The following is a 65,791-nucleotide window of genomic DNA, read 5'->3' on the forward strand; positions in this document are numbered from 1 at the left end:
ACCATTGCCATTGTGAAACAACCCCATAACAAGAGGATATCATTACACATACATCCGGTGTTACATCCCATTACATTGTGTTACATCCGGTCAGCAGGACGTGCTTCTCGGACTTCCGGCCTATGCGTTCAGTCTTGGCTTGTCGACTATCGCAATATCTGACCCGATTTTAGCCAAAGCCGTTACTTTGGATTGTTCAAAGGCATGCATTTGCTTTGTACATTGATCTCGACACATTTACTTTACCTCCTGGTTGGATAATATTGATAGATTTAGGTGCTAGACGGTAGAAATCGCAAGTATTACGACCATGTTTTGGACCTTGTCAACTATTCTTTGTCAAGTTTATACGGGCTACTTGTATCATCATCTCTGGTCTGAAACACAGCAAACTGGATATTCGATGGGAGTAACTGTTAGTCTGCGCTAGATTTGGTCGAAAAGACGGAACGTGCGAAGGAGAGATACTGGAGAGAACCACGCGACGAAAGCATCCTGGAGAAATTCCCAAAACCTTCAAGGTAGGGTTTGTATCAATTTACATTTCATCAAATTTGTTGGCCAAAACCTTATTTACTAAATGTAGGTAGCAGACAAGATTATAAAAGATACTTTTGAAGCTGATTTTCTCTCTCTAAAGCCTGTTTGAGCTAAATACTAGAGCTCTAAAAATTACCAATTTTACAATTTTTTGCAATTTGTCCCAGGTGTCTTTAGCACCCATGGCCAGAGTATAGTTTTCCCCAAATTGATTTTATAATATTTAGAAACGTCAATATCTATGTAATCTCTGCTGCTTATTTGGTTTATGTGGAAAAAGTACTTTCGGAGAAATAACGAATATCGTTGTGCTTGTTTTTCCTGCTTGTCTAAATGGCTGACAGGGAACATAGTAGGACGAGCATTTTCTTCTTGTTTATAAAACCCAGATTATTGTAACGGCAAATTTTATAAACTGGGCGAGTGGTTCTACCATCTGTATGAATTTCATATGAATTGGTTCACATGCACCCGAGAACCAGACTCGTTTACTTTTACTTTTTGAGAGTATAACCTTTGTTCACAACATGGTCCCAAGGCCGACGTCATATAGTGCGGTTACCATGGCAACGATACATCTGACGATCCAAATATGGTTGTTTTTGTCTATCCCCCAAGGTAACCTACCAACACACAAATATTGAAGAGGGGTTAAAATTTTTCATTTCCAACTTTGCTTCACTTTCCTGGAGAATTGCTCTTAAATAGTTCTTTCTGGCGCGCCTAATTTACACCTACTTTCGTTTTATTTGTTCACGCTACGTCTTTCATACCTTTCGCCCCCACACCTTAGGGATCATTACGTATGTAAATAGCCTTTCTGTCACTCCTTTTACCCTTTTTAAGCCAGTTTCTTTGCATAACTTTTTAGTGTGCGCATCGTCTTCAGTGTTGTATAATTGTGTTTCGCCGTTTTTTCCGTCCTGGTTAATTTACTGTAAAATCACCGATAAGGTACGTTCTTATGTCAGTCGTTCATTTTTCTATTGTTTCTCAGTTGCTTATTCCATGTCGTCACTTGTAGTATTTTTTAACATCTTTTATTTAATCTTTGTCTTTACAAGAACCGTTCTGGTACGGATTTGTTACCGTCGGGATGTGTTTGGAATGGTGAAGTTATCGAATATAGTAGAGAGCTGAGTGAAATTAGCAGCGGCTACATGGTTCTTGTCGATACGACGGATTATTAGCGGAGTTTCCCTTCCTTGCTGAATCAAGTTCCATTATGGCAGATGGCGGGTCTGGATTTACGCGGCGAACGTCGAGTTACGCGTTGTTGGATGAGAACAATGCAGATCAGATTAATCAATTTAGACGATCGTTATCAGCCTACAGAGGTCACTTAACAAAGAAATGGGGTTGTTGTTTTCGAATTGTGGAAGTCTTATGGACGTTTTAGACAAGAAATGTACGCTGGACGGTTTATTTATGAAGTATAACGCGAAGGCAAAAGATTTATTACAGTTATTGCAGTTTCAGACGAACACGAACGGGCGTTGCAAGATCATATGCGTGAAATAGAAACGAAAGGCCTTTTTGACGAGGAATTTGCTCAGTGGTTCAGTAAGTCGTGCGAGTCGGCAACTTCACGTCCCGAATTGGATCCCGCTCCGCGCGAGGGCCCACGCATGATTCCTCGTGACAGTGTTTTCGTGGGAAATCAGCCACACCCTTCTTCGTGCGAGAGTCCTCGCGAGGGTATCCCACGCCCTTCTCTCGAGATCCCTCGAGATGGAGCACCACAGAGTTCACGCGATATTCCGCATGATACGTTTCCCGATGACAATTCAGTTTTGCTTACCATTCTTTCACCGGGGATTCACGTGGTAGCACGAGGGTTAGCAAAGCTTCACAGTCGTCCAAGGTAAAGCTTGCGATGGCCAGACTTCAAGTGAAGAAAGTTGAAGAGGAACTAAGGCTCGTAAGTCGTCTGCAACAGTTAGAGCACGAGAAGCAGCGTCTAGACAAGGAAAAGGAGCTGTTTAAGGCCAGATTTGAGGCTGACCAGGCATAGATCGAGGTGGATTTTTGCAGTGATTCCGAGCGCTTATTTGAGACCTTTAATCAATTGCCAAAACAGACGCCTGATGAAGCCATTGGAAATTCAGTCTCGTGAAAGGGATCCTGGACAAGCTCATGAATTTTCGTCTGGTTTTCTGTCTAAGTCACGCGAGCTACCAGCAGTCGTACCAAATAAAGAGTCCAGAGATCATAAGAAAAACGAAGCTGTTATTGAAGCCTCAGACCTTCAGCGCCTTTTGAGCCAACAGCAGGGAAAAAACAGTCCGCTACTTGTCCTCTGGCCTCGAAAGGCTCGAAATGCTGAAAAGAGAAGTTATCTCCTTTGATGGCGATCCTAGGAAGCATCCTCGATTTATAAAGAGCTTTGAAATCAATGTGGAACGTAGAGTTAACGAGGACGATGAAAGGCTGTCCTACCTAATCCAGTTTTGCTCAGGTGTCGCAAAGGATGCCATCAAGAACTGTGTTATCTTGCCTCCTGGGCAAGGATACCGCGAAGCGAAAGATATCGTACGAAAGAATTTTGGTCAGAAACACATCATTGTGCGTGCGTTTATTGAAAGAGTTGTCATGGGACCTCAAATCCGAGCGTCGGATGCCAAGAAGCTGTCGCAGCTAGCGAGAGACATGAGAAATTGCGTTTTGAGCTCTGAGCATATGCGATATAAAGCAGATATAAATTCCATGGATACTCTAAGAAAGGTTGTAATGCGCCTGCCACCTCACATCCAGGCGAAGTGGACAGAAGAGTCAAGCAAGTTGATTGAAGCTGATATCGAACCAGAGTTCTCTCACCTAACATATTTCGTGGAAAAGAGAGCCGCTGTAGCCAACACTGCGTTCGGAAAGTTGGTTGGCACTCGACCGAATGAAGACAAAGGGATTACACAAAGAGCAAGAAGAAAATCAGACGATGCCCCTGCGGTGAAAGTAACAACTCTCGCAACTCAAGGTTCAAATGGTACCTCGACTATCCCGAGTCCACAGAAGGCTCTTGGCTCGAAGCAGCATGCAAACAAGCAAGATCTTGTGACTATGTGTTTGCAATGGTGATCATGATCTCGAGCGATGCTTCAAATTTAGAGACAAATCCTTTGAAGAACGAAGAAAGTTTGTGTTGGACAAAAGATTATGCTGACAGAGTTGATGATGAGGGCCAGTGTGCAGCCATTGGTACCGGAAAGCCTCGTGTGAGCCTGCGTATAGTTCCCGCGAGAGTCAGTGGTGCGGATGGCGGTCCCGAGGTAGAAACATACGCTTTCCTAGATGATGGCTCGGATATCACTCTCTGCTTCAATAGTTTGGCAGAAACCCTAGGCTTGTCAGGGAAACCTATGACGTTCTCTCTTACGACGAAAACGAGAAAGACCGGTCCAGAAGCGGTTTTGAGGTGGAATTAAACGTCGAGGCTCTCAAGTCAGATGACAGTATACATTTGAACAAAGTGTGGATGGTGGACCGTCTCCCAGTTTCAAGACGGAGCATACCAACCGATGAAAATGTTCGAGGATGGTCTCATTAACACGGCATTGAGTTTCCAAAGCTTGGGATCCTGATCGGTAATGACAACCCTGAATCCCATTAGGTATTTGAACAAAGATGCGGTAAAAGAACGCAGCCTTATGCAGCCCGTACGCTACTAGGATGGACACTCATTGGTCCTTTAGAACATCGCAAGAGCTCAGAAGTGCATGTCAACTTTATTAGTGGCGGCCAAGAGATGATCTCAAGCCAGCTTAAGAGGTTATATGACGCAGACTTCAATGAGTCCTTATCTAGTGTGAAGCAAGCCATGTCAATTGAAGACCAACGAGCCCTGGCCATTCTGGAGAGTTCCGCCTGCCTTAGAAATGGTCACTATCAGTTACCTCTCCCATGGCGCTTCAAGTCTCCTTGCCTACCGAATAATCGAGATGTCGCGGTATGAAGAATGAGGTTCCTAGAAAGACGTTTCTAAAAGGACGCATCCCTTTTTGAGAAGTACAGATCGACTGTTGAAGACTACCTCTCAAGGGGCCACGTCAGAAGAGTTCCCGATGACCAAGTCTACGTTGATGACAAACCACTGTCACTGTGGTACTTGCCTCATCATCCGGTTTTTCATCCCCAAAAGCCTGGGAAAGTAAGAGTTGTTTTCGATTGCGCAGCAAGATTCCGTGATACCTCTTTGAACGATCAACTCCTCCAAGGTCCGGATCTTACGAATAATCTCGCAGGTGTTCTACTCAGATTCCGGCAAGAACCCATAGCACTAATGTTGGACATAGAGCGGGTGTTCCACCAGGTACTTGTGGCACCGGACGACTGTCATGCCTTGCGGTTTCTTTGGTGGGAAATGGCAATCCTTCAAACAACCTTGTTGATCATCAGATGTTAGTACATCTATTTGGCGCTGTGCCATGTTGTGCCAGTTTTGCCCTCAGGAAAACGGCACGTGATAATCAAAGTGAATTTGACGTCCAGACAGTTGACACAGTTTATCGCAACTTCTACGTCGATGATTACTTGAAGTCGGTGGTCTCAGTTCCTGATGCGAAAAGATTGGTGCGCCAATTGACGGACTTGCTTTCCAAAGGCGGGTTTCATCTTACGAAGTGGATAAGCAATTGCCGAGAAGTTCTTGAGTTTATACCGGGTTCTGAACGGGCACCGTCTGTGATGACTCTAGATTTTGAAGATTTGCCTATTGATCGAGCCTTGGGAGCCCTGTGAAATGTCGGGAAGAACACGTTAAGCTTCCGAGTATCCGAGAAAGAAGTCGCTGATAGTAGAAGGGGGATATTGTCCTTGGTCTCTGGTGTGTACGATCCGCTAGGATTCGCAGCCCCTCTTGTATTGCCGGCCAAGATGAGCCTTCAAGAACTGAAGAAGCAATACTTCAGCTGGGACGATCAAATTTCTGATGAGAAGCTAACGGAGTGGCGCGGTTGGGTTGATAATCTTCCAAAACTGAAGCTTGTTAGCTGGCCACGTTGTATGAAGCCTCGAGGGTTTGGAAACCTCCTTAATGTTCAACTGCACCACTTCAGCGGTGCATTAGAGAAAGGATACGGGGCAGCATCGTATATCCGGCTTGTAGATGTTTCAGGTCATATTCACAGTGGATTACTCCATGGAAAGGCACGGCTAGCACCCTTGAAAACTATCACAATTTCTCGGATGGAGCTGACCGCTGCGACCGTAGCTGTGAAATTGCATTAGTTCCTCGACGAACTTGACCTTCAAATTCACAAAACTGTGTTCAGGACAGACTCTACTATAGTCCTTCAGTACATTCGTAACGAGGCAAGGAGGTTCCAGACGTTTGTGGCTAACAGATTATCGATAATTCATGATGCGTCCTCACCATGTCAGTGGCGGTACGTAGACTTGCAGTCCAATCCTGCAGACTACGCTTCCCGTGGTTTGTCAATTCTAGAGACCGAGAAGTTTGAAAGTTGGCTTAACGGCCCAGCCTTCCTCCGCAGACGCGAGAGTGAATGGCCACAATCCCCTTTCCAGATACCTGATTGTTATGAAGAAGATCCAGAATTGAAAAGAAAAAAGCCACAAATCCACTTAGTGTTAAGAGAAGACATCCTCGAGCGCATACTTCGGACGCACTCCTACTTTAACAAGCTTCAGGCATCCGTCGCCTGGTTGTTACGTTTCCGAGAATACCTTCAGTCACGTGTGTCCAAGATACCCCCACGAGTGGGCAATTTGACGGTTGGAGAAATCTCCCATGCTACAAGAGAAATAGTTCAAGTCATTGAAGCCCAATCTTTCCCGAAAGAATTAGAAATTCTGTCCAAGGAGCGTTCAACAAGTTCTCTAGATTCAAGCCTTTCACGTCCATCCAAAAAGAGATTCGCATGCGTGGGTTACCTCAGTCCGTTCATCCACAATGGTATCATATGCGTCGGAGGACGTCTTGAAAGGGCACCTATTAGTTTCGACGCCAAACACCCAATGATTCTGCCTGGCAAGAATTACGTCACCGACCTAATTGTTAAAGAGTATCACGAAGCAGAAGGCCATGTGGGTGCAAACCAAGTCCTGTCCAGCATTAGACGAAAAGGTTGGATCCTTCAAGGACATTCAGCTGTTCGTCGTGTTGTTGGGAAGTGTTTGAAGTGTCGTCAATGGAATGCTTTACCATGTCAGCAAGTAATGGCACCTCTTCCCGGAGCAAGGGTGACCCCACAGTCGCCTCCGTTCCTTTCAGTGGGAGTGGATTACTTCGGCCCAATTCTTGTCAAGTTAAAACGAAGTCATGTGAAGAGATACGGGTGACTGTTCACGTGTTTAGCTGTCCGAGCAGTACATATCGAGATTGCACATGACCTAGCCAGCGATTCCTTTATACAACCGTTCTCTAGATTCCTCAGCAGACGCGGTTCACCGGTTGAAGTCGTTAGTAATAATGGATCAACTTCAGAGGAGCAGAAGTAGAAATTAAGACAGCCTTGGAGAAATGGAACATCGACCGAATCGACAATTGTCTCAGAAGACGAAGAGTTGCTTCGCACTTCAATCCACCGTTAGCAAGTCACGCTGGCGGAGTCTGGGAAAGAATAATCCGTTCCATACGCAAGATTTTCCGCTCACTCTTAGGCGTTCAACGGGTCGATGATGAGACTCTCCTTACTTTTATGGCAGTAGTTGAGAAGATCCTTAACGATCGTCCTCTCACGCCATCGTCTGGTGACCCGCAGGACCTCGAACCCTTAACACCGAGCAAGTTGCTATTACTTCGTCCAAATGTTTGTCAGTCTCAAAGAGAAACTGGTGATATCGTGTCTTATGCGTCTAAGCGTTGAAAGCAAGCACATTATTAGGCTGATGTGTTTTGGAAGCGTTGGATACGCGAATACATACCAGCTCTTTAGCTAAAACAGAAATGGCTCCGTCCACGCCCAAGCTTGCTTTTGTGACTTGGTTCTAGTCGAAGACGAAGCTTCACCTCGCAGATTTTGGCCGAAGGGTATTGTTCAAGAAGTAATTCCTGACAAGCACGGTATAGTGAGACAGGTCTTGGTCAGGACAGCCTCCTCGGTTCTACGACGCGACGTGCGGAAACTTTGCCTATTAGAAGGGGCTTTATTTGAAAGAGACAAACCTGGACAGTGATGTTAAATAACTGAACTCAGACATTGTGAACATCTTAGTTTTTTTTGAAAGGCTTTCTCATATGCGCCTTTCGGGGACCGGACTGTTACAGCGAGTTAAATGGTTTTTTTCTGGCGCGCCTAATTTACACCTACTTTCGTTTTATTTGTTTACGCTACGTCTTTCATACCTTTCGCCCCCACACCTTAGGGATCATTACGTATGTAAATAGCCTTTCTGTCACTCCTTTTACTCTTTTTAAGCCAGTTTGTTTGCATAAGTTTTAGGTGTGCGCATCGTTTTAAGTGTTGTATAGTTGTGTTTCACCGTTTTTTCCGTCCTGGTTAATTTACTGTAAAATCACCAACAAGATACGTTCTTATGTCAACCGTTCATTTTTCTATTGTTTCTCAGTTGCTTATTCCATGTCGTCACTTGTAGTATTTTTTAACATCTTTTATTTAATCTTTGTCTTTACGAGAACCGTTCTGGTACGGATTTCTTACCGTCGGGATGTGTTTCAAATGGTGAAGTTATCGAATAAAGTAGAAAGCTGAGTGAAATTAACAACGGCTACACTCTCTATCTTTTTCTTCACTTTGTTATATATATCCTAATAGAAAAATAGTCGATAAGGGGAAGCAATGCTCATTCTTATCTCGTCGACGACGATAAATTTTTGGAGGAACAAGAAAATCTTTTAATCAACGAAAACGGATTGATAAGGCGTAGACTTACGACAATTTCCCCATCTTCCTTTGTACACAGGATCCAAGGAACACCAAGGCCTGTGATGATCAACTTGGGTGCAGTTACTGTATCTCACTCCTTTGTAGTTGAAAGGGATGCTGCAACATTGGCCACTTGTTGTTTTCTCAGGGCACGCAGTTGGCGTTGGTATCACTAAATGAAACACAAATCAAACTAGCATTTATCTCATGATATAACAATACGCTCGACGCCTTAAATATGCCAATGCCAGCTATGGCGTTCCTCGTCTACCAAAGTCTTACCTATTAGTCTTATTGCATATACGTTGGGTCCTTTCCAAGGAAAGCCACTAAGTGTGTTAAGCTCTCTATCGTTCTCTTCAATATATTTATTAAAAAAGAAATAGTTGATAAAAAGAAGAAACCCTCCAGTTTAGTTCGACGACGACCATTATTTTTTGAGCAAATTCAAAATTCTATAATCAACAATAACTGATTCATCAGACCGAGACTTACAACAATTTCCCCATCTTCCTTTGTACACAGGATCCAAGGAGCACCAAGGCCTGTAATGATCAACTTGGGTGCAGTGACTGTATATCACTCCTTTGTAGCTGAAAGGGATGCTGCAACATTGGCCACTTCTTGTTTTCTCAGGGCACGCAGTTGGCGTCGGTATCACTAAATGAAACACAAATCAAACTAGCATTTATCTAATGATATAAAAAACGTTCTACGTCTTGCATATGGCAGTGCCAGCTATGGCCAACTCTACTCTCCAAGTCCTTCTTATTAATCTTTATTGCACATACTTTGGACACTTTTAACAGGAAGTCTCCTGGTGTGTTAGTCTCTATATCTTTCTTTAACTATGTTATCCTGATAGAGAAATAATTGATAACCGGGAACAATGCTCCTTCTTATCTCGTCGAAAACGGAAAATTTTTTGAGGAACAAGAAAATCTTTTAATCAACGAAAACGGATTCATAAGACGTAGACTTACGACAATTTCCCCATCTTCCTTTGTACACAGGATCCAAGGAGCACCAAGGCCTGTGATGATCAACTTGGGTGCAGTTACTGTATCTCACTCCTTTGTAGCTGAAAGGGATGCTGCAACATTGGCCACTTGTTGTTTTCTCAGGGCACGCAGTTGGCGTTGGTATCACTAAATGAAACACAAATCAAACTAGCACTTATAACATGATATAAGGATACGTTCCACGTCTTACATATGCCAATGCCAGTTATGGTCTGCTCTTCTCTCCCAGTCGTTCCTATTAGTTTTTGTTGCATATACTTTCGACGCTTTTCATAGGGAGTCAACTAGTGTGTTAGTCTCTCTATCTTTTTTTCACTATGTTGTCCTCATATAGAAAAAGTTGATAAGCGGAAACAATGCTCCTTCTTATCTCGTCGAAAACGGTAAATTTTTTGAAGAACACGAAAATCTTTTAATAAACGAAAACGGATTGATAAGGCGTAGACTTACGACAATTTCCCCATCTTCCTTTGTACACAGGATCCAAGGAGCACCAAGGCCTGTGATGATCAACTTGGGTGCAGTTACTGTATCTCACTCCTTTGTAGCTGAAAGGGATGCTGCAACATTGGCCACTTGTTGTTTTCTCAGGGCACGCAGTTGGCGTTGGTATCACTAAATGAAACACAAATCAAACTAGCATTTATCTCATGATATAAGAAAACGTACGACGTCTTCCATATGCCAATGCCAGCTATTGCCTGCTCTTTTCTCCCAGTCGTTCCTATTAGTCTTTATTGCATATACTTTAGACGCTTTTCTTAGGGAATCACCTGGTGTGTTAGTCTCTCTATCTTTTTCTTCACTGTGTTATCCTGATAGAGAATTGATTGATCAGCTGAAGCAATACTCCTTCTAATCTCGTCGACGACGGTAAATTTTTTGAACAACAAGAAAGTCTTTTAATCAACGAAAACGGATTGATAAGGCGTAGACTTACGACAATTTCCCCATCTTCCTTTGTACACAGGATCCAAGGAGCACCAAGGCCTGTGATGATCAACTTGGGTGCAGTTACTGTATCTCACTCCTTTGTAGCTGAAAGGGATGCTGCAACATTGGCCACTTGTTGTTTTCTCAGGGCACGCAGTTGGCGTTGGTATCACTAAATGAAACACAAACCAAACTAGCATTTATCTCATGATATAAGAAAACGTTCGACGTCTTACATATGGCAATGCCACCTATGGCCTGCTCTTCTCTGCCAGTCCTTCTTATAAGTCTTTATTGCATATACTTTGGACGCTCTTCATAGTAAGTCTCCTGTTGTGTTAGTCTCTCTACCTCTTTCTTTACTATGTTATCCTGATAGAGAAATCGTTGATAAGCGGAAACAAGACTCCTTCTAATCTCGTCGACGACGGTAAATTTTTTGAAGAGCAAGAAAATTTTTTAATCAACGAAAACGGATTGATAAGGCGTAGACTTACGACAATTTCCCCATCTTTCTTTGTACACAGGATCCAAGGAGCACCAAGGCCTGTGATGATCAACTTGGGTGCAGTTACTGTATCTCACTCCTTTGTAGTTGAAAGGGATGCTGCAACATTGGCCACTTGTTGTTTTCTCAGGGCACGCAGTTGGCGTTGGTATCACTAAATGAAACACAAATCAAACTAGCATTTATCCCATGATATGAGAAAACGTTCGACGTCTTACATATGGCAATGCCACCTATGGCCTGCTCTTCTCTCCCAGTCCTTGTTATTAGTCTTTATGGCATATACTTTGGACACTTTTAACAGGAAGTCTACTGGTGTGTTAGTCTATATATCGTTCTTTAACTATGTTATCCTGATAGAGAAATAATTGATAACCGGGAACATTGCTCCTTCTATATCTCGTCAAAAACGGTAAATTTTTCAAGGACAAGAAAATCTTTTAATCAACAAAAACGGATTCAAAAGACGTGGACTTACGACAATTTCCCCATCTTCCTTTGTACACAGGATCCAAGGAGCACCAAGGCCTGTGATGATCAACTTGGGTGCAGTTACTGTATCTCACTCCTTTGTAGCTGAAAGGGATGCTGCAACATTGGCCACTTATTGTTTTCTCAGGGCACGCAGTTGGCGTCGGTATCACTAAATGAAACACAAATCAAACTAGCATTTATCTCATGATATAAGAAAACGTTCGACGTCTTACATATGCCAATGCCAGCTATGGCCTGCTCTTCTCTCCCAGTCGTTCCTAATAGTCTTTATTGCATATATTTTGGACCCGTTTTATAGGGAGTCACCTGGTGTGTTAGTCTCTCTATCTTTTCTTCACTATGTTATCCTGATAGAGAATTGATTGATCAGCTGAAGCAATACTCCTTCTAATCTCGTCGACGACGGTAAATTTTTTGAAGAACAAGAAAATCTTTTAATCAACGAAAACGGATTGATAAGGCGTAGACTTACGACAATTTCCCCATCTTCCTTTGTACACAGGATCCAAGGAGCACCAAGGCCTGTGATGATCAACTTGGGTGCAGTTACTGTATCTCACTCCTTTGTAGCTGAAAGGAATGCTGCAACATTGGCCACTTGTTTTTTTCTTAGGGCACGCAGTTGGCGTTGGTATCACTAAATGAAACACAAATCAAACTAGCATTTATCTCATGATATAAGAAAACGTTCGACGCCTTACATATGGCAATGCTACCTATGGCCTGCTCTTCTCTCCCAGTCCTTCTTATTAGTCTTTATGGCATATACTTTGGACGCTTTTCATAGGAAGTCTCCTGTTGTGTTAGTCTCTCTATCTTTTTCTTCACTATGTTATCCTGATAGAGAAATGATTGATCAACTGAAGCAATACTCCTTCTAATCTCGTCGACGACGGTAAATTTTTTGAAGAGCAAGAAAATCTTTTAATCAACGAAAACGGATTGATAAGGCGTAGACTTACGACAATTTCCCCATCTTCCTTTGTACACAGGATCCAAGGAGCATCAAGGCCTGTGATGATCAACTTGGGTGCAGTTACTGTATCTCACTCCTTTGTAGCTGAAAGGAATGCTGCAACATTGGCCGCCTATTGTTTTCTCAGGACACCCAGTTGGCGTTGGTATAACTAAATGAAACACAAATCAGACTAGCATTTATCTCATGATAGAAGAATACGTTTGACGTCTTACAAATACCAGCTATGGCGTTCCTCGTCTCCCCCAGTCTTACATACTATTAGTGTTATTGCATATACGTTTGATGCTTATCAAGAAAAGCCAGTTGGTGTGTTAGTCTCTCTATCGTTCTCTTCAATATATTTTATTAAAAAAACAAATGGTTTATAAAAGGAAGGAACCCTCCAGTTCAGTTCGTCATCTACCATTATTTTTTGAGCAAATACAAAACTCCTATAATCAACAATAACTGATTGTTCAGGCGTAGACTTACGACAATTTCCCCATCTTCCTTTGTACACAAGATCCAAGGAGCACCAAGGCCTGTAATAATCAACTTGGGTGCAGTTACTGTATCTCACTCCTTTGTAGCTGAAAGGGATGCTGCAACATTGGCCGCTTGTTGTTTTCTCAGGGCACGCAGTTGGCGTTGGTATCACTAAATGAAACACAAATCAAACTAGCATTTATCTCATGATAGAAGAACATGTTCGATGCCTTACGTATGCCAATGCAAGCTATGGCGTTCCTTGTCTCCTCCAGTCTTACCTACTATTAGTCTTATTGCAAATACGTTGGATGCTTTCAAGAAAAGCCACTTGGTGTGTTAGTCTCTCTATCGTCCTCTTCAATATATTTTATTAAAATAACAAATAGTTGATAAAAGGAAGGAACCCTCCAGTTCAGTTCGTCGACTACCATTATTTTTTTGAGCAAAAACAAAATCCTGAATCAACAATACCTGATTGATCAGGCGAAGACGTACGACAATTTCCCCATCTTTCTTTGTACACAGGATCCAAGGAGCACCAAGGCCTGTGATGATCAACTTGGGTGCAGTTATTATATGTCACTCCCTTGTAGCTGAAAGGGATGCTGCAACATTGCCCACTTGTCGTTTTGTCAGGACAAGCAGTTGGTGACGGATTCACTCCAGAACAATCCTCGTCTGTGCCGGAGTCCCTGTCTTTTATTTCGCCATGGTGTTGATCAATTTCTGTATTATCGGTGCATTATTACAATCAATTTACTTCTTTCAAAACGAATTTGTTCAGTATACAGTCAGCCTTTCGTAGCTATTAAGCACGGAAGTGCTTTGGAACAAATCCAGGTGGTCAGAGAGTTCTGGCGGAATTACAACCGGGGCTTTCGTATACCTCTTTTTTCCCCTTTTTGGTCATTACTGTTAAATTCTTCTATTTTCGCATTATACACATTTATTTAATTGGTTAAAAGATTGTATCATATTTGCTTTGGTGTTATTCTCGCTTGATCAGCAGTTTGAGACATATGTATGTATAGCTTCCCGATTTGCATTTCGGACTTAAAAATAAAGGTTGTTCCAGTCACACCCATAAGATCTCTTAACGCCCTTGAAGTGCTACTGCCAAGAAAATCAAACTATTCTCAAACAGAAATGAAACAGCACACTACCCATTTGAAACCAAGTTTTAGTTTTAATAAAGTGGATGAAAGGCGAAAAATGTTCCAGTCCTAACAAGAGGCTATTCTTCAGAAACAATACATAGTGTACATCTTAATTTAGGAGGGCTTCATGAATCTGGTCCCTGGACTTCACGTCAAAGAAACGTGCAATAATGGCTTTTGTTAAGAAACAATACTCATAATAGATCTTAAGTTAGAAAGGCTTTGTGAGTCTGGAGCTGGCCCCAGTGCTTCTAGCGGGAACATTTCGTCCCATGAATAAATTGGTTTCTTTTTCTCACGCCAGTCATCATCACGCAAGAAAGGCTTTTGACGACCAACGGTTCTGGATCATCCGGCATTATGCCCGCACAACACTGCCATTGACAACACAAACCGTGATTGAATAACAATCAGGAGGCAGACGTTCGACGTTTTGTCAAAAGCTTCACGTATTAGTAACCGACGATTTTCCTAGTGATTGTAGTCATTTTATCATGAGTCAAATCGAATTTCATTTTACGCAGAGGGTTGCTAGAAAAGTGTGGCAATCCAGCGTAATCACGAGAACTGATAATAGAACCATAGAATTCGGACGTTGACGGACATTAACGAACTAACTTCTTCTCGAAAACTCACCTCACCTCGAGACTCATTCCACTGCATATGTCAAAATTTTATTCAATTGATCCGGTAATAATAGAAAGTCATTTTAAAAGTCTTTGTCTTTACTTGGTGCATAGATGCTTAATAAAGCGTATGTGTCCTCATCCGTTTAGAACAACAAAACAACCTAAGCGGTCCAACATCGTAAAATGAAAAATGTAATCTTAATTGAAGCTATTTTTAAAGGGCCTTGATAATTACGCGCTCATACAGAAAACAAATTCAGTAAACATTGTTAGAAGTCTTTAATAAAGAGAATCGCAGCACCACCTGGGAATGAAAGCAGAAGTTTCTGCCCCATTCGTTTTACCATTCGTCTGTTTCTTATTCTGAATGTGTTTAAAGATAAGCACTCATTTAGACTAATTTATAAGCAGCTTGAAGCGATACATTTCTTTGCAGCAGAACATTTTTTGAATAGCAGCCAGCAAGACAAATTTGTAGTGGAAATGTTTGAAAAACTGTTTGTTTCATCAGTATTATAGCAACGAACAAACGATGGATCATGCGGAAAGCATTCTGTAATTGGAATACTAAAATGGGATATGAAAAGATTATGCAAAGGCAAAGACCACTTTACACACAGACATTAAATAATTCGCTCAGGGACTGGCGTAGGCCACTGGGGACGAGGGGAGGGTATGATATGTGGTATTTGCTGCGCCAGAGGAAATGAGTTTTTAGCCTCTTTGGTGTAAAATAGGGTATAGATTTGATCATTTTGGTCTGAGCTAGAGTTGGTCTGGAACTGGGTGTGGTTTTCACGACTAATATGGGGTTGGAAGGCCTAAATAACTCCTACTCACATGTTTGCGCTTTATCTCGGTCTATTGACTAATTTAGCTTCTTGTATAATTGAAGCAGGTTAACATTTGCAAAAATCGACAGCCGTTTTCTATGTTCTATATTCTTAAAGACCATAAAATGACGTCATAAAATGTTCAAAACTCAAGTGGAATCAGGAGGCGCTGGCACTCTAAATCTTTCAGCAAAGACTTCTAAAACTTGGAAGAAATTTATACTTCAAAATAAATTTGGTTTCCCGGTTTGCGGAGATAACATTCCGCTAGCAATTTAAACGAACAAACTTTGGAGAGATTAGTATACTAAAAATTTCAAAAGCTAGTTACCAAGATTAATAATAATTAATGAACAATCAAACGAACTGAACGAGAGAGTAGTAGTTTTACCTTCCAGAAAGCTTTCCAGTTCCGGCTTTACTGGATCTTCTTCTGTTTCTGTTAAAGTCCTCACCCAAGCAACGGAGATGAAAAGTAAAATCACAATGGAAAGCTTCATTTTCTTCGCCGTGGAAGCAGCTCCCTGCAAGCTAGCTTCGCGATCTGAACACTGACAACGCTGGGTAGGTTTCAACAGCCGTTTTAAAACCAGATGTTAATTTGAATTCTCAGTAGGTGTCTCATAAGTATAATAATAATAATAACTTTATTAACGCGTCGATTACCTTACTGCTACACAGTAAGGTAAGTAAAGACACTTATCATGACTACAAACCAATCTAAGATACTAAAACTATTTACAGAAGTAAACAAATCTAAAATAAGTGCGTACTATTCATAAGTTGCAAAATCTAAAAATACTAAAATTATTCACAATGTGTGAGAATAAAAGTGTAATATGTGCTGACATATCCCAGACAATTGTCTTAAAAGGGCATTGTGAGTAAGACAAGGAAAATAAATATTCTTATCTTTGTGGTGAAAGGATTAATCGATGTGCTATTGTTTTAATGGCGTTTAAAAGCGGAAAAACTGTAGTAATGAGCAGTGAATGAGTTCATGCATGCATACGCTGTTACTTTAGGGTATTGTTAAAAGCGGAAAAACTGTGCTGAATGCATGTTTCATAGCTGTCCTCCACCGCCAAGCAACGAGCAAATTCGTCCGAGAAAGCGAGAGTTTGAAAACCTCAGTGATAAAATCAGCGCTGACAGTGTAAATGACTCAAGAGAGTATCAAAAGGAAATGGGTTCTTCCTGCTTTTCAAGAAACCCAGAGGTTTGAGGAAGCAGGAGTCAGTTGCATTGTATGAGAATCACAGATGACAATTACCAGCATCTTTAGATGGCAAAATAAAAAATTAACAGTGGTTTTTGCTTTCGTAAGAAACAGAATATGCACTCCAGACCTAAATTTCCTGAGCCCCCAAAATCAAACATCGCACTCTTTGAAAAGCGGGATTAACCCTTTAAATCCTAGGTGTGTGGTATTTTTTTCAATGACTTTTTGGCAATAAATAGTCTGAGCCACTTAATTTCTCCATAAATGGAGATGAAATAAAAATATCTGCGGTCTTAAGAAACTGTGGGCTCAGGCTAAATTGTCACGTGATGCAAGTGACGGTTGTTGTTTGTTTCGAGCGAGTGCACGAGCACGAATCTGGTAAAATCATCGCTTTATAAGTGTTTTTCGAGCCATTTTCCTCTGCAGAAACCCCCATTCTGGCATCATCAAGCTGGAATGTGGGTAGAGGCAATCCTCTGAAAGAAAACAGAGGTGAGAGGTGATTTCATGCTGACTGAGTCGCCAAACATGCTGTGTAGCAGACATGGAGGCCCACGAGTGAAGTTGCCTCTCTGGCCGTTTTGTGGATGGATTCCAGGACCTGCCAAGGCTATTTGGGCGAGTTTGGAGTAGTAAAATATTCAATGGATTCGAAATTTTGCTGGTGGTACTGGGTGGCTCGACACTTATAAAAAAACTATGAAATGGAAAGAGCAGGAGTTCTACGCTCGCGCTATGGCTGAATTACCCAGAATTCTCTTCGGGCGTAAACGAGGCAACGTGAGATACGCAAGACTGGGTCTGATAAAATGGCTGAAGTATAGCCCTCGGAAAGCGTTGAGAGGAAAACTTCCAGTCAGATACCAAGGTCTGACCTTGAGGTTTGCTGTAAATATAGACTTTTCAATTTTGAACAAATTATTTGGATTAAAATTGACGATAAATAAGTGTAATTTTTGATGTTATTATTTGGCCGAACAATTGGCATTTAGGACTTTGTTGCCAAACGAACGGTGATATGCAGCGAAAATCGGGAGGCGTAGTCGATTTGCTGGGTTTGATGATGGAAATATACATCAGCTGGTGTCATTCACACATTATCATGACGTTGTAGCTTAAGTTAAACAAGAAGCAATTCATAGAAGCCAGAACGGTGTTTTCGACGCATATATGCGTTGTTAGTATGCGAAGGGTTAAATCATATCCTGCAAGTTAATTTCTGTGGTTGTTTTTTCCCGTGCAAATTCTAACGGGAACGTGACTTGCACGTGATAGGATAAAACCGGTCAGAGAAGTGAAATTTAGCAAGAGAAGTTGAAGTGTGTTGATCTCTACTTTATTGTTAATTAATATATTAATATATTTATAAGATTCAGAACAGACAGTAATGAGGAGTATTTCGTGCCAGTGCCATTTTAACAAAAAATAAGAAGTCTTTAGAAACTCAGATCTCGGACTGTATCAAGAATTTAATCACAGAACCTTCAAACCTTACAAGACAGTTCACAGAAAATCATTAGTCTCGGATCTCGCACGTGTTCTGTCTATTCTCATAGCGCATGCGCACAAAATGGGCAAGAACACTTCATGTAATATCAATAAAAAGAGCATCCAACGATTTCCTACAGAGTCCTTTAAGGACGGTGCCTACTATTGTTACCGCGCATACGTTCTGCGCATCGCGGGATACTCGGGTTCCCTATGGGTGGTGCATACTAATACAGGAATATTTTTGCGCGGTTTAAAATTTTACGGGGAAGGTAGAACTTAGCAGATGCTTTTGGTATCTAAAAAGAAAATTGGGGGTAACCATGCATTTTTCAGAGATAATTAAGCTTTAATTTAGGAAAAAATCCCATACATTGCTTTATATTGCGCTTTTTAGAGATATTATTGCTCAGTTATCTCTGAAAAATGCGTGGTTACCCCCAATTTTCTTTTCGGATTCCAATAGGCCTTGCTAAGATCTGCTTTTCCCGCATAGTCATAAACCGCACAAAAATACTTCGGTATTAGTAGGCACCGTCCTTAAAGAGAAGGTTCTTACTATGAGAGCACAAAGCTGATACGTTTTATTCTTGACATGAACATTGATCGTCCAAGCAGTATTTACTAATGAGACATGTATACACGGCTTTAAGGAATTTTGTTGGTGTGTGAATTTTACTATGGGTGGTAACCCTCACCAGGGAGATAAAGTTCTGTACCAGGGAGGAATAAAACCGACCACGAATTTAAAAATTGACCAGAGTCCAGAAAGGACGAAATATTACAGAGATCGTTCTGAAAAATCGCTTTGAAGTTTCAAGTCTTTACATGTTTCGAAAGGGATTGTTTCATAACGAAAAGGAACACTTTTTTCAATATACCACGTACTTTAAAGAGCAAAGAAGATAAATGCTTCTTCTTGTTTTCTTATGAGATATTCCAAGTTTTTTCAAAAGCGGGATGTCACAGAACATTGATAAAATAAGTGGTACACCGTTTCTGATTCGAGTTCGCAAAATGTATAAGTATCGTGTGGAACATAACCTATTTTAGCTAGACGCGTATTATCGTATGTAATATCATCTACTGAACAGTTTAAATTGAAAACTTCTAACAAAAGTCTCAGATGCAACAGTTTTCAAATTAAGAAAAACCTTTGATACAATTATTATACTAACGTCACGTTGTCAGAATGAGCGATATTCCAGGAGGCAATAAATATTCGTACCATATTTGCTCAAACATTTTATGGAATGTAGGGGCTGCATCCGGTCACGTGACCTAATTTACATACGTATTGCACGTCAAGCATATTACGCAGGAAAAGTCTCACGTCGTTACAGCGAAATCTTCGGAAGATAAATGCTTTCTCGAAAGACCCTTACGTTAATTTTCTTGAGTATCGAAATCAGCAACTACATAACACTAATTAATCGAATCACTTATCTAATCAACATTCGATTATGGAATAGAGGCTAAATTGAATGTTGAATTTTTCATTTCATGAATGGATTTATTTTATTACTCAATCGATGAACGGGATCAATTTTCGAAGAATGAATGCATTACTCTGCACAATGGAGTGTTGTGTTCGTACTGACAGAATTGACAACTTTCATTTATTTTGGGAGAACACAGCAAGAGGGTTTTGTGATTTACAAAAGAGGGTTAATTCTTCAAGGAAAGCACATTTCTAAATTCATTCAACAACGAAAGCCAGATGAAGGGTTGTAACATTCCATTTGCGGAAGTTCAGAAAAAGAAATAAATTGTTTCCAATATTGGTTCTCGTTTTTGGGTCAGAAGCTAAATTCACGCATGGAAATAAATTACCCGCGTTTGAAGCAAGTTGTCACTGTTTCATGTCTGAGTTGACAATAAATGTTCGTGAACTCACGCCATATTCATCCCTTAGTGGATTTATAACCGTTAGTAAGCAGGTATCAAGACAAATATCAGCCTGAACTTAAAACACACAAACAGCTAAATAATGTAGCACAAAGATCTAAGATGCTTCATGGTGCTACTTTTTTTTTTTTTTTTTTTTTGAAATATTTTACGCATTGATAAAATTGGCACCAATTGCGTATTTGAAGAAGAAAACGTAAACTATTTGTGATTATAGCAGAGCCTTCATGGTTAAAAAAAAAACGCTTCAAAATTCATTCCTTCTTTTTCCTTTGTAAAGTAAAGAGTCGCGAAATATTTTAGTTTAGGAGTTCCCATAATATACTCGATTTTTACCTAATCAGATTCTGTTCAAATCGATATAGTTCAAAAACGGAATTCGTAATTATCCAGACTTGTATAGCAAGTTTTTATGTCATAATTTAAAATCTGAGTTAGCAGCAAAGGTTTGTTATCTGTTTCAGCTTCCCCTTTTACCAGACTGGTTGTTGAGATCATTAGCTGTTATAAAACTCACGCACGCAATATATATTCTACCCGTTGGATATATTTTTTCATCACCTAATAAAAACGTTATAAGACTTGTTTACTTGATTGGTTTAGTTTTGTACAGAATATAAGAATTGGCGCTAAAATATTTATTTTCTTTATAGCATTTAGTTTGGCAATTAGTTAATCAAGCCAAAGAGAACATAAATTCTGGTATCTCTAAGCAGAATGGTATTATTTTAATTACCATTTACAAACAATATTCAGCAGGAACTTATAATAATTATATATATTATGTCGATTCGAGGATAGCTTAATATTTTAAACTAATGAAGAACTTCGAACGCATTTCATTTTTTCGTTCTCTTTGCGGTCTTTCTTCGTTTTGTTTTGTTTTTTTATTTCTTTATACACAGAATTCGAAAATAGCCACAGCTGTCGCCTTTGTAAGACACAAGCACTTTAAATTAACAAATGAAAAGTTCCTGTATTCATTTAAACTTATCACCTTTCCATCCGCTAAACTGATTGAAAGGAGTAGCATCCTGGTTAAACAAATGTCGAAATTCTACTGGTGCTTAATACATTGATTTCTACACACGAGCTATCGATTCAGCGACATCAGTTTCCTTTTAAGGACGGTGCCTATTATTGTTACTGCGCATACGTTTTGCGCATCTTGAGATACTCGGGTTTCCTATAGGTGATGCCTGCTAATACAGGAATATTTTTGCGCGGTTTAAAACTATGCGGAGAAAGCAGAACTTAGCAAACGCTTTTGGTATCTCGAAAGAAAATTGGGGGTAACCATGCATTTTTCAGAGATAATTAAGCTTCAATTTAGGAAAAAATCCCATACATCGCTTCATATTTTGGCGCTTTTTAGAGATATTATTGCTTAATTATCTCTGAAAAATGCGTGGCTACCCCCTATTTTTGTTTTGGATTCTAATAGGCCTTCCTAAGATCTGCTTTTCCCGCATAGTCATAAGCCGCACAAAAATACTTCGATATTAGTAGGCACCGTCCTTAAAGATCAACGTTTGTAGCCGACGAGTTGTCATAGCAACCACGATAGAAAGAAAGGGGAATCATGGTTCCAACCTTAGGATTTATATCTTTCTAATGATGTTGTCTTTGAAGGTTGCGACAGCCTGCTTGGATGTAAGCTTAATTCCATTTCCTCAAATTCTTCTTCTTCTTCTTCTTCTTCTCTGTCTGTATCTCTTGTTTATTCAAAAACTTCCGCGTACTAAACAGAATTGACGGCTTTCATTTATTTGGGAGAACCGTAAGAACGTTTTGTGATTTACAAAGGAGGGTTAACTCTCCAAGGAAAGCACATTTCAAAATTTACTCAACAACGAAAGCCAGATGAAGGGTTGTAACATTCCATTTGCGGAAGTTCAGAAATAGAAATAAATCGTTTCCAATATTGGTTCTCGTTTTTGGCTCAGAAGCTGAATTCGCTCCTGGAAATTACCTGCGTTTGAAGTAAGTTGTCACTTTTTCATGTTTGAGTTGACAATAAATGTTTGTAAAAACACGCCATATTCATCCCTTGGTGGATTATTTACCGTTACTTTAGCAGGTATCAAGACAAATATCAGCCTAAACTTAAAACACACAAACAGCTAATTATAATAATGTAGCACGAAGCTCTAAGATGCTGCATGGTGTGTTCTGTAGAGATACTTTTACTGTGTTAATAAGAAATGTTTCGTTTTCATGCGGTAAACTTACATGTCATTCTGATGAGAAACGAGAAACACTGGTTGCATTACCTACATAACTGTATGTACCAAAAACCTGAGGAGTCCTTTAACAGGTGAAAAAACTTTCACGTCAATACACGTTTGTTTTGACCCAAGAAATAATTTCTAAGCCGTATTATATAGACGAGCTAACATGCCTTAAAATTACAAAATTCGCCATGTTTGTTTTCAAAGTGCAGCTTTCAATTAATCAACAACCTTAGTTAACAATCGTAGCCATAAAATGATGACTTGAATACAGTGTTTCAAATAGTGATGACGAAGTGTCTTTCCGTTCTTCCTTCTCTTTCTATAATGTTTCTTCTTTTTCTCTTAACTTGTTTTTGCAAAACAAATTCGAAAACGGACACAGCTGTCTTCTTTCTTACATCTAAACAAACATCTTTAAATAGCCTCGTTAAGTTAGCTAATGGGTCCTAATGACAGGTTCCTGTTTGCAACTGACGAGGGAACTATGAGGATGCGAACTGATCGCATTCCCATTGGCTTAAAATGACAGGTACGATGCTCAAATTAACCTACGCAAAAACTCCACTGGTGCTGACAACAATAAGTTGCTATCGACAAGCTATCTCTTTGCATTCCCCTTTAAAAAAAAAAGAAACATTTGTAGCCGACGAATCGTCGATGCAACTACGATAGAAACAAACGAAAATCATGGATTCCAAGCCCCAGTTTTACGTTTTTCTAACGATCTTATCTTTAAGAGTTGTTTCCGCCTGCTTGGATGGTAAGTTTCATTTCCTCAAATCCTTTGGTAGTTGTGTCTTGTTTTTGTTTCAGCTCCTTCCTTTTTTCTGAAATATTTTACACATTGATAAAATTGGCATCAATTGCGTATTTGAGAGAAGAAAACGCAAAATTTTTGTGATATAGCAAAGCCTTCTAGGTTAAAAAAAATCACGCTTCAAAATTCATTCCTTCTTTTTCCTTTGTAAAGCTGTTATAAAACTCATGCACGCAATATATATTCTACCCGTTGGATATAATTTTTCATCACTTAATAAAAACGTTATAAGACTTGTTTACTTGATTGGTTTAGTTTTGTACAGAATATAAGAATTGGTGCTAGAACATTTATTTTCTTTATAGCATTTAGTTTGGCAACGGGTTAAACCAACCTAAAGAGAAGATAAATTCTGGTGTCTCTAAGCAGCATTGTATTATTTTAATTACCTTTTACAAACAATATTCAGCAGGTACTGATGACAATAACAATTATATATATTATGTCGATTCGAGGATAGCTTAATATTTTAAACTAATGAAAAAATTCGAATGCATTTCATTTTTTCGTTCTCTTTGCAGTCTTTCTTCGTTGTTTTTTTTTTTTTTTTTTTCTTAATTTCTTCATACACAGAATTCGAAAATAGCCATGCCGTCGCCTTTGTAAGACACAAGCACTTTGAATTAACAAATGAAAAGTTCCTGTCTTCATGCGAACGTAACTCCGGTGTTCCTTCATTTATTCAATCTTCCCTCTGCAATACTTTTATATCAAATTCCTCAAAAATAACCAGCTCCCAGTTGGCCTGATAGCTCTGCAGTGGTAAAGCATCCACGGAACCAGTATCAAAGAGTTCTTGGGTTAAAGTCCTGAAAGCCTGACTTTTTTGTTTAGACTTTTCTTTTCGGCTGCTTAAGTTGTGTTCGTAACTTGGATAGTTTTTTACCTTTTTGTAATTTCTGGTAAGGTAGGTATGCTTACCCCGACACCTGAAACGTGAAAGAATCTTGTCAAACAAAGCAGGACATTCCAACGATTGACTATTTTAGCTGTAGTTTTTTTTTTTAACACGTTTGGTTTGGTTTGGCTAGGCGAGTATTTCAACACGCAGGTTTTTTTGAAAACGCCCAACTACTGTGAGGACAAACTTTTTTTTGATCTAGGTACTTCCAAACAAAGCACATTTTTCAACTTTTGTCTCATCAGTTTCAATTTAATCGGAATCTTTCAGGTGATTGTCGTGAACTGGCTTTCCCTTCTATTTTCTTCTTTGCTGAGAAGCGTCTGGTGAATCACAACATAACCACTGTCAAAGTCCGAGATATGAATGCTTGTGAACTGCGTTGTTACCATGAACCCAACTGCGTCAGTATTAATTTTAACTATACAGCAAGTGCCAAGGGAACATACAGATGTGACTTGAATAACGCCACTCATCGAGGACATGATGAGGAGTTTGAAGACACAGAGGGCTACTTATACCGTGGGGCAGACGTAAGTTCTTCTTGTTCTTCTCCTCCTTCTTTATTTTTTCCGCTTATTACGTTCCAAGCTAAGCTTTCGTACTTTGTTTAAGGGAAGTGATCAAAACTACTATACCCGAACAGGACCAACATAACCACCAAATAGATGGTGGTCTCTGCCTGCACCCCCTTCCTCAACGTCAAGAGATGGTGCTTTATTGCATAGCCACCACTCTATTCTGCAGTAAAAAAAATGTCAATGAGATTCAAACCTCACTTTTATTGTTTATCTAGCAGTGCTGACTATTGCTAGCTGTATATTTATGTATCAACTCAATAAAATTTTGTAGGCGATGTTTATGAGATACGTAGTGTCCTTGATAACTCCCTTACCCGGCTGACAAGGTGGGTCCTCTTTTATTTTTTTCGCCTTTGAAAAAAAGTTTTGTAAGCGAATACTAAGCTTATTGTATTTTTATTCTTTAGAGTGCTTCTCCTAAATATTTGTTCATTACAAGTTTTATCGAGCAACGAGTATGCTTCATCTCTGTTAAAATTGCCATTCCTGATACTTTATTTTTATTATTTTTAGAGTGCTTGTGATAGCGCCCATTGCGATAACGGTGGTACCTGCCAATCTGGATTCACAGACAAAGGATATCGGTGTTTGTGTCCGCCTGGATTTATGTCTGCACACTGCAAACAGGGTAAGGGGGAAATTTTCTCAATCTTCTGGTAGTTTTCTTCTGGAAATCCAACATGTTCTTTGTGGAAATAGTAGCACATATTGGATAATTTGCTTTGCATGGGTGTGAAAACGCAAACAAATTCCGTGGGGCAAATTGCTACTCCTGAAGATCTCATAATTGACAGTCTTGTTGCTTCTATTACCTTAAAAGATAATTTTTATCGAAAATATGTTATCTATGCAAGACCAATAACACTCATAAATCTTAACAAAAGCAATTTCGTATAGCAATAAAAAAAAAGCAATTTAATTTACTTCATTTCCCAAACGGACACCCATGGTCTACTAGTTTTCTTTTCACGGGTTTTCATCTATCTTCAACTGTGTTTCCCTTTATTACTGCAGATGTTAACGAATGCGCATCAGCAATTCACAATTGTAGGATCATTCAAGGAAGAGGGAGAGGGGAAAGGAAGAGGGGAGGGAGAAACAGAAAGCCTCCCAAACCCCTCCCCCCTCCCCACCCGATTTAAACCAAACCGCCAAACCGACTCGTAGGAGCTAAGGCCGCTTAACTATACTCATGCGACAAACATCCTCCTTTCTTTGATACTGTGGATAGACTTTTTAACAAATCGGAACTCAATTACTCACTGACAGAAATTAATCAATTTGAATTTAATTTGTTCAGTCGAGAGCCTGGTGCGTAACATTTGGCCCCAAATTGTGCTCATTATATTTCTTTTTACGTCAGCAGCGCGCGGTTGGCATTCCCATGATCCTGCTCAATCTTGCAAAGAAATACGGGACTTGGGTGCCTCCAAAGGAGATGGAGAGTACTGGATCGATCCCGCAAAAAGTGGGGGACCTTTAAAAGTCTATTGTGATATGACAACGGCTGGAGGTGAGACATTAACAACTCCGGGTATGCTATACCATAGAATTGTACATGTTCCAGGACACTTGTTTTTGCTCTTTCCAAGATGGGGTACAATTCTGAGGGGTTTTCATGGAAGGAATGGGTTCTTGAGCGAAATACCGGCAGGTATTGAGCAACGTTCGATTGCCAGCCTACACACGCACGAGTGGTTTTGTAAAAAGAGTGAGACATTTCCTTTTTTTCTTTCCATGTAGTATAGCAAACTTTCTACTCTATGAAAACAGTCAAAAGGCTTCCGTCAATGAAAGGGGATGATTTCAGTCTAGATGTAAGGTAGCAAAAGGTGTATAAAGCATCACATACTATGTTTATAGTCATGGGTAAATTTCGGTTTACAAAGTAAAATTCATTTTCTATTAGGAAACGAAAAGAATAACGTGGTGAGCATTTTTATTGTCTTTTTTTTTTTCTTCCTTCCTTCCTTCCTTCCTTCCTCACATCCTTCCTGCCTTCTCGTCTGTCTTTCTTTTTACTATACTTTTAACGTCTTGCTGGTGTGATTTTGTCACATTACTATTGAACCTGTTCTGTTCCGATTTCAGGGGGTTGGCTTCTCGTCTCCAACCTTGTGATGCAGAACTCAACTCATCCCTCTCAGCTTCCATTAGAGACTTCATACCGTGGAATAAGCAGCAGACAGATGTTACTCACGAAAAGCGCCATGAAAGAGCTGAGAGAACGCCTGCCCTTCACTCAACTAAGATTCTACTGCAAGAAACAAAGAGGACGTACATTCCATATCATCACCACCAATAACAGCACAGGTAGAGCTGTGGTACAATATTTCAGCGGCCAGACGGATGTTCAGCCAGCGTCGTGTGGTTCTTTTACCATAATGAGTAATGATAATTCGAGTTTATCAAGAGGTTGCGCAAAATGGGGATATGAAAAAGGCGCGTATGATGTTGGGAAATGGGGGCACGAGAGAAATGAAGACAGGCTATACACTTGGCCTGCTTTTGTAGAGGCTTCCCTTCACTGGGCACTAACTCAACAATATTCAAGACGGGAATGCGATGATTATGGTAATGGCGTATCCTCTGGCGATTTTTGGAAGGTCTTTGTTCGCTAGTGAAGATTTCTGTGTATTTCTATTTGAAAAGCTAATTAACAAGTTCAGGTTTGGTAAGGATATTTTTACCACTATCAAACAGCAACAGGTCTCATCGATTTTGATTTTCAATTACTTTAGGGGACAGCATTTTTTCTAGGGTATAATTTTCAGACATTTTCTCGTATATATTCAGGTAATCGAGTGAGAAATACGCATCTGGTACCTTTCAATAATTTAGTTGTGGTAAGAGGAAAATGTTTTCAATAATACATGTAATTAAATAAAAAAATAAATCACTGCACTTCAGTTTTTTGTAATGACACAGACCTATCAATAAAGGATTGAATCATTGATGCAAGGTGTATGCAAAATGATTTGAATCACTTGTGGATGGTGTGATCACTTATGATCATTTAATGATGTGTAACGCTGCGGTAACGTTTGGATTATTTTCCACATGAAAAATCCGCCTTCTTGACTCTTATTTTTTTTTTAAGTTCGTTGCTGACAGTTGTAACCATTTTCATCATGATCATCGTTTTAAAAATTTAACACTACCTAACCCAAATTATAGATCATCACTTCCTGGAGTGGATCTATCACAGTCAATTCAGATGGCTTTTATGAAGGGACTGTGAGTTTTCCCTCTTTTAATTTGTAACCGACTTCTATCATTATCATTTTTTTACTGTCCCTCATTCATTGCACATAAAACTACGTACAGATGATGTGCGTGTTGTAACCATTCAGACACTTAAGGCCAAATTAATATTCTTTTTATGTTACTTTTTTCCTTGCAAACTGTTGAATGTTGGAGGGGAATGGGTGCTGTTCCTGAGTATAATTTAACCCGGCTGAGTTTATACAGTAAAACAAAATCCACAGTCCAAGCAGAAACTGGGCAACTTTGGAAAGACATTCATTCCCCAGAACACTTCTCATTCACGTCTTACACCTAAATGTAACCCTTTATAAGCCTGGCTACCGGTGCAAGGGGTTTTAGGTAGTAGGGTGTCATGGCTCATGGCTCATGACTCATCTTTTTGTGTAAGAACGATCCCAGCATGGAATACCTTACCACCTGACGTCATCAAGTCTGGCTCTTACTCAGAATTTATTAGTGGAGTATCCAACACATTTCCAAACTTTTGAATTACTTTATGAATTAATAATGTAATCTAGTTCTTTATATGTACTGCATGTATTAATCTATTGTGCGTCCGCTGGCCGCTCCATTGCCGGATTAGCTTTGCTAATGGCAATTATGCTAATTAAAGATTAAAGATGGCGTCCCAACGCACGGCCACTGCTACAAACAATTTCACCTTTAATTACATCCATTTTGAAATCACTGGTGATCCTTGGAATCTGATTGGTCCAAAATGGTGCAATTTATTCCCAAATTGCACCATTTTTTGCTCTAAATTGCATCCTTTCTTTAGCCCATCAAAATGGAAATGAAGTAACATAAATAGAATATTAATATTGACAATGATACTCTGTGATTTCAAAATGGATGTAATTAAGTGGTAATTGAGCTTCGTGTCATGCAATTTTGGTCTGAAATCATACGCTGCGCGCCCGTTTGATTTTGAAATCATGCGTATGATTTCAGACCAAATTGCACTCCACTCAGTTCAATTACCAATATAAATTTGCTAAAAGCTTGCCTAGCCGCACATCGGCATTAGCGATGAATGTATTAATTATGTTTCCAAAAAGATTTTAAGACTCTGAGCAAGCTATAATTCACCTATTCATACAATTCTTATATTTTGACCTCAAGTTCTTGCCTGAGAAATAAAAATAATAGTCATCTTGTATTACTCATTAATAACAGGCACAAAGCATGCGGAAACAAATTTGGTAATGGTATCAGGGTTTAGAAGGCCAAACTCCCTGAACATGAATACCTTATCTTTCAACATTAACAAAACATGATATAGTAGTGTCGAGCATGTATTAACACGAGGTGCTACATCATTGCTTTTAATGGTTTCTCAATCTCTCGGAAAATAAACTTGACACATTAAAGTTTTCTTTTGTCCTTTTCGGCTTAATTATTCAAGAGGAAATTAGTAATGTTCATGGAGGAGATTCTTGGTATATGAATGTTAAAAACACGGCCGGCGAGTGTCAACATCAATTTTTCGATACATTCAATTTAATTGTATAAATATACATCATGAAAATATTGATAAATAGTCTTAAAAATGGCTCAGATTGTGTTATCCCTGTTATAGATAGATACTCGAATCCACAGTAAATTTTATAACTAGGATCTCTAGTCACTGTAAGAAAGATTGTTTCACTGAATAAAATATTCAGCTTTCTACTTGAAAAATGGGAACAATTTTTTAGTAAAGCTGAATAATCTTTAGACAAAACACGTCTTGAATGCTATTTTTGTTCCCTATGTGCCACTTAAAAACATTGGGGAATTATTGATATGTAAAATATGCAAATATACAGCTACCATTTTTTGGCAAAATAGTTCTAGAATTGAAACTATATAGCTAGTTTACAGTAGACATTATAATTTAAATCTACACAAAATTCTGCGAGGCCGACTTATTTTGATCCTAGGGCAAATAAGGAAAAAGGCCATAAAAAATTTAATAAAAGATTCGCCAGTAAAACGTATAAAAAAGTGACACGGCCTTGTATTTACAAAACTGTTGAGTACTGATTAAATTCCTGATAACTCAATCCCTTAATGACTGTAATTTCTTTAAAAAATTCAAGCAAAGTAAAGCTTACTTTACGGTTTTGTCCAATTCTCCACTTTTTGACATATGTTGAAAGAGTCGTTGCTTTCTGCAAATCATTCCAACTGTACAAAGTTCCAGACTTCTGAACCTTTTCTTGCAGTTTGCAAGGCTGTTGATCGTCATTGGCATTCTGTGCTCTTATTTCATACCATTAATGAACAGCTTTAAAGGTCCCGAAGGAAGACAAGATTGAGCTCCATTTACGGTGATCTTTCCATGAAATTGACGCTGTAATTGGTGGTCGACTGCTATCACTCGTCGTAGAAGAAAGAAAAGTTAGAGTTTTACGAAGGATCGCATCAATGCAAGCAATTTACTGCATATTATGGGCCAAAATGGCCACAAACCACTCTATCCGAAGTAGAATCAGCCACAGGGACCAATAGGCATTAGAACTTAGCAGTCAGCGGCTTTGACTATAAAATATGAGAGGAAGTATAAAATGTCAGTGAACTGATTCGATACTTCCTAGGGGTAAAAAAATTGTTCGGACCACGCCCACAAAACAGAATTCTCGTACCTTTTAGGGGTTCTTTTCCGACGAACACCCCCGTCACTTTTATAACTCGGAGGTATAGATTTTTGTTGTAGCGGCCGGCACTCAAAGCTATTCTACGATTAACTTCGCTCGAGTTACGAAACAGCAATAACGCGGGAAAATACTTTACGGATAATCACTTGAATCAATTGATTACGACAAGCCACGAATCCAAGAGCATATCGTAAACTGAAATCAACGATACAAACGAGGAAACTAAGCTAAAACCCAAAAATAGTATCTAACATTCCGATCATTCCATCACATACCTAACGTACAAAATCAACAAATAATCAAGATACAACATAACAAGAAAGTAGCGAATGAAAACAATTCAGTTTAAACGATAAAACTAGCGAAGCTTGACTAATCACGAAGAAATCTACTCACGGGCAGCCACCATAAAACTGACAACAGAAGGCCATGCCACGTGGTCGAAAGTACAAAAGAGAGTGATTAAAAAACTTAGCGAAAATACAATCAGAACCAAAAAGGTGCTAAGCTATAAAAAAGGAAAACGAAATCTGCAGAAGATGAAAGGGCGGCATCTACTCCATGTGAAGTCCCGTGTGTTCGGATTTTTAATACGCCAGATATCATGAAGGCTGAATTCGTTTTAAATGTTTGCTATCGATTTGATTACATGTTGACGTATTATTAATATTCCACCTTTTTGTCTAAGGTTGGATTTAGAGGGCAGTTAAAATCTCCTCCTATAATAATATTTTCGTCACTGTCAGGATCTATCGTTCGTAACGTTGCCGACAGGTTTTGATAAAATTGAACTGCCTCTGCATCTTTTTTTGGACAATAAATGTTTGCTAGTGAATAATTTTTCAGAACAAAAGTTCCTTAACGCATCTTTTAGCTCGCCATAATGTGCAAGACTTTAAAACTCCAACATATCTATACTACTTCTTTTTTTTTATTATTGTTAGGCCATTCCAATAAAAGGTTTCGTTTCCCATCGCCCGACCGACCCATTTTATTTCGAAAAGTAAAAAAAAACAAATTCCAGATTCCCTAGTCAAAGAAGCAAATACTTTAATTTACAAACACATGATTCTCTTTTCTTTTCGTAATCTTATCACAATCAGTCTTCTCGACCTCGCTCCCGGGGACGGGCATTCTCGTTCCCAGAGCCTCCTGTCCCTCTTAGCCAGCGGGGCCTTCGTACGAGGGAAAGGAGGCCAACCGGTCCTCGTGCCCAGCCTCCGGCCGCTAAGAGGACCAGGCGGCTCTGGGGACGAGAATGGGGAACGGGAAGAACAGAGACCCTGGGAACGAGGTTGTAGTTGAGACTGCTAACCCGCTCTAAGAAGCAAAAATCCAATCGTGACTTGCTCGGAAGCATTTTCCCGCGATTGGCGCCAGTTAAATGTATTTGCTTCCAGTTCTGATTGGTTCATTGCACTGTTTACATCTTTCATGATTGGTCAGAGTGATAACGTTGGTTTTATTTTTACGACACTCAAGTGAAAACTGCTCTAAAGCGGATTTCATAATCAAAGCTAAGGTAATTACTTTGGCCAATCACGACATGCGCAAGCAACACAATGAACCAATCAGAGTTCGAAGCATTTGTAAATAAATGGTGTCAAGGGCGGGAAAACGCGTGCGACCGAGTCTCGACTGGTTTGCCTCTATTTTTAACTGGCTTTTTAACCAATCACATAAAGTAGTAAAGTAAAACCATAACCAATACGAAATTCCTTTCAACACTCGATTGAAAACCCCTCTTCTATGGCCAATCACAGTTGAGACAGAACACAACGAAACCAATCAAATGCGGAGCAAATACACGCTAATGCTAGGCGCGGGAAAACACATGCGAGAAGGGTAGAGGAAAATAGTAAATTAGTAATTTTCGATACTTGATGGAAAACAGCTAAACAGCTCTTTGCTTACAATTGTCGCATTGAATTTCGAAATTAATACAGATTTAATTTTGAACGTGTTTTTCATGATGTCTTTGATTGTTACTAGCTTTTAAGCATGTTTCGTCGAAAACTCAAATTGTTCGCGTGGTATGCAATTGTCGTAGCCATATTCGACTTACACGAAAAACAGCAGGTTTGTATTTAGGACCTGAGCAAAACAATTGACCACCAAAAGAAAAGGAAAAATGACAGGTAAAATACATTGTTTTAGTCAAGTTTATTGCAACTAAAACACAAACAGAATACTATTTCGGGCCTTAAGGAAAAAAGCTTTGTTGATAATTCCTTAAGCCATCTAATGAGCCAAATATATCAAGAGTTTTAATCTAAGACTCTATGATATATGGCGGTATTGAACACAAAATAATGTACATTACTCGTGAAAATGCGTGTTACTTATGCTAAGTAAAGCGTCTTTATATAACTTTGTCCTTACATAGTCTAGTACGCAACGATTACCATGAGCAAACGCAAATGATATATATTTTTTTGTGCCTAAGTTGTTGGATATACAACTTGTGCTTCCTTAAATAAAAACTTAAAACGGCTAAAATTATCCAGATTTCGTATACTTACTTCAGTTGTGGGATGACAAAAAAGAACGAAAAAATCAAGCTTTATACATAAGAGCTATCGTATATCAATAATTGGGATAGCGAATAAAAAAAACAATTAAAAAACAGTGAGATAGACAGTTTGAACAACAAGTTAACAGCAAACTTAAGATGATTTTCTTGTGGCAATAAAAACAACTAGAAAGTTTCACTCGTGTGCATATACAAAACAGTAACGTTAAAAAGGGAATTTTTATTTTATTTTTATATTTTAGTGTAAATTTATGCATAGCGTCCTACAGCGTCCTTCTACTGTTTGGATTTAATAAGCTGTAGTTACTGTACTGGTGTCTTAATGACACAACACAATTACTGAACGTAATTGAAATTTGTTAATTTATGTGAATTGCCTTACGTTTTAGTTCTTTTCTCCTTTCATTTCTTTCTTCTTTAAAGGCAGCGGGTGGGCCAAAATTGAATCCCATTGATGCACATGAACTTGATTTAAAAGAAACTGTAAACGCCATGTAGTAAAGAACTACATTCTATTTTCGGAAGGGGTGGAGAGTCATCCGAGGGAGGGGAGGGTGGGGGTAAGTGGGGGTTGTAGCAGCGCAGCCACCCTCCCCTACAGAAATGAACGGTGCTTAATGTATATGCTACTTAGAAACGTATAAAACAAAAACAGCAGAAGTCAAACACCCATGTATAACATGTTAAACAAGAAAAACACAAGTCATTTTGACTGCCAAAAGTTCACGTCGCAGACGTTGATTTCTGTAAAACACAATAATGTGCTGCCTGATTTTTGACCAACCAATTTCATTTTAAAGACCTTATTCAGATATGGTTGATATGACTACAACTGTTGGCTAACTTTTGCCAAGAAACCACTAACGTTACATTCCAAAGGATTAAAAATATGCTTAACTCGACGACTGTAGTGTATTATTTTAATTATTGTTATTATGGATCACTCAAAATTAAGAGCTTACTTAGAAAGAAGTTTGTGTTATATACCTTAATCCTCCCTTCCCAGGAATTTTGACAATGAGCTGAAATAAGCTCCGTATGAAGAGTCGCTGTGAGCTGGCCTCTACTACTTCTGTTTAGCAAACATTGTTTTCTGTGATGAAAAACAATGCAGGCCAGTTTGGATAAACTCTCAGTGTTTAGTATACATGTATTTGAAGAGAGAAGTGAACAAATCCTCAATAGAAAATACCTTGAGACGTCGTGGGATACTATTTGGAAGGGAGCAGTGAAAATGAAGCGTTTACCTTATGTGAAACGTTCTATCTACATTGATTTTAATATATTATGAAAGTAAATCTACCACTCCTGCATCTGTTGTAGACCCTTCTGGCAACGACTTTTCACTTCTTCAACTGTTCAAAGGCCTGGAAAAAAATAAGAAAAAAACGTTCACAAATCTCGTAAGTACATGAACGGCAGTACGCAAATTACTTTCCTACATTAATTTTTCTCGTGCAGGTCAAACGCAAAGAAATCACTGGGGCCAATCACAACAAAAGAAACGAACTGATCAGAACAAGAAGGGGGGAAATACAGCCGGAGCTATGCGCGGGAAAGTAAGAAACTGACCGGTGCAAAGCGCGGGAAAAACAAGTAACTAACTGGTGCAAAGCGCGGGAAAACAAGTAACTAACTGGTGTAAAGCACGGGAAAACAAGTAACTAACTGGTGCAAAGCGCGGGAAAAACAAACAACCGATGCCAAGCACGGGAAAACGATTAACCGATGCCAAGCTCAGGGAAAAGAGCAATCAGTTCCCAGTTCTCTTCCTTACGTTTTGCTGATTTGGTTCCCTTAGTATGACCGTAACTCATGGATCAGTGATAGAAAGTAAGTAAGAGACTTTATTTAAAGAGGGTAACACTTTACAGTTTACGCCGATAACCCTTGTGGCTCATAGACCCTTATCACTCGGCGGCCATGTTGAGTCTCGGGGGAATAAAGCTTTGTTTTTGCACGGCTAGCCTCGCACTGAATTCGCGTCTGGCCGAGGCTTGCCTTGCGAAAACGAAGCTTTTTATTCCCCCGAGACTCAACATGGCCGCCGAATGATAAGGGTCTATTGCAAACAACTCTTAATATGCATGTATCAGTGCATGCCAATGGATGATGTCTTGGATACAAATCCAAAATGATGGATGTCCGGAAAATTTTGTAATATGTGGGAGGGACACACATTCTCCTAAACAAGAAAAGTTATTCCCAACGTCTTAAATCATACATATGAAAAAGGAAAATACTTTAAATCTATGGAGGGTTAAAATTAATTTCGTTTCTTACCTTGATCTGTGACAAAACGTTTCCTTTCTGGGCCAGATCTTTTTCAGGATTGGAAGCTGACGAGGAATCAACTTTAAGTACCTGTAACTCTGCTGATCCCAGCTTACACTCCCTGCTATTCTTTCGAACAAGAGTCTTTTTGGCCGCACTTTGCACTGGGTTCTTATCGGGTGTTTTTTGATACCTTAACTCCATCACCTTCAGATTTTTTGTTTCGTTCTCAATTTCCAATAGTCTTTTCTTCGTCTTTGCCAACTCGCATTGGGATTCATGGAACTCTGCATCAGCATCTGCAGTAGCTTTAGACCGACTGGTCGACAACGAAAAGAAGATCTTTCTATCCTTGGCAACTGAAATCCTCTTTTTCAAGTTGTCCTGCTTCTTCAAGAGCTCTTCCTTTTCTTTCTGCAAGCTCTCGCTTTTTGCCAGATAATTTCCATTCTCATTCGTTTTCGAAACAGTCCCCGGTTCTTCGAAGTTCAGCCTGCTTAAAGCAACTAAGGAAGGTCTCTTCTCTTTTGTGGTTCCATCCTTTTTCAGTTGCTTGGCATACTCCTGGAAAGCCTTCTCTGTTTGTTCCAACTCTTGTCGTTCTTTATCGGGATCTGGAACAGAACACACAAAACTCCTTTTAAGCTACAAGTTACTAGTTATAGATGAATGTTCAGTTTCATTTTTGATTCATTTTATTGTATGCATTGTTGTAACTTTTATTTAAGTTATTATCGATTTCTTGTAAAATAGTTCTACATGTATTAGTTACTTTTGGGAGTAATTAAATAAACTTTCAGCGAATTGATTCGAGGACTGAATCCACTTTTTGGACTTTGTTTTATTGATTTGTGCAAACGTTGGTGTGAGACCGAAGTTCTGGCAAAGCCGAAGGAATTCAATGGCTTCATCACAGTTGAGTCGTTTGATGCTAAGCTGTTCAAGTTGCCAGAATTTCGGTCTCGCACCAACGTTTGCCAAAATCGATGAAACAAAGTCCAAAAATTAATAAACTGTAATGTATATTGATATTGAACTAAACCAAATCAAACACAGGACAAACAGCAGTGCCCTTAGGCGCCCAAGGTCCTTAAACCACAGATACAAGCTGATTATCAATACGGGACACAAAGATGGCGCAGAGCACGTGTCAACCGAAGCGGCCATACAGTTTGTTCTTTTTAGGATTAATAATTCTCACTGTGTCTACTCAAAGCCAGCACCTAAAACGTAAGCGAAAGGAGATATCAATCCACAACACAGGCTGCCTCAACCGTCATTTACTATTCGAGGTCAGCACTAAAAACGTTTTGGTTACGCAGCGCTGCGACTTTACTCCTCGAAGAATCCATCACAAGCGATTTCTCAAACGAATGATCAAATAGTACTCCAATCACGATGCTAGCTGCCAAATGGAACTCTACATATTATCATGAGGTGATGTCCATCCCAATCCTGGGCACACTCATCGAGACGGCGCCAGTAATGCCGGTGACGACAACAACCCGCCATTACAAAGCCGGAAACAAGGACCCACGAATTGATTCGAGGACTGAATTGGCATGCAGTAGCACATCCAAAACAGTCAGACTTGCACTAAAACTCAGTCGTGATTGGTAACTTGTGTAACTATTTAAAGCGTTTACCATATGAGTCGGAATCCATTCTGGTGCGTGGCATGTGGCCTTTGCTTTCAGTTTTTTCTGCCTTGGCACCTTTCTTCTCCAAAACCACTTGCTTCTTACTTATCACTCCATTTTCTTTTTTCGTCTTCGGAGCTCCGTTTTTCTTCTCAGGTGTCACCTCACTCTGTTGGTTGCCTTCATACAGATTCTTCTTGGCCAAAATCCCTCGTGAAACCTCGTGTCTTCCGACCTGCAAAGCCATGGAAGAAAAAGAGTGACGTAAATATTCAAGATAAATTACATTCTTAACATCATTTGGCCAATAATTATTTGGACCAAAGTCCGGGTGACTCACTTACAATAATATAGCGGCAGTTATAATTTACAGATATATATGTAGACATGGTATTTTCATGCAGTGTTCGTGAATCTTACAGCAGGATTCAATTTATTGTAGCACCTATTCAGTGCAACTAATTCAAGAAGAATTGAGAAAAAATACAACAAAACCTTATCTTAGAAAAAGCTGATGATGTACTAATTAACACCTCGTACCATCTCTTATCTGCCTTAGCACGCGATAAGTTAATTAGCACCTGCCCCTCTTCAGGAAATGTTTCACTGAGACGAATTCTTATAAGCGTTAAAAAATCGCTATTAATTGGCTTCAAATCGTTGTATTTCGTGAAATTAGAGTGAAGCTACAGAACAAATCACAGTTGTAAAAGCTGGAAGAGTGCTTGATCAAACCAAAAATACACCAGAGTGTACTTTTTTGTGTCGCGAATACAACTATGTGTAAGGGTGTCTGCTTCTAAAGAAACTGTGGTGCTGCGTCGGTGGGAGACCGGAGAGTGAAAACGAATATTCGGTTTTATCCACTGAGTTGGTAAAGACATTTGGTCACCGTAAAGAGATTCGAGCGCTAGCTCTTCGTCAGAGCGAATCCACGCTCTGACGAAGAGCTAGCGTTCGAATCTTTTTACGGCGGTCAAATTACCTTATCAACTCACTGGATAAAACCAAATATATGTAGAATAAGAGTTATCCAATAATTACACTGCAGTCAATTCTCCTAACAACAGAAGCCCACTTGGCTTGTAGCTTACACTTTACTACTGAGTGAAAATTCCATTTGTTAGATCTTTTACGTTTAGTCCTTGCTATCGGGGAAGATTTCGAAAAACAACTGCAATGGCATGATCAAATCCCCGGTAGAAACACTGCACGTGTATCTGATGTGGCTCAACTTTTTTAGTTTGACGTTTACTTTCATTTTCCTCATATTTATTATCATAAATCAATGTCATCTGGAACAAAGGAAAAAAACCCACGACATTCAAAGTATATGCAAGAACATAACAAAATACTGACCGGTTGCGAGCCTTCCTCTCCCCTTTTGAGCGCCTCTATTTTCTGCTGTACTTTCAATTCAACCTCTTTTTCCTCGGTGGTTGGTTCTCGGACCACCTCAAGGTAATCATCAGCCTGTTGCCCTTCATCAGTTGTGGCTCCACCATTCTGGACACCAACTACTGGATCGCCTTTTTTGCCTTCTTCATCTCTATCTAAAAGATTTTCCGTAGAGGACTGCCGATCGATATAACTGACTTTATCATCAAATGAAACCTTCCTCTCCAGGGGAGGCTTCGCTGATGTGCCCTCTGTCTCATTAATGCTTTCTGGAGTGTCTTGCTTGTCAAACGTTTTCTTTTTTGCTGTCTTAGTTAGGGTGTCAGCAATTTTGTGGATTCCAGCTGTCAACTTAGAACCTGCAGAGCAGAAGTAGAAAACCACTGCCTGTGTTAATTCAGTTCTTAATAATAGAATATAATTATTATAATGAAATGCTCTCTACCATTAACAAGTGGGCCACAAAAGTCTGCTGCAGTGATTCAAATAAAGATAGCTTTCATGCCTTTTGTATTCAACGCAAGGGAAGTTCAATTCTCAGAAGTAAATAAGATTCCACTTATATCGAATTGTAAGAAATATGTAAGGTAAGAAATTACTAAATAAAACCCAGCAGCAAAACGGCCGTACGTAAAATAAATAAAATAAAAATAAGTGAATTTACTCAAATGTCGAAGTATTTAGCACTGTAGCCGTGCTAATTGGGGACACTATAAATCAGCGAAATAAAATTAATATACAAACTGAACATAACATATGTTAAAACTCCCAACTGGTGGGAGGCAAACCAGTTGGAAATTTACAAAGCATGGCCTTGGATTTGAAAACAGGGCTGCCGTGAAACAAATCCAAGCGGTCATAGCGGGACTTGAACCCGAGGCCTCCAGATTACAAGTCCAGCGGCCTAACCACTTGGCTATGCCGCCTCCCATTAGAACCAAAGGTACTGTACTACTGGTGCTGCAAAGAAGGCCAATAGAGAGAAGGGTACTTCAGTGGAATCTCCCCACAGCTAAATTAGAACTGGTGTATGCTGTATGTTATGGGAATGTAACTTCTTAGCACACGGATTTTATACTGGGGTGTAACCATTAAAATTAAAACTTTTCAACGGTATGTTTAAATGATCTGACTGATTTCAATTACATTCTTGATGACATTTTGGATTGAATTGTTTTTCTTGAATCTTAAAAGTGGAAGAATTACTGACATGTAATAGAATAAAGTTGTGTTTGGACATGGTAGAGTCACTTACTGGCTTCTCCTTTGTAAACTTCTACTCTCAATGCAATATGGTTGTGCCATGACTGTGGTTTAATTCTCACATAATGAGCGTTCACAGCCTTTTTGAGCATGTTTGTGACCACTGTGTCTGGGTCTTGATTACCCTGGAAAACCTGTTTACAAAAAGCATTACTGTTGAAGTAAACTGTAAAATGAGAACATTACTATAATTTAACAGTAACGCAATATTCACACTTACCACCGTAAACCCAAAACAATATCCACATTGCCAATCACAAAAAAAAAGGTATTGTACTGTAGTATGATCTATAAGAATTTAGATAAAAGAAAGACCCTCGCAGTAATTTACGCAACTTAAGCAGTTGCGAAAAGAAGGCCTGAAAAAAATTCAGGCTTGAACGCGATACGAACCAATGACCGTTCAAGCCTGAATTTTTTCCAGGCTTTCTTTTCGCAACTGCTTAAGTTGCAAAAATTACTGCGAGGGTCTTTCTTCTATTTCATCTTTCACCCACAGTTCAAATGTAAATTAATTTTCATATATTCATATTCATCTACAGGTGCACAGGCATTGGGCATGGTCTGCCATCAAATCTTTCAAATAATTATTGTTGAGGAAAAGCTTGTTATTCCCTGAATTTCTGGCTTTTAACCTTACAGGCCTCTCCCGTGTCTCTCACTATTAACAACAGTTCTTGTCCCTGTAACCTCCAAAAAGAAAAGACGAGAATAATTTACACTATCTGCAAGAGTAAGCCCAGAGTCTTCATTTAACTAACTTGTTCCTAAATTAAGGTGTATGACTTCAGTTACCAAAATGTTAATATCCAGGAGCGCCCTATTCCAAAAGCCAACTAAGACATTAGGAGACGATTGTGATGAAAACCTAAGGTTTTCTTTTCTAAAATAACATCTTAATTTTTTGTCAGATGGAAAATCAATTCCTTTTGTTTCTGGAGGGTGCAGGAACAAAAATTGTTTGTTAAGAGTGAGAGACACATGTAAGGCCAGTAAGGGTTTACAAAAAGCCAACAACAACTCAGAAATTCAGGGGATAAGAATCAGTTCGCTAAAATTTTCTGCAACTTGTAACTATGTATTCAACTAATCAATGTCCTTCTAAGGCCCTCATTGCCCTAGATGATCTGGGTGGTACCTGTATACTTTACAAAACTGGATAATTTACCCTTTAATCCCTAACAGTGATCAGTATCAAATTTCTCCTTGTAAAAAAATTAATACTTATTCAACCCCTGAGGTCAATGAGAATTGTAAGAAAATGGTCACCCAAGGTGAATTTTCTTGCTTTTTTAATAACCTCTCCCCAGTACTTTTATAAGAAAAGTATAGGGACAAGATAGGAGAATTTGTTCTTTCATATTAGGAGTCGAGGGATAAACATTAAGACCAAGAAAACGCTTTACCTTTGCTATTCCAAATTCCTTATAATTTGTCCAGTTTTCTCCATCCTTGCTGTAAGCTATGGTGTATGTCTTCACAAACCAGCCTCCCTGATCAATGAATCCTGGCCTGCCTTGTGAGGCCACACCACAAACCTTCATTATTTCACCTGGTAATAACACACAATAGTACTGTTATTATACAAGAAAACCATATTAACACAGGCGAAATACTACATGTATCTTCCATCATACTTTGGTTGTGTTTATATATATTGGCATCAACAATTAAATTAATTTTGTTGGTTGTTGGCCGTTGCTGTTTTTGTCCCATTGAAGAAACCTTTGTGATGAGTTTTATGCAATGTTAGCCCTCTGCAGGTCCTGTCACTTACATGTAAGTCTACTAGGTCATTCCATGACCTCAAAATGATGTGAAAAGCAATGAGTGAAATGCCCCACTGCCTGAATGTTTTGATGCTTGACACAAAGTTTCCTAAATTTCTTCACTTTTCAACCATCAGCTAAAAACAATTTTGGGAAAATCTGAATTTCTGTGACCTTTCCATGATCCAAACAAAGTTTTCTAATTTCCTACAGTAACTTTTCCAGGCCTGGAATGCAAATTTCAAATTCCATGTCTATCCACTTTCCACAATCTTTCCATGAGCAGTGAACCCTGTTCAATTCTAAAACACATCAGCAGCTTTTTCCCCTTTTTCCCACACTGCGAAACTCATTTACAATCACTACAGCTGTATGTCCATACACCTGTCTACTTTTCCATGGTCAATTTGCCTCACAGCATTGTTTATGGGATTACTGTTTGTGAAAAAAGGAACACAATTTACATGCCATCCAGTTAAGGAACTACTAGCAGTCCAGGTTGAGAATTGTATGCACGAGATCAAAATTGATGATTTTGATCCACAAGCGTGCGACTCACACATAATGTTTGTATGAGTTGGTAGGTATAGAAAAATTGTCTTTTCGGTCAATTACATGTGTAAAGCTAGCAAAATTTGAAGTCTTACAATGTTTTGCAATTTCTTGGTTGTATTTATCAATCTCTCACTTCAGACCACCCACCTCATTTTAAACTCAAAAGCAATTTTTTGAGGATTTAAATATTTAAGTGGGGAAACAAGCCCACCCTAGTTAGTGAACCAATTTTCCTACCAAATTGCGCTGGAAGTCCATGCAGTCATTGTTTCTGTAGTGTGAAATATATGTACAATGCAATGACTGATCTGAATTGCAGACTCTAACAAACCTAAGTCAATCTGAAGATACTGCTGTTTGTCACTGACATTTGGACACCATGCACCAGCTGATGAGTTAAGCCTTCCAGTATGTGGTTTTGAGGCATTGTCCAGGGAGGATGATGCTGTGATAGCACTGTCCTCTATGCTGCCATCTGATAACCCAGCAGGCATTGGTCCTATGCAGAGAACAATCATTCACCAGCCAAGGTTTAAGCAAGAAGGGCACCCAGAAATCTTATGGGTACTCACTTGTTGAATATAATGTGCAGTTCCAGAAAATGTCCATACTCCTCCCGCAAAAGGTTTTTTGTTTTGCACCCTCCCTCCCCCTAGGAAATTCCAGTTTAGCTTCATACTTTGCTCTTGTTAAGAGTTTGACTTTTAGGACCCCCCTCCCCCTGGAATTTCCAATGACCTTCCATGAGGTGGGTATGGATTTTTTTCTGGAACTGCACAATTCACTGAAACTTCACTTTTAGAATTACAGTCAACTCTCGCCTTGTGGAAACACCTCACTATTACGGACACCCCGATAATTTATACAGCAGCTAAATCCCCTGCAAAATAAATTACAGATGTTTGACTGAAACAAAATCCCGCTATTATGGACTCCACTATTAAGGATACTAACTCGTGGTCTCGAGGGCATCCACAATAAAGGGAGTTGACTGTATATGGGAAATATGCCTACGCAGAGAAATATCGACTCCAATGACAGGAAGCTTACATTAAGTCCAGGCTTTGTCTAGTTTTGAACACAATATTATTTTTTGTTATGCCTGAACTTAAAAGTTAACTCCAGTCTGGGTTACTGTCTGTTACCACAGCAATAGACTGGATCGAGAGGCAAGTCTTGTTGTGCCATACATGTATATTTACTGCATTTGAGTTTTTTGATAAACAAAATTCTTAAAGAATACTCCAATAAATTTGATTTTCACAAGGGTTCCAATATTTTATTCTTGAAAGTCATGCAAAATTTACCCATTAAGTTTTCATACATAAACAGAGAAAAGGGCAAAAGTCCAGAATGAAACTAAAGTTTTATCACCAAAACCACAATCCTACATGTACAAAGCCAAAAAGCAAATTACAAATATTATTGTTATTTTCACCAGCGAGGTTGAAATCATTTTAACCGGCATGGACTCATTTCAACCTACAACACCTACATGTACATGAAGTACTACCCTACATCTGTATAACTTCCCTGCAAGCATCAGTACACTCATTAAAACATGTACTTCTACATTTTAGTTCAATGGATTAATTTCTGTGAATTTTTCCAATCTACTAGGTAATAATGAATGAAAATGACTAAATAAAACCCAGGTAAAATGAAAAGGAACCGGGGTACTTTATAACTTTTTCAAAAACCAACTTTTCCAAATTCCAATTCGATCTGGAGAGCCGGTTCTCATCATCTCATCGTGGAATCATGTGCGACACAAATTAATTAATGCTTAAGGTTTTTCTTCAAAATGAAACAGAAATTTGCGAAAAAAAAATTCAGGGCAATGTTCTTCTATTAAATCAAAGACCACATGCAAAAATTCAGCTCATTTGGATGACATTTAAAAATACAACCAAAATAGTCACTTACAATAGTTTGGCATAAAACCCTTCACATATTATTATTTCATTATTATTTTTTAAATATTATTTAACTTATTCACAACATAATCACTTAATCTTATACACTGTACATCTCAATAGCACTAACCTTTATTCAATTTCTCAGTAGACTTGCTTTGGATGGCACCTGCAGTTGGGCTGGTGGGGCTGCCAGGGCCAGCGGTATTCACTCCATCCCATCTGATCACTTTGTCAGCATGAGGCACTGAAGAGGCCACCTCTTCATAAATCTCCTCACACTCCCCTGAATTATCACCACTGTCACTATCTTCCACCACCTCAACTCCATCTGATGGGTTGCGAACCGGTAAAGTTGGTGGGAGGGGAGGGAGAGGTCCCAGGTCCTGATGACTTGCTGATGGTGATACTGATTTTAAATTAGTAACTTGACGTGTTGGTATAACTTCCACATAGGGATCCTCAACAGTTTGTTGATTATTAGCTCGCTGAATTGTTATATTGGGCTTCTCAAATGTCGGTGAAAGCGTCTTCTCCGAGCCTGGAGAAATAACAGGCATAGCATAGTCATCTTCATCTTCTTGCTCAAACACCCCTGAACTTGATTCTGTGGGTGATGCGGCAAGCTTGATGAATCCAGATTCTATTAGCAAAGCCTTTTTCCACCGCTCCCAGTCTTTTACACTTTTAGCCACAAGAGTAAAGTGATTCATGCCATCTCTCATCACATGAATGGCAAGCTTAGTTTTCTCTTCTTCCCCAGCCTTGATTTCACTTCCTTTCAAGTCCACTGTTGTTTCAGGATCATCGTCTTTGATTGTCTTATAACAATGCAGTTTCTCTTCTCTTATCAAGAACCATCGTTTGGAGGTATCGCTTGCATTATATGCGTACCCAGCCAAGGCAACACCATCATTAGGACTGGAAAAGAGTTTGTCCTTCTTCGCTTTTTTCATCAACCAGTGAAAGAACTGTTTCTTCTTTTTAGCTTTCTGTTGCACAGGTTGAGCTTGCTGACTTGGTGGCACATCACCACCATCAGAAGATCCAGAGTCAAACTCATCGGTAGCAAAACCATCATCTTGATATTCCTCTTCAGTGTGGTCAGTCTTTGTTGCCAAATTGGCCACAGCTTCATACACATCTTCTCCAAACTGATTGCCATCGGCTTCATCAGGAATCTTTGGTAGTTCACCAAGATCAGGTATTTTAGGTAACTCTTTATCATAACCATTTTCTTGAGGTGCAGCATTGACATAACTTACTGCAACTTGGTCTTCACTCTAAAATATTAACCAGAAAATTCAGTTTGATATGTTACAGGAGGGCAATATAATGGAAACTTTACTTTAAAACAACTTAGCAATTATTACTTTGAATGGGGAATTAAATCAAAACTTCATAAGATAAATTAAATGCAACCTTCTGCAACAGATTATTTGTCCAGATGCATCATAACAAAGATGTGTATAAATAAATGTACAACTGTAACGTAATATGCAGCACCACAAAATATTGAACTATATTAGTCTGTACTGTGTCGACTCCATAAAACATTTAATTAACATGTGTTGGGAAGAGGATACACAAAGAATCTACACATAAACACGATCACAGTTTGAAATAAAAAGGTGAAATCTAAGAAGATGATAAGCTGTTATTCATAACATTAGCCCTTCATAGTATATGACATTTGAAAGTCTGAAGATTAACATTCTGCAATTGCAAAACCACCCAAATGGGTAAAGTTAATGAGTGATTATAAATAAACGTTGCATTGGTTGATAATTCCATTTTAACTTCAGGTGAAAAGCTTGGTGATCATTAATCCGCTATTAAAGATCTAACAAAGGTAAATGTAATTCCTTACAAAACAACAGGCTCTTTTCCACCATTGTACCTTCTTCTTTTTTCCATGCATGTTTGCTTTTTCTTAGTACTACAGCAACAGTAGTAATATTACAAATTCAAAGTTTAATCAGAAGCCTGATGATATTAGTCTCAATATCTCATAACAGGGGATAACATAAATAGTTATCTTACTTGCTAATGCAGCGAAGGCAAAATCTACAAATTCCTACGAAACTGGCTTTTTTGTACAACAATATGTATGCACCCATTGCTTCTATTTGCATGTCTCCTTTAATACTGCAGTAACTGCAATAGTATTGTAAATTAATTCTCAGTATACATAACTGAAAGCCTAATGATATTAGAGTTATCAAAACATCTCGTAACCAAGACACGTTTCCAAATATCACCTCTACCTCTAATAATTATTATTGGAACCCTAACCTAGCCAATTTCATTCAGCTGATACCCTTTAATAAATTACAACACTGGCTTCACTTATGCCATGGTACAGTGAGAAAACTACACAAAAGATCAGAACATTATTTTACTTTGAACTGTCAAAACACATAAGGATGCTTGTGATCAACACAAATAGCTACTAATCCTGGCCAATACAATGAAACTGCACTAAAACCAGACAACTGGCTAGACAGTGCAGAGACAATGCAGTCATAGCTATAAAAATGCAACATTTTTGAACAAATTCATGAGGCATTCAAACTAAACTGAGTTCCTCTGAATACACATTGATCAATTAAAACATTAATATTTTTTATGAATAAAAAACTTGTTGCACAAATGGCTGAATTAACCCAAATGAATCCCAGTGGCGACCAACATCCAATTTCTCCTTATATGTATAATATCACTGCTTGATTAAACATTCAGGTCATGAACTAGAATAAAGAAAATGATCACCACAGATTCTCACAACTAGTAACATAGAAAATATCCAGAGGACAGTTGGGAGAATATACATGTTGATACAATATTTGGGGCTTAAAGGATTCAAATAACTGAGTGGTCTGAACAAACATACATTCCTTCCCCACACCCACAAACCTTCAGAAATTTCAATTTTCATAATGGTGCATTTATTCAGACAAGTAAATACAGAGTGTTGATGTTAGTGAAAAATTGAAAAGAAACAAATTATCCCTGAGGAACACATCTCCACTTTTTCTGTGCCCTGCAGATTTTGATTTTAGTTTTTACGCCTGGTTAAATATTATTGATCTCAGAACAGCACACCACATATAAATTGCTAAGCAATGATCCAATTAGAGAAGGGGTACTGTTTGAACGGTTTTGACTATTAGGAGACTCATATTAGCAAATACTTCATTGAAACCACAAGTCCAATATGCAGGGGTCATAAACAATTAACAGAGGCAAAAACATGTTTAATTATCTGGTAAATAAAATAAGACCAAATCAGAACTGCACAGTAATGGCTTACATTGAACCCAAGTTTAACTAAAATTGTAATGTAGAATGTACCATTATCTTCTTGACTGAAGTAGCTGTAGTGTGAAGGTCGTCAGGTTGTTAGGTTTACTTGTTTGTGTATTGCATTGGTAACTGTTGTCAAGTCAAGACCACAAAGTTCCTGATATTAGCCTTGCTATTATTTCTGTTAACTGATCTGAACTCTACCATTTATCTGCATATATATTGGATTTGCAGAACTTAATTGAAAAGATGAAAATGTTTAAAATGTTTTAGCCTTACTGCTTTAAATTTAACAAAATTAAATTCAATCACCAGAAAAAGTAATACACGGTCAGAAGGTTTCATTGTTTAAAGAAAGCGTTATTTTAGGGGTCGGAGGATTTCTAAAAAGCAAAATTCAGCAGCAAACAAATTTCAGCAAAGTAAAAATCACTTAGTTGTAAGGGGACAGGCATGAATGAACAATCTTAATATGCTTTTCAATATTATTGCATTTTATCATTATCATATACAGAACTTATTATTTTTCTAGCTCCAAGGATTTTACTCCAATCTAATATTTTTCCAGTTATGAATAGTTGTTTCAATTACTGGTAAATAAACAGGAGATTTAAGAATATGCAAGAAATTAAATCACAGTTTTATGTTGTACATTTAATTTAAAGGGATTAAAATGTCAATAATTATTATTAATAAAAGAAACAGAAATAATTTATTATAATAAATATTATTTTAACCTCAACTGGTTTACTACAAACATTGCAATAAGTTTAGGACCTTTTACCTCGTTTAAATCAGAAGAATTGTTGTCAAACTGAGCTGGGCGAGGATTATCCTCCAATTTTAAGGAGCAAGGAGGTAATTCACCTTCAACCGTGTCTTCTTCTTCCTCCTCCTCCACAATCGATTGCATTACAGGCGTTTGATGGGACGCAGAGAATTGTTTTTCTTCGGAATTGGAAGCCTGTGTTGAGGCATTTTTCCCAGCTGATGCAGCTACCGTAAGAACTTTCATCCACTCTTTGAGTTCATCATTGTTTGATGCGACAAAAACCCATGGCGCCATGCCAGACTGAGTCAACCGAAACACAGGTGTGCGCAAAAGTCGGTCATCCAATGAAATCTGACAACAAGGCATGATGATCACATCATATGCCACTTCATCTGGATCTTGTGAGGGAAATATACACAGATGTTGATCAATGAGAACACACCACCAAGTCTTCTCACTATGTTTTTCCTTCAGGAATCCAGCAAAGTCTGGTTCACATAAATCCTCCAGAGAAATGTCAAACAGGGCTGCACTGTCTCTCTTGCGACTCTTTCGTTTATTACGCGGAGAACGATTAGAGTTGTTTAGTGGATTTGAGTCATTTAGTGTTAAATCATCTTGACTGTTAACATCATTACTATCCGAGTCCTCCTCTTCAATTGGATGATAAATAACAAGTTCTCGCAAGTCATTTAAAGTTAACTCTTCATCCAAGTCATGGCGTTTGTTTGAGAAATAAGAGCCCTGTTTAGGTTAGAAGTCAAAATGAAAAAGAGTAATTATCAATGAATTTATATTTTAAATTTGATTTATGGTTGAAGACTGATTTCAAAGGAAAGTTGTGTCTCAGTCAACAAATATTTCTTAAGTGCATGTTTATTATTGAATTTTAATATTTTATTTTTTAATGACTGTAACTAACTGGATACATTTTAAAATTAATACAAATTTAATTAGTCAGAACTAGAGTACATTTTAGCAAGAGCAGATGTATTGCAGATTCTTTAATAGTATTAAAGATTTTCTTAAACATTGATGAACAAAATTTAAGAAGAGACAATAAACTTTTTCTTTTTTATAACATAACTTTATGCATAGCTGTAGGAAAGCTTCATGAAGAGATGAAAAATGAATTAAATTTGTAGTGTGTCGCTGTCACTGTGAGCACCAGGTCAAAATGTTTTTGAAAGTTGTCCAGAAGTGACTATTGTAACTTAATTTCATTCTGCAGATCTAGAGCAACATGAACAAAACCCAAACATACAGGTAATAAAAGAGCAGATAGTTTTCAAGGTGCACATGGCATCTTAACATGCATGTGTTGTGGTTCAATTTTATCCTTGGTTTAAATTTTATTTTCCATTGTTTCAAACTCATTATCATACATTACCATACCCAAGAACAATAGGAAGATAAAATTTAAACCAAGGATAAAATTGAACCACAACACATGTACCTTTTTAACTTCAATTCACAAGTGATTTATAAAAGTCATCAATCACAGCAATATTGATTGACTTCAATAATTACTAACACTAGCAACTTTTAGCTGTGTTATTTTTCTTACCAGTACAGTTGTAACTATTGTATTGAAATCATAATTCAATTTAATTAATTCCATTAACATGTTAAGATTTCAATATAATGATAATTAATTTTTGTTTTGTTTTGTTTTGTTATTATTTTTTGGTTTGTTTTGTTTTTTTTTTCCTATTCAAAGGTCAAAGATGTCATTAAATGAAGTTGGCTTCACTAGGAAAGGGGCCATTTGAGAAAGCTTCCCCAGCTGTCCACTGTCTTTTAAGGACAATGCCTCCTACTAGTACAGAGATATCTTGACACAGTTTATTTACTACATTTTATGTGAGAAAAACAGATCTTAGCGAGGGCTAGTCTGGTATCCAAAATAAAAATGGGGGTACATGTAGCTATGCATTTTTTAAAAAAATTATTTAGCAACAACAATAATATTCAAAGTAAGATAAAATAACATTTACCAGCCAAGAGTAATTTTGTGTAAAGGGTAGTACACCATAGAATTACTTGCCCCTTCCACTGTATCCAAATTTACCGGTACTTAAGTAACCAAACCTTCACTATCATGTTGTTTCTTCCTAATTACACCAACTTGTGTATCTGCAAAATCATTAGCAACATTTTCGATAGAAACAAACCTTCAATGCTCTGGTTGCTTGCCATTCTTCTGAATTCTCCAATTGGCAGGAGGGTATATCTGGAAGAGACCCACTCCGTGGGATCGCCTCTTCGGCAATGTCGTAAAAGTCATTTGTATCATTCAGAGACTGACTCGACACTGACAGCCCTGCATTGAGAAGCTTGTCTTCCTTTAGATTGTTGTTTTTCATATTGTTTAAAGAATTACTCATTCCTTCTACAATCGTGATACATTCTTTTCTGTGAAGCTCAGCTTCTGGGCTGAGAGGCTCTTTAGGCAGTGTGTTGTGAAGAAATGCACTTATTTTGGAAAGGCCCGTATGGAATTCTGTGAAGGAAAAAATATCATTAATTTTATAAATTATAAATAAAATGTACAAATTTGATGGAATTAAATAACTATAATTTGTTGCACTTACAGCTGTAGCAATAAATATTATATTAATTTCTTTCTCACGGGCATTTTTCAAATATTATATTATCAGTGACATTAAAACAATAAATGGAAATTTTTTCCAATTCTCTTGCTTGCAATTGCTTAAATTACATATGCAATGTAGTTAACTTTTTATTTTCCACTACATTTGTAAATATTTTTCAGCTACAAATATGACTCTCGCAATTCAATTCAGTTTGAAGAGGTTCTTCTTGCCCTAAATATACAGTGTATGTCCCATGTTGAAACTTATTTTGTGTGGCAAAATGAAAATAGATGTATAAAATAAAAAATTCAGAGAATAGAAGTACAAATAGCTTTCAATACCCTGATGCTTTTACACAATACGCTGTATTTAATATACATGTAGATATTCATTCGGCATCTCTTAAGGGCTGTTGAATGAAATGTCTTCACCTGTGTTAATAGTTAAACCCTTCTTGAAATTTAACTAGAGTCTACAAAATACATATAAAGTTAAAAAATGTTTAACTAAAAAATAAATTACACTGTATAATTTTGGGTGTTATTAATGCAAAGCATTTAACATCGTTGTAAAGCATTTAAATTTTACACTCTTTTGATTAAATGAAAAGAGTGTAAAATTTAAATGCTTCACAAGGATGTTAAATGCTTTGCATTAATAACACCCAAAATTATACAGCATAATTTATCCCACTAAGAAAAAATTTCAATGTGCCAGAAATTCCTTCACAGAAAGCTGTGGTTTGGGTGAGGATAATCAACAGCTTTTTAAAATGAACAACCATTGCTTTACACCTGAATGTAATGAGAAGAAGTGTGTTAAAAAGTGGTAATAACACTGAATTTTTGGTGCATTCATGTACACATTTGAATAAACTAATGCCTTATTAAAGCATACATGTATAGAAAATGTACAAAGACATTGTGCTGCAAAGGCTGAAAGACCACAACATTGAAACTACAATCGCAGAAATATAATAATTCCCAACGAAACTGTGGTGTATAGTTCAAAACTATAGTACAAGTAATGAATTTGCATACCTACATGAACAGTATGTAGTCTGAGGAATCAAAGAGTCTGATAACATTTGAAATTCAAATCATTTTGCAAATCAGTAGTGGTCAGAACAAAATCTCTGACACCGATTGCAGTCAAGTTGCCATTAGCTTAATCTTACAGAAACTCCAGAAACATTATGCTTGCAAATGTATTGTTTCATTCCAGAAAATATCCATACCCCTCCCATGCAAGGTCATTTGCTTTGGACCTCACCCCCCTGGAAATCCAATTTAGCTTCATACTTTCCTTTAAAATTTTTGGGTGTTGAGAACCTCCTCCCTCTCAGAATTTCAAATAACCTTCCATGGTGGAGAAATCATGGATATTCTGTATGTTAAACACATTTATTATTTATGACTTCCATTCCATTGTCTAAGAAAAACTATTTAATTGTTAATAGTCTTAAATTATTTAAAAGTTTCCAAGATTAATTTCCATGTAATGTAAAGTTAAGCCTGAATGCCATTAAAGTATGTACAATTGTAATTTCCAAGACATTGCTGACAAGAATAAAACAAGTCTATTACAGGAAAAAATAAACTTTAAGGTAATTCGTTACAACATTTTAAATAAAGTATTTAAAGTGAAACAACAGACAATACTTGTCATAATAATGAGATGTAAATAGACAGGTCCCTGTGCATAAATTTATTTTTAACACAATGTGCATGTAGTAAAGCCTCTTATCTTTTGTGTGTCAATACTATTGTAAACAATGCTTCCAACTATTACAACCAAAAAGTTAAATAAAATTGAATTTTTGTTGAACATCGGAAGATCGTGAATATGGGAGAAAATATACCGGCAACTTGTTTTGACATTTCCTTGAATCTTTGCAACAACAAATCAATTTAATCCACAAGTTTTACACTTGCTATTTTGCATGTGTACATGTACAATAATGACAACTACCATTCATACAACGCTTCCCATTTTTACAATTATTAAACAAAATCAATTGGCACCTTAAATGAAACCTCCTCAAAGCAAGTCCTGTGTATACATGATTGGTTTTGAGTTATGTCTGATTCAATTAACCACAGGACTGACATCTCAAAATCAGTTCAAAGTCTATAAATCACCTCTGTTCCAATTTAGCACAGCACTAAAAAAGTTCCTAATTTATAGCTTCTCAGCAGGATCACACATTGGACTTCAAAACTCTGACAACATAAACAAAAGAATTTTGAACTCTTATGACCTAGACAGCCATGTAATTAAGGCAAAAGAATGTAAAGGATGGTTGCACACAAGCAAGTTTCCTTGGCAAGTTTTTTGACAGTTTTTATTTGTTGGAGCATTAAGGGTAAACAAATTTCCCATGATGAGTTCAGAAACTAGCACAGCAGTTTCGAACAGATTTGCTACAGAAATACTCAACGTAAAAAAAAAAATGATGCACACCCCATACCATACTACACATCATAAATCACTTCATAATTCCAATTATTGCAAATGTCATGTTTGCTGATGAATTATGTCTGTACTGAAAGTTCAAAGATGTTATCCTAGATGCAAAACAAGGACAATGGATGCACAGGTTTACCACCCTTTTAGTGGTATCTAGACTGTGCTTTTAAATGGCTATGCTGGATATGAATTAAGCGTTTCTTAAGGTGAAGTTTAGAGCTTTTGAAACAGATCAACAAGATCTTTTGTTAATTTAAAGCTTGTGAGAGTGGTGTTTGATTCTCTCAGAATACATGTCCAGCTTTATACCAAAATTGTCAGATGTCTGATGAATGACCCATGAGCTGCTGAGCAAAAACATGAGATTTCCAGTATATATAGTGTCACTTTGTTCAAACTATTTTATCATCATCATCATCAACTTCTTATATCTTTTTTTAAAAGGTAAAACATTTTTCAACACTCTGAGAATGTATAATGTCCCATTGTAAGAAATGACTAGACAAAATTTAAAAATCTTTCAAACAAATTTATATTAATATTATAATACTATTATATTTTAAAGATTTTTTGATGGTATTGTTACAAGCATAAGTTCATGCACTTACATAATTTCCAGTATATTTAGTGTCATTTTGCTCAAATTATTTTATCATCATCATCATCATCGACTTCTGTTACCTTTTTTAAAAAGTAAAAGATTTTTAAACACTCTGAGAATGTATAATGCCCCATTTTAAGAAATGACTGAAACAAAATTTAAAAATCTTTCAAACAAATTTATATTTAATATTATAATACTGTTATATTATAAAGATTTGATGGTATTGTTACTAGCATAAGTTCATGCACTTTAACAGTGCTTAATATCATCAACAATGAAACTCTAAAATAACTTAACCATAGCCCACCCACATAGTAAAATGCCATCTACATACCTAAAGATTGAAACTATCATGGCATATAAAAAAACAGCAACTAAAGGAACTGAAAATCAAAAAAGATGTGTATTTGATCTTCTTTTCAAACCTTCCTACAGTACATCTTCACAGTTTAAAGCTGCCATGATGAAATAATACAACACAAACCATTTTCTAAATTTAACTTACAATGTAAATCCAATTATGTAAACTAAATAAAGAGTAGAAAAATAGACATGAACTGTCATAGCATTGGAATTTATTCCTTGATTATATTGGCAAGGGTACACCTACACGTATTGCAGACAAACAAAACAGTAGCTTCCAAGTACAAATTTCTAATAATACATTTAACTCTCATGTCCAATAAAAGTTTGCAAAAGAAAGATTATCAGTCTCTTTAATCCTTTTAGTGACTTTTATATGAATCTATTCAAGTCATGCACACCATTTGAATGTGAATCCAAAAATGTTTTCTTAATTTTTTCTCACTTTCTAACCAAAAGAAAAGGTTTTCTTCCACTAGTTACCAGTCTGAGCTACACTCTAATATTTATAACCCCAGACATTTCATCTGCCTATTAAAATGTATTGGAATTTGAAATAATTACCACTTTTTATTTGTTTAAAAGCCACTCTAAAACTGAGTGCAAATCTATGTTTTTTTGGTTTAATCCTAACAAAATACACGCCTCAATTCCTTTAAGCAATTTAAAAGCTGTCAAATCTAAATGAACTGTTAAACCATAAAAAATGATATCATCATCAAACACCAACAAAAGAAAATCAAGGACAAAATAAAATCCATCTATATAATGAAACGCACTGACTTCATATTACGGTAATGAAATCTAACACAGACCATGAGGAGAAGATAATTCTGTTTTTGAGTTTATTCTTTAATTTCATGAAGTTGCCAATAAACCCCATACTCTATAGCATTTAATATTTCAGCCCGCCAGGCGTCTCTTTAAAATTCCACCGGTCTAAAAATACAAAACGCGTCACATTTAAAGCTTCTTGGGGAAAGTAGCGTAAAATATTGTCACAAGGAGGCTGAAGTTGTATGTTGTGATATTTATACTAGATGTAGTTATGCCAGTAATAGTTAAAAGCCAGTATATCCTAAATTCAAGAAAAAGTAGAAAAAAGATCTTGCAAATAGTATTCATAATAAAAGAGGCCAAAAAGGGTGTAACTTCATGTTTAAGGAAACCAATGATATGCAAATAAGTGGGTGACACTCTCCGAATAGATGCAACGAAACCACAATAATTTTATTGTTGTGTCTGACGATACAACGAAAGGCTCGACCGGTGGCTTGAGAATACATGTAACTTTACTTATTTTTCTGTTGTTCGACAGGGTCACAAACACCAGTTTTGATGCGCACGAAACCTTTGCGAAACGCGCCTTGAAACAAATATATTTTGAATCAACCGCAAGTCCAACGCAACGGAAACATTTTATTTTCCATTCATTAATGATAAATCTAGAGTTCGAACGTTCGTCTGTGAACTGTTGCCAAACATAACATACTATGAAGTTCAAATCAGATCAGAAATTTCTTAAATGGAAACTTCAGACAGTCTCACTCACGCTGATAAATTTTAATCTTCGATCGAGTTATTATATACAATAGTGAATAAGGTGCTTCGCTTCAGTAAATTGTATACAATAAATGACACAAAGGCGCCTTTGCAAACGACAATATTAAGTTAAGCTACCTGCTAAGATCAAAGTTTAGTTTTTGACGTAAAGCAGTTGGAAAGCTCGAAGAGGATCCAAGACCGCCGTAAACCGTGTAAAAATCAGATGATCGGAATTTAATTGTAATTCTGAATTGAGTCTTCTAGATTTCACAGCGGTGCTACCGTTCTGTCTGAATAACTTAGAGGTCATGTCCATTGACCAGTAAGCTTATAAATATAGAAATCAACATTTCCAATTCAAACATTTACTAATTTTACTACAACTTACCAACTAGTGCATCTTCGGGTATCTCCGCCATGTTCCTACAGGGTAAATTTCTTGTCTGACGATGATTTACATGTGATTTGTCACAGAATGGTCGATTCCTAGTAATTGACGCTCGTAACAAATGCTGGAAAATCGCGAGCGCGCAGGCCTATCTTAACTCGATATCTGCGTCGAAATCTCGTGACATTATACACTGACTCTGAAAAAACTCGAAACTTCTGCTCCGTATCTGGTCTGTCAGTTTTTCCTTTTAGACGAAACAAGTTTCCAAGATCAGATCAGTCGCAAAGTGATTTACAACCGGGGTGTCACTCGCGCCGCTTTCATAGCTAATTAACCCTAAGAGAATACGCTACATTCTTGAGGTCCAGATTGTTTTCCCTCGACAGTGATTGGTCACTTTAATGTCCAATCTCACAAATCGGATCAAATGTCACACCACAGCGAAAAACATGACGTCATTCCACATAGCGTGACAACACTTTTTCCCAGTTTTTCGTCTATTGATTCAAAAGAAAGTTTTATTGTTTGAGATGACAATTACTCCAAACATACGAGTTGCGATTAAAATTAGAGATAACCATAACATTTAAGCAGATTTAATAGCGGCCAGCCGAAAAATTCAACGCACTTCCTCTTAAAATCACGAAACCATATAATCTAATGCAATGTTTATTCAATCGATCATGGTACAAGACAAACATACAAACAGGAATTACGCATAGAAGCATTGCTGTTTACATTTCTCTTTGTGGAATTTGGTTTCATAGAAAGCTACATTCCTTTAACTGATAATATTTTTAGACGAAAACTCGCAATTGAATTGAAACGACGAAAATCTATAAGCTTAAATCCGGGTTAGATACATGATTATGAAATCCACCGTTATGCCTGAGCCAGTCCTAGCCTGAGGCAATTTTCCATATTTGCTATAATCAGCTGTCACCGTGTGGAGTCCGTGTGTGAACCCGCTTTAGATCGTAAGCCTGATTGAGCAATGGCTCAAATGCAAGCACGTACTGAAAACTGTATGTGCAGTAGATTTGATTTCATGGCTTTTAAAAAGCACCAAGAGTCCGCTCGACCGCCGGTTCTCGAAACCCATTAGCGCATCATCCGTTTGACACCAATCAATCAACGCAGGCATTCTCGGCTGTCTTTCAGTTTCGATGAACAGGTCTTTGTAGTTGACATCATCAGTATCACTCGGGCAGTGGTTCATAACCCAAAAAGGTTATGATTTCCTCAACCTGCTTTTACAATGCAGCTGATGGAGTTGTTATGGGGACAACATGTTTTGTGTTTTTGTTTTTTGTTTGCCGGTGAATACAGACAGCGTATTTGACGTCATAACAATTGATGACTAAGTTTTTAAAATACAGTTCAATGAACTGAGACAGGCAGGCTAACTTGAGTGCGTACGTGTGCTTTCAAAGGCAAGAGTCAGATAAGTCAGATAAAGCAGTGGTGATATTTCAGATTAATATCAGAATATCTGTCATGTGCTGAGCTAATTAATCGTCCCTAAAACATACGATCCTTGAGTCAGTGACCCTCAGGCAGACCGTCTTAATTTTTTTTTTTTTTTTTTTTTTTGAAAAGAAAAAGGAACAAAAACTAAAATTCTATCCCAGACCTTAACAGCTAGCAGAAGTAAATATAAGTGTTCACAACGAATAGTTTTATTTTCTCCCAGTTTCTGACCGTTTCCGTCGATGCGTGCAAGGTGTGTTGGGGTGCTACATGTTTCGATTGTTTATGGAACAAAAAACAAACAAATAAACAGAAATTATCTCTTTGCATTGTTTTTGTTAAGTTGCATTCCATTTAGTAAAAAGATTTGAAACATACAACTTCACTTCACTGTTACAGCTTATTTCGATTTATAGCTATTTACTTCCCCTCTTATGGGCGCATGATGATATTTTATGAAGAAATTCTTTAAGATTATTACGAAATGCTGTCTGAAACGTGATTATGTGAGACGTGTTATGCGGCTCCAAAGACGACGAATCAACAAAGACAGAGTCAATGGTGCTGTTGCCTTGTCTTCTTGTATCGACCGCAGACAAGACATGCCCTCACCTGAAAGTCCTGCTTCATGACGATATCTAAATTTAGTTTCCTGGGAAAGTCGCACGAGCACAGAAAAACAAGAAAAAGCGAGAGGGCCAAAAATCAAATTTCAAGAAAACCCCCAATTTTTCAGCTTTCCATTTGAATCGGGTCGCACGTCAAGGTTATATCCACAGAGAAGTTGCTAATATAAACATCTTATAAAGGACTATACAGCATAATAAATACTACCAAGATAAGGTACAAGTAAAACAATCAGTTTCATTTGAATGGAAAAAGTAATACCAAGGGTCTGAAGTGCGGCTCGGTAACATTCATTTGAAAGTCACACTCTAGGATTTTATCCTCAGACCAAAAACTTAGAACCACTTTGTACAGCATAATAAACGACACCACAGGAAAGTACTGCTCGGTAGCTTCCATTTGAATGGTCACACTTTAGGATTTCATCCCGGCCGGACTCAAAACATGGTTAAAGCTATCTTGTATAGCACAATTAAACACCACCACGGGGAAGTACTGCTTAGTAACTCGGTTTCATTTGAGTGGTAACACGTTAGCACTTTATCCGCACCATAGACTCAACAATGGCGCCTTGTACAGCAAAATGGAATATTACTACATGAAAATGTTACTTACCTGCTAGCTCAATAGCTTTCATTTCAATGATAATACTTTATAAGATTTCTGCAGACCCAACTTTAGGTGGTCCCACATGAAAGTTTTTGAGAACAAACTAAATTTTATAACAATTCAGTTATACATATTATGTATATATTGAGAGAATTCTAATCATGCCCTGACAGTCAAAAATAGAACCACAATATCAACAGGTTGATGTCCTTATAAAGACGGAAATTCATGTAAATACGTAAATGCAACCTTTTTTAACATTCAAATAACGTAACTAGAATGATGTCATTTGGCGCTTTAATAGGGAAACCATAAAAGACGAAAGAGACTTCGTCACACTTGTGGCGACAGTAGAGCTTAAGCTCCTTCTTTTTCCGGGTCCGTCTGGTATATCGAAAATTCCGGTTCTTTTCAGTATTAAATTCAGACGATGAAGTTTTTTAATAGCGATGCAGAATGGTCAAAGCCCTTTTTCGTCATTTTTATATGTTTGTTGCATTGAGGTGATTCCATTTCACAATTCATCAGACAGTCCAATAAGCGGCAAATGACGTCCGAATTAGCCAAAAGATGTAAATGGAACATCAAAAAAATATATTCTCAGATTTCTCAAAGCGCTCCCGCTTTTATAGACAAAAAAGTCCTGAGTTCGACTGATAGGCAAGTCCACTCTGTACTTATTAAATAGGATTCTTGTATTCAAGCCAAGTTGAAGCCAGCTCCTCGCTTGCAAGCTGACGAAGTCGTTGATAAATATTTATTTCATGTATTTAATATATCGAAAACAATCAAAGTTCAATTCGAAGAAAAGAATTGCATAAAACAAATTAAAGACGCGTGAATTTAATTTTTGATCGATTTATTTACTTTTTCCTTCTTTAGTTGACCGAGGGTAATCAGTTGCAGGGGACCATACTAACAATACTCTGTTTTGAAGGAAAGTTGAGGAAGTAAAATTTAATGCGCATCTGCTTCAGTTTTTATGGCGAAAACTTTTAGTTTCATTTTCATCGGCAAATGTGGTCATTTATTGGCTGTGTGGAGGGTAAATAATTCGTGATGAAAATTTTGTTTTCGGAATCAGGTATAGAGACGACATGAAGACGTAAACATACTTAAGCTTAAGTCGATTGAGGAGTATACAAAACAAACAAAAAAACCAGTTTAATTTTCTAAGTGTTGGCGCCGGCGAGACCCAGTATAAATAAGCTCAAATATATGCAAAATAAAACCATTTTCAGCGTCAAGAATAATGGCATGACCAAAGAGCCATTTAAGGCCATAATATCTTCTTCTTTATTACTAAGGCTAAGAATCAATCATATATTCAGAACACGTTTTGGCAATTACTCACAGAAGCAACAAGTATTGAATTGAGTTTTCAAACTCATCTTCGCCGAGGCTAACAGATGTCACCACCATTAACCTCTCGGCTTAGTCTCACTGGCCGGTTTGTTCTCATTTAATTTTGCGACTTTTTATTGTTCAGACGAGGCTTAAACCAGTTAATTTTCTTTCATTTTTCAGTCAGTGCTTTCAGGTTTAATCAGGAGCGAGTCGCGTGAGTTGACTTCAATTTTCAGACGATTTACGTGCAGTTAACCTGATCAAAATCGACAGTGGACAACTTTTTTTTTCAGTGTTGGGGAAGAAAGTGACTCTTCTATTCATGCATCATGGTCTGCAGCGAATTCAGTTCAAACTCTCGGGGGATGGCTGATGCCTGCTCTAGCGCAAGAAGAAAAGCTCTAAAACGTAAGCTTGTAATTAACTGAAGACCCAAAATGGAAGAAAAATATCGTCCAAGAAATCAAAACTTCACGAGGTACGTAACTAAGAAATTTCTACCTAAAAATTCTACTGCTAAATTTTGTTTTTACAATTTATGCAAACTCGCTGAAGCATATAAACCCCTCTCTTCCGCTCATAATTAAAACAAGCGATTCAACGTAAACCGCTCGTGTTTTATACCCGCGGTTATCAGGACCCGTGCGAAGACTTTGCCCGATTTGAACGTTATTTTTAGCCATTTTATCTTACCTTTTATCTTTGTTCTTCCTTTTTTGCCACCTACTGAAACGTCCCTTTGAGTTTTCCAGTAGATTTTGTGTTTTCTACAAGTGACGCTTATTAAAGGACAACCATTTCACCTGCGTCTGGTCGCGTGAAGGCCGATGGGTAAATATACCGGTAACATCTGCCTCGCCTCGCGCCGGTTAGGCGGGAAAATTACCCTGGCAAATGTCATGACATAAAAGGTTGTTATTCTAAAAGGAAGCGTCGTGTCATTGATGCAAAAATTTAAAAAGCCTGCGGCAAAATCCGTCATTTAACTTTCGCCTTCACTGTCCGTGAAACAACAGGCAAGAAAAGAACTGCAAGAAGAAAAATGCGCGTAGCTGCTGTGCCAAACGAGAAAATAATAACAGTCGGAAAAGGTGTCCGGTGCCTTATTTCAGTTCGTCAATTTGTCATTATTACAAAGGGAACATATCTGCCTTTTTGATACAGTTTCTTTTTTTTTAACAAACCAGTGTATCTTGCGAAATCGCGCGGAATATCGCCTGATACGAGCCTACGAGGCCGTAGGGCATAGGGGATATTTTGAAAAACTCAGCAGGATAATTATTTTATTCTTCAACACATAGGTGACAAAACACAGTTTTATTGCAGAAAAGAGGATCTTTATTTTGCCATTTTTCTCCCCGACACACGAAATTACGTATATCGCAGGATATCTGTTGACTACCGACGAGTACACCATGACCATATTTGGGCAGTGCGAAAAAAATAATCTACAACCCTATCTAAAAGTAGACCGATCAGTAAAAACGCCGTAACATCGGGCTTAGTAACGAGCTCCTAACATGGAGCGATTATCAAACGGCGGTGTGTTAAAAAGCAAATACTATGGGAGCGTTTATTAGATACAGGGCGCTGAACGTATATAGGTAAGGCAGTTATAATGTCTACCACTACTTGATAAATATTCATCGAATATTTATAAATATTTGTTCATGAAGGCAAGTACAAAGTATTTCGGAATAAAATTCACTTTCCCTTTGCGATTGTCATAGCAAAGTCACCCTCTTCGATTTTCCTGGTAGTCAGTGTTAAATCGGACTGGTTGAATTGTGGAGAAACGGAGAAAAAGTGCTGTGTCGCCTTTATCTCACGGGAAAATGTTAAGTGTTGGCAGTTTTGCCACGTAGGTACGTACGGTACTATTAAAGATGTTCCCATCGCCAGATTCAAGATTATTTCGGCGCAGTCCTAATGAACAAATCCTATTTTCTGACTACACTAACACGAGAGATTCAATGTGAAAGTTTATTAAGGATGCGTCAGTCAGTCATCCGATGCAAATTACACCAACAGTATACAGCTTAACGAATAACACTGTTTTCAAAAATGAGAAATTGTGCTACGCCAGATACGAGAAACCACTAAAAAAACCACTCTTTAGAAGTGGCCAAAAAATATGTGAAAACGCGTACGTATTCCTCATCTAATGCAGCAGCACATGACCCAGAGGAAAGGGTACAACTAAATAAGCCTAAACATTATCACAATATACAAAACTGAACAAGAGAAAAAGAGCAATTGCAAAAAAAAGAAAAACGAGCGGAAAGGACGAGTGACTGACCTAGAATGATCCAAATCTCCCGCCAAAAACCCTAAATACCTCAAGAAAACCCCATAACCACCCGCGAACCTCGATATCCTGCCGTCAGAATGTTTATTTCTGACTGATTCATTCACGCCGTTCACACGCAAGAGATCAAATTACATTTTCCAGCGTATAACAAGTCAAATCCCAGTTCCCACTTTATCCCTTCGGGACTCTGCAATAACTACTGTACACTAATGAAATATCAGAATAAAACAATAAACAGTTCCTTTAATGACAGTGACGAGATAGATAGCAATAAACCTATTGTGCCGCACGCTACTTGCATTACGGGATACGTCCCTATTTTTCTATTTGAAGGTGTACTTCAGAATTCGGTGGAATAGTATGTAATTAAATTAAACTGAACTGTATTTATTTTAGGCTTAAACTTATAATCTGATCTCTTAAACTTAAGTGACTTTAATTTGTTATATAGTATATTGCTAATTGTTTCTATCTTTAGAATTGTATTTACTAAACTGGCCTTTGTTATGTAGTATCTGCAATTGTATTTACCTCTGGAATTGTAACGTAGCAGCACATCTTGTAACTGACATCGATTTGTTTTCCGCTTCACCTGACCTCCTGTGCCATGTAGGCCCGTGGCTTCGGCATCTCATTGAAATAAACTAAAAAAACAAGTTAAATGTAAGTATTTGTATTAAAGGGGACCTGTGCTCCAAAAACAAATGGACGGTAAATTGTTGGAAATAGTGTCTAAATTCTAAATGTTAGTTTAAGAAGTGGAAATAACATTCAAGTATGCTTAAAATTATCTAATTGTATCTAAATTTTAGTTTAAGAAGTAGAAATAACATTCAAGTGTGCTTAAAATTATCTAATTTTAAGTATACATTTGAATATGTTTCTACTTCTTAAACTAAAATTTGAATTTAGACACTATTTCCAACAATTTACCGTCCATTCGCTTTTGGAGCACAGGTCCCCTTTGAGGAAACTAGGAAAAGTAGACCGAGGACCAAATCTGGAGGCGGAGATGGCCTTATTTATGGAATAGAAATTCTGTTTATAGAAATCAGGAGTGGTCGGAGGGGGGAAGGTCTTATCGTTGGCACTTATAACTTCATTTGTAGGGTCTTTATGATAAAATACGCAATTGCCTGTTGACGCAGGCGTATTGGTCCATTTCCAAACGGTTTATTATGAGTAATTATGTCGCCAAATAAAAACTGAAATACGTCAGAAACGAAATCACGGTGGTTAAGGAACAGGAACTTAGAGGGAGAGTACCAAGCGAATTTGATGTTATTTTAAACCCCAGAAATGTTCGTCCATCAGCAGAAACCCAAAAACAATTGTCTAGTTTTGTTATAAATTTTACCCCAGTGCAGAGACAGAGAAGGTCGGAATGGATTGAAACTTGAAAAATGTTAGGCTTAATCCTTTTCAAGTTCTCGCATTTTTGTTTCCAAAATGCGCCAGAGCAGATCACAAGTTTTTCCTTTCAAGAATTGAGTTGATTTCTTTCCTCTTGATGCTCTGGAATTATTTTGTAGCTATTAAAGTGAAGGTCTTATTTCACCATTTTAAACAAAAGAGGGAAAAACCCCATACTACTTCCCCTTTAAAACGTATTCTGAACGTGAGTCTCGGCAGTTTTGTCAGAGATTTGTTTCATTTGACACAATAAGGAAAAAAGGAAAGTTACTGTTTCGTGGTTGTTATTTTTTGTGGATCATTGGAGTCAAGACCGACCCACAAACCCTCGGTAATAATTAATGTCATTAATGCGCGATAGAAGTATGTCATTGCTCTGCAAAGGTTTCGGTAATAATAAGAGTGAATTCTCAGCAAGTATATTTTTAGTCGAATTATCGTAAAGGTCTTAATAATTATTTTTTTAAGAGCATTGCGGTAATTTGAACTGAAAATAGAACACTCACAAGGATTGGCAGTACAATTTAGACTCGTAAAATACGTAACGGGCCACAAGAAAAACTAACGAACAGTGATAAAGGATAATATTAAATAGAACTATTGAGTAAGTAAGTTAGCAAGCAAATAAATGCCGGCAATTTGACGTGAAAATCCATAGAAGCTCTTCTAATAATAATAATAATAATAATAATAATAATAATAATAATAATAATAATAATAAATAGCTCCGAAACTCTGGAATCGCCTACCAGTGGGGCTTCGTCAAGCAACATCACTTAACATTTTTAAATCTCGACTTAAAACCTATCTTTTTAAGAAGTATTTTTTATAGTTTGTGACTTAATTTACTTTATTCTCACGGTAATGTATTTTCGCTTTCTCTTAAATGTATGATTGTAAAGCGCTATTGATCAGAATATGTAAATACGCGCTATATAAATTGGTAAATTATTAAATTATTATTATCATTATTAATAATAACACTATTTATTACACCCATTTTGAAATCACTGGTCAGTGATCCTTGCAATCTGATTGGCTCTCAACAGTGCGATTTATTCCCAAATTGCACCATTTTTTTGCTCCAAATTGCATCCTTTCTTAATTAGCCCATCAAAATGAAAATGAAGTAACAAAGATAGAATATTAATATTGACAATAAAACTCTGATTTCAAAATAGGTGTAATAAAGTGGTAATTGAACTTTGTGTCATGCAATTTTGGTCTGAAATCATACTTGTGATTTCAAATCAAACTCGCGCTGCGCTCGTTCGATTTTGGAATCACGCGAATGATTTCAGACCAAATTGCACTCCACTCAGTTCAATTACCATTATTTATTAAAAGATTAGACACAGCATACGTGTGACTTTATCATCAACAATGAACTAAGCTAAAAACCAATCATATGTATTACAAGTTTACAAACCTATGAAAAAATTAAGTTAAAGACGTATTAAGAAATAAATCTAAGAAGGCATCTATTTGCAAACGTTTTTACTCTAGGGAGTATGGACAGTATGAAGTCATGGCCCTATTACGTTTAGGTGGAAGCAAGTCACACAATATATGACTAGCATCACTAGTTATTCTGTTGAACAGATTGCTGTCCCTATTCTTTATTACGTCAGCTATCAGGGTGATCTTATTTGTATAGGCAAATCGATAGGCTCGCGTAATGAAGGTCCGACAACTGTTAGTTACGGATCCTCGTTATTTTCCCGTTGATTTATAGCACGTGCGCCTCGTCCTTGGGCCATGAATCAACGGGAAAAAACTCGGTCCGTAACTTGCAGTACAGTATGGAGTAAAGAGGTATGTATACAACGCAAGGAATGGTTGGCCAACGATAAAACCAGAAGCATGGATCATTCCGGAACAGCCCGGAACATGAAATAGAACGAAATAAATTAACAAATAAATATAAAAATAAAACAAAATTAAAAAATTAAACTCAATGTGATTGTAGTTTCTTTTGGACGTTATATGTTGGGATGTTTTAGGTAGCTGTTTTTCTTACCGTTTTGTGAAGCAATGGCTGATTCTGTTAGCGAGAGCCTAGACTTGCCTAGAAGTGCGAGTGATTAGGGGGTGGACCGGAACTCTATTAGAAACAAGGGACTAAGATCAGAGAATTTTAACAGTGTTTGT

The 65,791-nt window shown here is 37.8% G+C and overlaps 3 protein-coding genes across 8 annotated transcripts in view; 1 reads left to right on the plus strand and 2 right to left on the minus strand.

Annotated features, from left to right (window-relative positions):
- LOC146477208 (uncharacterized) overlaps positions 1 to 15,986 on the minus strand; it is a 20,461-nt gene extending 4,475 nt beyond the window's left edge. Inside the window, exons 1-11 of the mRNA XM_085113655.1 lie at positions 15,800 to 15,986; positions 13,285 to 13,515; positions 12,775 to 12,957; positions 11,815 to 11,964; positions 11,326 to 11,490; positions 10,837 to 11,001; positions 10,347 to 10,511; positions 9,857 to 10,021; positions 9,368 to 9,532; positions 8,880 to 9,044; positions 8,392 to 8,556 (exon numbers count right to left, since the gene is read on the minus strand). Of these exons, the coding sequence (XP_084969781.1) occupies positions 8,392 to 8,556; positions 8,880 to 9,044; positions 9,368 to 9,532; positions 9,857 to 10,021; positions 10,347 to 10,511; positions 10,837 to 11,001; positions 11,326 to 11,490; positions 11,815 to 11,964; positions 12,775 to 12,957; positions 13,285 to 13,515; positions 15,800 to 15,908 (1,828 nt within the window). The 5' untranslated portion in view covers positions 15,909 to 15,986. The remainder of the gene's footprint in view (positions 1 to 8,391; positions 8,557 to 8,879; positions 9,045 to 9,367; positions 9,533 to 9,856; positions 10,022 to 10,346; positions 10,512 to 10,836; positions 11,002 to 11,325; positions 11,491 to 11,814; positions 11,965 to 12,774; positions 12,958 to 13,284; positions 13,516 to 15,799) is intronic.
- An 8,279-nt stretch (positions 15,987 to 24,265) lies between these two features.
- On the plus strand, positions 24,266 to 27,527 carry LOC146477209 (uncharacterized). 2 transcript variants are annotated; one of them, XM_085113498.1, is made up of 4 exons: positions 24,266 to 24,514; positions 25,076 to 25,190; positions 25,926 to 26,075; positions 26,654 to 27,527. In XM_085113498.1, the coding sequence occupies exons 1-4, from the start codon at positions 24,344 to 24,346 to the stop codon at positions 27,181 to 27,183; spliced, it is 966 nt and encodes a 321-aa protein (XP_084969624.1). In that variant the 5' UTR covers positions 24,266 to 24,343; the 3' UTR covers positions 27,184 to 27,527. The 2 variants fall into 2 exon arrangements, with proteins under 2 accessions (XP_084969624.1, XP_084969625.1); XM_085113499.1 differs by lacking the exon at positions 24,266 to 24,514 and adding an exon at positions 24,879 to 24,888.
- A 5,085-nt stretch (positions 27,528 to 32,612) lies between these two features.
- LOC146477210 (uncharacterized) lies at positions 32,613 to 60,746 on the minus strand. Of its 5 annotated transcripts, none has more exons than XM_085113660.1 (11): positions 60,610 to 60,746; positions 50,069 to 50,397; positions 47,907 to 48,638; positions 43,947 to 45,099; positions 42,232 to 42,399; positions 40,983 to 41,128; positions 39,569 to 39,710; positions 38,275 to 38,672; positions 36,922 to 37,150; positions 35,285 to 35,889; positions 32,613 to 34,368 (listed from the first exon to the last, which is right to left on the minus strand). In XM_085113660.1, the coding sequence occupies exons 2-11, from the start codon at positions 50,279 to 50,281 to the stop codon at positions 34,345 to 34,347; spliced, it is 3,810 nt and encodes a 1,269-aa protein (XP_084969786.1). In that variant the 5' UTR covers positions 50,282 to 50,397; positions 60,610 to 60,746; the 3' UTR covers positions 32,613 to 34,344. The 5 variants fall into 5 exon arrangements, with proteins under 5 accessions (XP_084969786.1, XP_084969785.1, XP_084969784.1 ...); XM_085113659.1 differs by lacking the exon at positions 60,610 to 60,746 and adding an exon at positions 58,576 to 58,612; XM_085113658.1 differs by lacking the exon at positions 60,610 to 60,746 and adding an exon at positions 55,861 to 56,204.
- Positions 60,747 to 65,791: the final 5,045 nt, after the last annotated feature.

Source organism: Pavona decussata, unplaced genomic scaffold (genome assembly GCF_977016875.1).
Source record: "Pavona decussata unplaced genomic scaffold, jaPavDecu1.1 SCAFFOLD_71, whole genome shotgun sequence".
Taxonomy (NCBI): domain Eukaryota; kingdom Metazoa; phylum Cnidaria; class Anthozoa; order Scleractinia; family Agariciidae; genus Pavona; species Pavona decussata.

Excerpts from the sequence above, each read along its gene's own strand:
- LOC146477209 (XM_085113498.1), top strand. The coding sequence starts at position 24,344 with ATGAATGCTTGTGAACTGCGTTGTTACCATGAACCCAACTGCGTCAGT. Across the intron at positions 24,515-25,075 it reads ACTTATACCGTGGGGCAGAC|AGTGCTTGTGATAGCGCCCA; the intron begins GTAAGTTCTTCT and ends TATTATTTTTAG. Across the intron at positions 25,191-25,925 it reads GTCTGCACACTGCAAACAGG|CAGCGCGCGGTTGGCATTCC; the intron begins GTAAGGGGGAAA and ends TTTTTACGTCAG.
- LOC146477210 (XM_085113658.1), bottom strand. The coding sequence starts at position 55,891 with ATGGCGGAGATACCCGAAGATGCACTAGTTG. Across the intron at positions 50,398-55,860 it reads ACCCGAAGATGCACTAGTTG|AATTCCATACGGGCCTTTCC; the intron begins GTAAGTTGTAGT and ends TTTCCTTCACAG. Across the intron at positions 34,369-35,284 it reads ACGTTTTGTCACAGATCAAG|GCCTTTGAACAGTTGAAGAA; the intron begins GTAAGAAACGAA and ends ATTTTTTTCCAG.